At 44.7% G+C, this 72,089-nt stretch overlaps 5 protein-coding genes across 6 annotated transcripts in view; 1 reads left to right on the top strand and 4 right to left on the bottom strand.

The window, feature by feature from the left end:
- The window catches only part of tns1b (tensin 1b), a 322,987-nt gene extending 306,284 nt beyond the window's left edge, over window positions 1-16,703 (bottom strand). Inside the window, 1 exon segment of the mRNA XM_083777327.1 lies at window positions 16,450-16,703. Within this exon segment, the coding sequence (XP_083633453.1) occupies window positions 16,450-16,548 (99 nt within the window). The 5' untranslated portion in view covers window positions 16,549-16,703.
- Window positions 16,704-21,989: 5,286 nt separating this feature from the next.
- On the bottom strand, window positions 21,990-38,864 carry LOC310866671 (sterol 26-hydroxylase, mitochondrial-like). Of its 2 annotated transcripts, XM_083776372.1 has the most exons (10): window positions 38,529-38,858; window positions 36,529-36,710; window positions 31,348-31,547; window positions 30,526-30,585; window positions 29,757-29,894; window positions 29,151-29,314; window positions 28,056-28,222; window positions 25,701-25,782; window positions 24,800-25,000; window positions 21,990-23,309 (listed from the first exon to the last, which is right to left on the bottom strand). In XM_083776372.1, the coding sequence occupies exons 1-10, from the start codon at window positions 38,793-38,795 to the stop codon at window positions 23,178-23,180; spliced, it is 1,593 nt and encodes a 530-aa protein (XP_083632498.1). In that variant the 5' UTR covers window positions 38,796-38,858; the 3' UTR covers window positions 21,990-23,177. The 2 variants fall into 2 exon arrangements, 1 of the variants encoding a protein (XP_083632498.1); XR_014569941.1 differs by lacking the exon at window positions 25,701-25,782 and having other exon boundaries at window positions 23,168-23,309; window positions 38,529-38,864.
- A 632-nt stretch (window positions 38,865-39,496) lies between these two features.
- On the bottom strand, window positions 39,497-53,442 carry bcs1l (BC1 (ubiquinol-cytochrome c reductase) synthesis-like). The gene is made up of 8 exons (XM_083776671.1): window positions 53,255-53,442; window positions 52,508-52,868; window positions 51,534-51,673; window positions 50,897-51,091; window positions 49,422-49,485; window positions 48,585-48,757; window positions 43,566-43,683; window positions 39,497-39,957 (listed from the first exon to the last, which is right to left on the bottom strand). Exons 2-8 carry the CDS (start codon window positions 52,825-52,827, stop codon window positions 39,699-39,701), a joined length of 1,269 nt encoding a protein of 422 aa, XP_083632797.1. The 5' UTR covers window positions 52,828-52,868; window positions 53,255-53,442; the 3' UTR covers window positions 39,497-39,698.
- A 127-nt stretch (window positions 53,443-53,569) lies between these two features.
- On the top strand, window positions 53,570-63,994 carry znf142 (zinc finger protein 142; the record flags this gene model as incomplete). Its single annotated transcript, XM_083776079.1, has 8 exons — window positions 53,570-53,645; window positions 54,671-54,907; window positions 55,398-56,225; window positions 56,544-56,725; window positions 57,098-60,004; window positions 61,913-62,018; window positions 62,908-63,218; window positions 63,716-63,994. The coding sequence occupies exons 2-8, from the start codon at window positions 54,679-54,681 to the stop codon at window positions 63,992-63,994; spliced, it is 4,842 nt and encodes a 1,613-aa protein (XP_083632205.1). The 5' UTR covers window positions 53,570-53,645; window positions 54,671-54,678.
- Window positions 63,995-64,176: 182 nt separating this feature from the next.
- Window positions 64,177-67,345, bottom strand: LOC310866463 (kelch domain-containing protein 3-like; the record flags this gene model as incomplete). Its single annotated transcript, XM_083776078.1, has 2 exons — window positions 64,177-64,236; window positions 66,500-67,345. The coding sequence occupies 2 exons, from the start codon at window positions 67,343-67,345 to the stop codon at window positions 64,177-64,179; spliced, it is 906 nt and encodes a 301-aa protein (XP_083632204.1).
- Window positions 67,346-72,089: the final 4,744 nt, after the last annotated feature.

Raw genomic sequence — 72,089 nt, 5'->3', positions numbered from 1 at the left:
GAGGAAACCAGCACACACACACGCACGCACGCACACACAAACACACACACGCCATTTTACACTTGCACGGTCGCACACACACACACACACACGCACATACAGACGGGTTCAGGCACTACACACACACACACACAATGGAAAAGGTCTGTGTCAGGGCATCACAACATGGAGAGCGGGAACACCAGAAGCTGTTCTTTGCTTGTGGTCAGTGGTCAGTGTTTTGAGCCGACATCTGACTTCCTGTTCATGCACTGGAAGAACATCTGACTTCCTGTACAAATTAAATTTCAGATTGCCCTTAACCCTCTAACACCCGCATTAATTTATACTTGCAAAAAATAGATTTCAACCTTACTACTACTTTGTACTACTAGGACTAAGACTAAGAAATATGTTAAAAAAAAAAAAAATCATAATAATTATTAATTATTATAAAATAATTATTAGGGTAAAGGTCAAAAGTCTTAGGTTAAAAAATGTTCAAAATTGCACAGAGTCCAGACATTTTTTTATTGCGAACGCAGTGAGCCACTTACTATGAGACCCTGCTGCTCATGTCTGTGTGTCTGTCTGTGTGTCTGTCCCGCTGTGACACCACCCGCCCGCCACCAGAGGGCGCAGCTGTAGCACACACACACACACACACACACACACACAGGGCGCAGCTGTAGCACACACACACACACACACACACACACACACACACAACCACACACACACGAGCTGCGTTCGCTTCCCGCGTTTGCGTGTCTTACTTGTTTGTGTGAATTTCAGCCTCTGTGGGGGGTATTTATATGCAAATATCATGACCAATGGCATTGAAATGGCATTGCAATGAACATCACTGATGACGTTTAGGTGAAAAAAGAACAGAAAAATAATTTAGTAATTAAATAAAATAAAATTGTTGCTAAAAAGCAACGCTGGGTCTTAGAGGGTTAAGGCTTTGTAATCAGAAAGTGCACAGGGCAGATAAGACAAGTAACTCAAATATACAAAGAAATTACTGACATATTTAATCATGTTATAGTAAAAATATATATATATTTTTATTTTATTTTTATTTTTTTAAAGATATTTTTTTGCGGCTTACGCCTTTATTGATTTTTTAACGGATAGAAAGTAGGCTGACAGGAAACGGGAGAGAGATGGGGGGATGACATGCGGTAAAGGCCGTGTCGGGTCCGGGAGTCGAACCCGCGGCACACCGCGACTGGATCACCAGTCCGGTGCCCAGACCGTTACGCTACGGCCTGGGCCTATATTTTTTTAAATAGCGGAAATAGCAGATCTACATGTTTACATGTAGATCTGCGTTAAAAAAAAAGCTAAAACAGCTGCTGGTTGTGACTGTCCGAGTATTGTAAACATAAGTAAAACTACTAGACACAAAGTACATAGTGTTCATTCTTTCTGAAGCCAGCCCAAATCCCCCTCACCTGCATCAAAGTCTACCTTGTGTGTTCAGGTTTTAACATGGGGGGGGTTTTACTTTCTGGGCGATTGTTTATCACTCGTCAAATAAGCCGGGGGCCTCCATGAGTGCTGCTGAAAAGGGAGTGCTCACTAATGTTCATGATAAAATACCACTTTTTTTTCCTACTCAGTCAGTCAGTCAGGAGGGCTGTGGGCAACCGGTGGTCACCTTAAGTTACAACGTAAAACTGAAATATGAGCTTACCGGTACACATCATTAATTTAGACAGACCTTCATTCCAAGAATTTGAATCTGACTTTTTAAATGCTAGAAATGACATAGGCAAAGAATATAAAAATGCATAATATTTGTAAATATTAGTTAATGTTTCATTTCATTTGGAGGGGCGCTAGCCCCTCCTATATTCGGCTATTAGTGTAGATTTTCATCTTACACAAACATTAACCCATTCTGACCTGAGATCAGATTCATACGAGGTTTCCGCCGGACACACACTGGTCTGATGAACCCATTCTGACCTGAGATCAGATTCTAAAAATGTCAGTCGTTCTTCGATTTTTCAAAAATGGCAGACCTACAAGCTCGTATCGCGCCACTCGGTGGCGCGATATGAGCTTGTAGATCTGCTATTTTTCAATAGCTAAAGCATAACATGATGCTGACACCAAAATGGGTGCCCGGTCAGAATGGGTTAAATTCCCATTGACAATGAATGGAGAATTTACGTCATATGTATCTGAGCAAATAAGACATGTTACGTTATGATGATGTAGGATGATAGGATCGCCCCTCACTTCACACAGGTGTGATTTTATCAGTCAATATACTACTGCATTGTTTCTTCAAGCCCTGCTTGAAGCCGAGTAAAGCTCTCTCTTCGCAACACTGTTGGCTAATACGCTGTAAACAAACCAGCATGGCCCCGCTGAGCCCCGGGGGACCCCTCCTCACCAACAGGTCTCCAAGTCTCTCCTGCCCTGAGCCCTCTGGAGTCACAAACTCCCTCCAACACACACACACACACACACACACACACACACACACACACACACACACACACCCGCCAGGCCATGGTCAAAACACTCAGGGTGGGTTGCATCATGTCTTGGAGGCTTTCCAAGAAACACAACAGCAGTAGAGCTAGCTTTTGGTTGTTTTTGCGACCGTAGGTCACAGTTAACTATGGAATCGAGCATTTCCCGCCAGTTAGTGTGTCGGCAGGTTCCCCCAGGTCTCGTGACATCATGTGACATCATCAGGGATGGAGATGTGGACTGGAGACACTTATGTCATAGTAAATGCGACCTGCTGTCGCAGTTAAACCCATATATGGAGATCCCTGATGTCAGCACTATTGGCCAGCAACTCTCAAACCTCAAACCCTTAGATCTCCATATACTGTATGGATATTTCAGAGCCTGTTCTGACATTCCATATGTTGATCCTTCCCCATCCATCCTTCCTCTTCGATGTCTCCCTTTTGACTTATACAATTATTATATCATAATAATTGTAGAATAATTATATAAAAATGTCAAACTCTAGACGGGCTAGCCCCAAAGTTATTAGTGCAGCCGCGCGGGCCTGCCATCCGGCGAAAAAAGAGTTCTCAACATGCCCGAACATTACGGCCCGGCCCTACCTGTGCCCTCATCAAACCCTGTACTGTACACGCAAGAGAATGTCCCTGCTACCACCCTTAGATCTCCATATACTGTATGGAGCTGACCTGTTCTGACATCCCATGATATGTTGACCTGACCTCATCAAACCCTGTACACTCAAGACATGCTCCTAATATGGCCAGTACAGAATTAATTCCATGTTGATCTGACCCCCCATGCCAAAGTGGCAGTGCCAGCGCTCGCCTAGCAGTCTGCCGTCAACGAGGCGGATGCGTGCACGCGTACACAAGGAATTGGAGATACAGGTGAAGAAACAGAGTTGCCGCGGGCCGGGTACATGAGAAATTCAAGATGGCGCGCTCCAGTGTTATTGACAACACCAGCTAGGAACCCAATGCTAATGTGAGTAGCATTACGACCTGATCGATCAAAAGCACTATAATAGACCAATTGCCGTAGATCTACATTATTGGCAAGAAGCGTGTTAAGTGTGCTTAATTACACTGGTCACAATGAATGTTATTACATGAGTTCATCCTGTCCTTGGCCAGAACACAGCCGTCAAGATGCAAACAACAAAGCAAAGGACGCCATTTGTACATGATGGCTACACAATGTCACTTTTGTGCGGAAACGTGAGACTCAGACCGTGTTGTGTGTGTGTGTGTGTGTGTGTGTGTGTGTGTGTGTGTGTGTGTGTGTGTGTGTGTGTGTGTGTGTGTGTGTGTGTGTGTGTGTGTCAGCTTCAGACAAGACACATCCACTGACTGCAGTACCGCATTGCTTCCCCACACCAACTGTAACCCATGGCGATCACAGGCCTGTCCAATGGCTGAGCATTATGCAAATGTTAATCACGCTCGACTGGGCGTAAGACACTGCGTGTCCATCGAGCGGCCTCACATTTCACATGAACTTTATTGGTGCCAGTGGGCCTTTTGTCTGCTTTAATTGAATTAACTTCTGAGAAATGGACCTTGTTGCAGAGAGAGAGAGATGGGACATTACCCACCCATCACTTAGCCACGGGAGATTTTAATTGTGTTGACATTGGAATCACTTTTAAACCTTGGTGTAGAAGAGAAGGGCTGTCGCCGATTCTCCCTCACAAAACTTTTATAACTCGGAAGCACATTCCTCTTGTGAAATGTTTTGCATGGCAGCCTAACAAAGAACAGCCGCAATTTATAACGCAATATAAGCTACATAACTTAAGATGTAAAAACATTAAGTGCATTTAGATGCACTGCAAAGATCAAGTGTGACTCTAGCCTACTCTTTTTTTGCATTACGGGAAAACATTCCAAGACATTAATTGGAAATTGTTGAGGACTAATTAGCATCTTTGCTTTCACTCGCAGAGAGGCATATTACATTTTTCAATGGCAATATCCCCATCTACTGGTTAAAAGGCACATGGGCATGAACCCTGTGAAACCATTTAAATTGTTATGTAGATATAGCAACAAACAGACAAGCACACTACTGCAAAAACACATTTTCTTCTGTGTCCCACTACTTTGAAGTGCTTCATGTATTTCACTAAACTCTTCTGAGAGGCCACATATAGTCGTTGTTTTGACTACATGAGATATGGCAACTCTCAATTCACTGGTTTTTTTTTTCAATATCTGACTTCCATTTCTTTCATGTCTGCTGCTTGTCCTCAGTCAAAATCCCCTGACCTGCCTAGACATCGGGCAAACAAAAGTCACATACTTGTCCCAGGCAGATAAAAGTGACGTGGCAAATGTTTGGCCGGGCTCCGAGGGAGAGAACCCGTTTCCTTTGTCTCATGTTTGAGTTTAGTTGTAGATGTTCCATCGGGATAAAATATGAAAACTATTGAGACGATAACATATAGAGGTGAGTGGTAAATGTTTGCCACAACCGAGGCAGTGTAAAAACGTCTCAGTAAATGCTGTAGAAAATACAGTCATTTGACTTTCACATACCACTAATGCCATAGTTACTACTAATACTGTAGCACATTTGCTAATATGACATTATGGCAAAAACAAAACACATACAGAATTTCTTATCAGCTAAACCAGGAAATACTTTTGGCATTTAAAACCTAGTACACTTCACATTGATAAATAAACACTGTTACAATATATTACAAGTACATAAGTACATAAGTACATTTTTGGATGTCTCTCTTCTGATACTCAATATTACGTTGTGAGTTGCTTTTTTCTTTTTTTTTAAGATATTTTTTTGCGGCTTACGCCTTTATTGATTTTTTAAGGGATAGAAAGTAGGCTGACAGGAAACGGGAGAGAGATGGGGGGATGACATGCGGTAAAGGCCGTGTCGGGTCCGGGAGTCGAACCCGCGGCACACCGCGACTGGATCACCAGTCCGGTGCCCAGACCGTTACGCTACGGCCTGGGCCTTGTGAGTTGCTTTTAATGCCACTCAGCATTCACAGTGTGCTATTGAAGTATGCTTATCAACTACTCATGTCATGCTTATCAACAATGCAGAAATATATTGGACTCTAAAAAGGTTTACCCTTTTCCATTAGCTTAATTCATGATAAGGAAAATGGACAATTGAGGCGACTTCTCGTATCTTTTAAATTGTATTTTACATAATATGATGTATAGGCTGTTTAAAAGTACCACTTTAATAATCAAACATGTACATCCCAATTTGAAAGCTTATTACATTACTTACACACTACACCCATATTAAAGCTTATATGTACAAAACAAGTTACAGTGCAGCGTAGCCTCGGTACCAGGCTTTCATTTTTGTAGGTGCAAAAATGTAAAGCCTGGAGGAACGCATTGGCCGCTCTGGTCTAAAAGTGGGAGTCAACCCTTCCGGGTGGGCGTCGCTCCAAATGATGTGACGTAGCGCTGCACTAGGGGGGAGAGGAGGGGCCGGGGGTGACGGACAGATCGATGAGATCCAATCAGGGCGTGCGCAAATCTGAGCCGCGACCCGCCCCTCTAGACCAGAAACCTAACACGTTAGCTCAGGCTACAGTGCAGCGCAAACATTTGTCGGAACAAAGCTATGAAGGGAGTCCTTGCGGAAAAAGTACAATGATGTTGAGGTATTTACTTTAGGCTATAGGCAGACTCACGACCATGAAGGCTTGCCAATGCAGATAGACACACAGAATAATAATAAACAATAAAATAATAATAATAATAATAATAATAATAACAATGCAGATAGACACACATAATAATAATAATAATAAATAATAATAATAATGCAGATAGACACACAGAATAATAATAATAATAATAATAATAATAATAATAATAATAATAATAATAATAATAATAAATAATAATAATAATAATGCAGATAGACACACAGAAGCCATACAAGTGGCAGATTACGTTCTGTGAACCAATGTGTGACTCTTGTGTAACAGAATAAAGTGTGATTAAAGGGGAACGCAGCTCGAATAAACAATTGAGCCCCCCAATCGGTGTTGGGCGCCGCGAACAATGTCATAAACTTCCAAGTGTGTGTGTGGGTGGGGGGGGGGGGGGGGGGGCTGATCCAGAAACAGTTGGTAGCCACTGTTATGTGCACTGTATTCCTGTGGTCAAGCACACTTGTCAACTTTTATGAACAAGAGCTATAACCACTTGAAGGAGGATAGGGTATAGCATCCCTATTCTGGGGGGCGAACAGTCTGAGAAAATAGCCGATCTACAAGCGCACACCGTATTGCGATGTGCCATGTTGTGAGCTTGTAGATTAGCGAGAAATGGAGGGCGCCGACTTAATACAGAGCCTGGGGGACTCCAGTCAACAAGTAGTTTAAGTGGCATCAGATCAGGTATGGCTGCAGCTTCATACACAATGGATTGGTGAATATGCAAGGTGCCAGGCCAGGGAGAGAATCTATGGGGTATTCCATGAGAAAAGGTAACAAGACAAACCCTAAACAAAGAACGTTATGTTGGTATGAACTTTCCCCCTGGAGAAACATTCCACAAATTCACATGGACACATGCACAGTCACTGAGAAACTATGGGGGCACTAAATATCTCCTTAATCCACAATATTGTTAAGACTATAATGAATGATCATATCACATTTCAGGTTCAGGACAACAGACTAAGTCATACAGCTTTGAGGCCCATATGGGCTATCTCATGTGTCTATACAGTATACAGCATGTAGGCCTGTGGGAAGAATTAAAAAAATAAAATAAAATAACGTATACACAGTAGGAACTCAATTTGTGAATTCCTGCTTTTCAGCTGTGTTCCCCTTTAACACATTTTATAGGCGGGAACCCCTTTTGTTGTTAGCATTACGTTATGCTTTAGCTATTTAAAAATAGCAGATCTACAAGCTCATAGCGCGCCACCGAGTGGCGCGCTACGAGCTTGTAGGTCTGCTATTTTTGAAAAATGACTGCAACGACTGACATAGAAACATAGCTTTTTCAGAAAACTGTCATTTTCAAACAGACATTTTTAGAATCTGATCTCAGGTCAGAATGGGTTAAAAACACAGCCTGGGGATGGGGGTGGGGGTGTCACATAAATATATTGAGCCTGTATGTATGCTATACATGTCTGGCATGCCAATGATCCATGTGTAGGATTACAGGCGTGTGCAACACATGCACAGCATCACGTCTAAGAGTGTGACTTCATTAGGGATTCCGTCGTCTGGTGCGATGGGGTACACTTGTCCCCATCAACAGGGATTAGTGTGGGAACGTGACACATGTGCCGTATTTTATGAGGGCCTATCAAGTTTCGACTCCCGTCATATACTAAAAATAACGACTTGACCAGCTTTCCTTTCCTTTTGTCTTTTGAGGACGTCAGGCACACAGATGCCCACAGATCACACTTGCAAAGTGGGGGAAAAGTTTATTAAAATATTATGCAGTGGATGACTCAAGCCGTTAAGTTGCCAACATTTAACTCCCAACGTTCTGGGTTCGATTCCAACCTCAGGGCCTGTGTTGTTGATCATCCCATTAATCAGCCCTCATTTTCCTGCCTCTCGCCACAGTTCCGTTTCAATTAAGCAAAAGTACAAGGTGGTTCACTTTAAAGTCTTTTGACACTCACAGTAAGTCCATAGACCAGAGTGTCCACTTCACTGTTCACTACAAAAGTTACTCGTTTTACAAGTAAACAAACTCTTTATAATATTAAGGGGCTTTGACTGATGCAACAATTTTATTGGACTTAACACCTTTGTGACGAAAACAAAATTCCATTACACCCTTTCCATATATCCCTCAGTCCACTGAAATGCCACATTCCAGTGCAAATACCTATGAAATTCCTCTACAATGGAATGTGTAAGTGTGCAAACCTATCCTTTCAAAAAACAGAGAGGGCGAGCTCGCTACAATGATTTGCCTCGGCTTGTTACAAGCACTGGTGCATAAGAGAGAGAGAGAGAGAGAGAGAGAGAGAGAGAGAGAGAGAGAGAGCGAGAGAGAGAGAGAGAAAATCTGGGGTCTTTCTTCCTGTGTGTATTCAGAGTAAATGCAGCATGTCAAAGGGGGGGATTTATTACCTCCCCAAAGAAAAACATTCTCCCGATGATGAAAACATGATTGGTGGACCTGGGTAGCCCGGCCCTAACGTCTGCTCCCACTGTCACAGTAATTACCCCCGGAGCCCCGTGGCATCCGACCTTGGGTAGAAAAGTCCCCGGGAAAAAAGACCACCGCCACAAATATCGACAAAAGGCACATTTGGATTCGCGCGGGATGTGACCTGGGAGAGTCGAGCTCTCTGTCCATCACTCGGATGTGTTTTGAATGGCTACAAAGGCCCCCAGAGTGAGACTTCGTGGGATTTGGACGTTGCCAAGAGAGAATGCCGCGTTGCCTTGCCAAGTATTAGAAAGAAGACAAGAAAATCCCCCACACACAGTAGAGAAATATCAACAAAACTGCAGTATAAAGGCCACATTCATGGGATTCACAAAGATATTGTAGGTTGATGGTATAGGGCTAAATGGGATGTATTATGCTGCCATTATTGGTCTTGCTATGCCACAAGGTCCGAGTAGGCCTCTGTTTTATCTTCCAAGAAAAGGGGCACACAGCCATGACTTTAGGGTGAGAAATACAGTTGCCCAGGCAGGCCCTTAATCTATCATTTCTACCGTCATTCTATCCACTGTGCATTGCCAAGTGAATTAAAACCACTTTAAGAAGCTCAACGAACGCCTTTTGTATCCCATTATCTCCCAGTTCCAGAGCCTTTGTGAGCAGCTTTACGCATCACAGAATCGGCGACGTCTTGAAAGGCCATTTGTAAAAGAAATATCCGCTCATCGGATTCACAAATCCTTTGACCGTGAACCGTTAAAAGCAATGGCAGTAGCCTTCGAAATGGCTAAAGGACTCGGGCACAAGCCTATTCAACGTTTAGTTGCAGATTAACACTGAAAATATCTCCTTCACAATGTAGTACACTTTAAAACTCCTGTAGGTTGACATAACACTGGGAAAGTTGCAAGATAATGTAAAGACCTCTTAATGTATGACAGACTGGGAACATTTCACTCCACATTCACACCTACCGATTACAGTATGCACACACTGCATTTTCCCACAAATGCAAGAGTTCATCAGGTGATTGCCATAGGCTCTTAAGCCACAAGGTTACCCAGCAAAATCTTACAGGACTCCAACTCAAAACAGTTGCTGGATCATTTTTCAGAGTCAAAGTCATGCACGAATGGCTAAGAAAACAACCTATTTCCTGTAGAAATGGGGATCACCTATTGACTTTTCACAAGTGAAATCTAATTCGCAAAGTCTTTTGTGTCGCGACGTCCTGTCAAAGTGCTCAGGTGTTCCTCCATTGTTAGCTTAATCTTGCAGACATAACACTAGGCTATATTTTCTTTTCCCTAAATTCAAAAAGAGCCAATGGCTGCATCACCCTTGATCAGGGGTTGTACTGTATATCAAATGCCTGGCTCTAGTGCCGTGTTGCTTCAAGTCAAGTGCGTCACGTTGAAATCCATTCAAACATCTACAGAGGTTTAGCAAACTGTGCATGGTTCACAGGAGTCTTGGCCGTTAATCCAGTGGCTCAGCATCAACAGGAAGAAAATGTGAGTGAGCATCGGCAGGCATTGTGATGAAGGAATTGTCGGGATCTTCTTTTCAAGGAAAACATGAAGATTTGTTCTTTGGGCTTCTGTTTCCAGAAAGGCGTGATGCAAGTTTCAGTTTGATTGGTTATTTTACATTTTCCTTTTCAGGTTATCTATTCTACAGCATTTCATAACTGTGATTCATGACAGTTTGTATGGAAGATCATTTCACCCACAGGTTTACAACTGTACACTTGTGATGTGATAAACTTGAAATTTAGGTTTAAGTATATAGACTATACTGACTGTTCTGAATGAGGACAGCAATTGAAAAATAACCAACATAAGTATAATAAATTAATTGTGGGCTCGCCACAGCGAGCACACTATTGTTACTGCCAGTTTATATTTATTTATTTATTCCACCCTTTTTTTTGGCACCTAACTACTTCCACATACTTTACACTAGAAATGTAGTTCAAACTTCAAACGGTTCAGCTCTTTGCAGTTATTATTGCTTGTTTTGTTTTTTTTACAAAGTTTTATACTTTTTAACTTTTTTTTACATTCTTTATAGTGAGAGTCGATGGAAGAAAGGTCCCATTTTTCACAGTTAACTTTTTTGAGCTCGTATCAAGGCCTATTCATAGTCTGGATTTTCGGTGGTAAGGTGACCACCGCTCCGGTGGTGAGCTGACCACCGGAGCTGAAATAACGTTGAGCGGTGGTGAGTAAAAACAGAGAGAAGGGCTGGAGCGGTGGCGGTGGTTTGCTCTTCACCGCGGCTCGTGACGTCATGTTGTAGTTCGGTGGTCACCCCACCACCGTAAAACCAGACTATGTATGAGCCTTCACTCCGTCATACTTTCACTTTGAAACTTCATTCAAACTTTATAATGTTCATCTATCTTTGAACTTTCATTGGTGAAAAAGTTGTTTTGAAAAAGTTTATACTTTTTAAAATATTTAACTTTATTTATAGTTTTTTCCTCCCATCGACAATGTATGGGATTTATCTCTAAATCAACCTCACTTTTGCAGCCTCATTACTCTGGCATACTTTGTCGTAGAAACGTGATTTAAACTTTAGAAAGCTCACACGACTCTGGACTTTTTCGTGGTTCAAACCGTATTCGAATACGTTAAAAGGTTTTTCCGAAATCGCAGTTCAATCGCAGGCCGTTTCGCCTAATTAGTGCCAACTTAGAGTGCGGGGCTTCTTTCACTAGAGTGCGGGAACTGAAAATCTTTCCTTGAAAATTTACCAAACAAATTGTCGTCCCGGCCAAAATATTCATTTTACACGCATGTTCTTTGGTCATTTTGTAGCCACACATGTCCTCTTTCACACAATGTGACCACCAAAGCAGAGACATACAGAATGTGAACTACGGCCTTTTAAGTGACACAAATACAGTCAAGCTGCTCATTGACCTCCATTGTGTAATTCTTACGAGGAAATTATCGCGATGACAATTCACAATCGCACATGGTGTACCTCAATATCTCAGGCCACTCACAGCGAAAAAAATATTTGCATTCGACTTTTACTTTTTGCGATAGAGCAATTTGTTCGGGCATAGTTTCCCCCCCATTCAGGACCATTGTAAAATAGCAGACCTTCAAGTTGCGCGCCACTCCCAGTCATAGTGCTGGCAGTCTTTTACCCTTCCACAGCTGAGACATATAAGGGCTTAATTACAGGGCTGAAATTAAAGTTACAAGATCTCAATGAGTTGCTCTGCGATACCTTGTGGGCTTGTAGGTCTGCTATTTGTGCAATTGGATGGCCTTTACACAGCTCTCGCAAGAGCACGCACGCACGCACGCACGCAGACACACACCTGTCTTCCTATTGGCTGGCCTTTACACAGCTCTCGCAAGCGCATGCACGCACGCACGCACGCACACACGCACACACGTTTATAAAAAAAATACTTTCATAAAAATTTAAAATAAATTAAAAAAATTAAAAACTTTAACTTTTTTTTTTAAACTTAAAAATAAAAAACTTTTAATAAAGAACTTAATATTATTATTTTTTTACATTTAAAGAAAAACTTTTAAAAACACTTCTACAACTTCCACATACTTTATTCCACTTTATGCAGTTATTTATGCTTAAACTATAGTTTTTACAAATTTTCATACTTTTTTTTAACTTTTACTTCAGCTTTAATGCATTTTCTACTTTTGTTTACAATATGCTACAGTCCCGAAATTTTGATTATGGATTTAGACCACCAATGGTAACACCATTACTCCGGTCCCCGAGTTTCAAACTTGACACGGCAATAACTTCATACAATGCATTTTACGCGAGCCCACGCAGTTTCTACAGGAACTGCTTTCTAGTTAAAGGTGTTAGAGCTTTATTCATGAGGTCTGTCTCTCGATCCTTTTCTAAAGCACAAACTAAACCTATACCAAAAAAAAAACGCTTTAATCACAAATGCAGCAATCTCTAAACACGCAACTCAAAATAAAATGCGGAAACGTCGTCCGAGCACACAATTCCTGCATGCGCGGGTACTAAAAGGTAAAATGACTGGGGTTAACTTCGCTGAGGCATCTCAGCCCGCTCCTGGGTCAAGCACACACCGGGCACCTCTCCACAGAGGGGGGAACACACAGAGAGGGTCTTGTTCCAGGGCCCATGTGCAGGTCAGCGCTGGCAGGTAAGAGTGAAATGATAGGCCTCCCCAGAGACATAGCACAGAGGACACACTGTTTCCCCCAATAGCTAACGCATCCACTGGAATGCAATATGTAGCGGCAGGCAGGTAACTCGCAGTTCACTGCATACCTATATACGAAGATCTTCAAATCCCCCGAGACCGACAGGACCTCGCCCCCATCCCACCCTGGCCTAGTGCACGCCAGCCGTTCCGTCTGACACTTTGCTGGGAATTCGGTAACAGGAGATAGAGATGTGGTAACGACAGGTTATGCTAACAATGTGTTCTTTTTATTCTTTAAGGCTTTAATTAGGCAGGCACTGTCTCTATTTTGATCAAACTTTCAAAAGATTTCCAAATTTGCATTTTCTTGTCAGCGAAAAAAGCTGATTGGCTATTTTAGATATTTGTCATATACGATGTAACAATTTTGAATCAGCCTCAGGTCTTAATGGGTTAAAATAATAATCAAAATGACCGGGCCTGAGACAGGACAGAGCATTAAATGGGGCAACGGCTGATGCAAGTCATGCCTCCGTAGTTTTAGTGTGTGTCATTTAGTATGTGTCATCTCCGTCTATGAGATTCCATATCCATATACGAGAGGGCAAGAAGCCAGCAGGTTATCTCTCTACCTATTATATATAAACCGTACAATAGCCTTTAAAGGCAAAACATACAATAGTGTGCATTCTTCCTAAAGAATGCACACACACACACACACACACACAACCCCTCACCTGGATCAAAGTCTAGCTCATGTGTTTAGGTTTAGATTTTTTCTTTTTTCTTTTACTTTCTGGGCGATTGTTATCGCTCTTCAAAGCAATAAGCTGTGGGCCTCCTTGTGAGTGCTGTTAAGGAGTGGCTCTAACCTCTCTCCTTTATCCGGTGTAGCCAGGACGAGCATAACACCAACACATGCAAGAAGCTATTATTGCAGGAAGTAATCTCCTGACACCTGGACGTACCCTTGGCATAAACATCTGCATGAACAAAGAGTGCAGACACGCACGCACGCACGCACGACACACACACACACACACACACACACACACACACACTATACAAAGTGAATATTCAATAAAGTGTCAGAACATAGAAATATTCAAGTGAAAAATAAAGCTCTTAATCCATGGGTCTTCAACAGGGGTTCGGACACTGGGACCCCTGAGTTAGCCTACTACAGGAACGTTTATTGTCGTTTTCAAAAATGTAAATGTCCAAAAATGCACATGGATATGAATCCAAGTTTCCAACATGTTATTACAGTATAGCAAAGAAAATGTGTATACAAACAATCACTGATGATAGTGATCTATCATACAGTGAATTGTGGGTCTTTAACAAGGGGTCTGTGACCCCTAAGGGTTACTACTTTTTACATTAACTACTTGAACTCAAAAGCATCCCTCTGCTGGGGAGATATTCACAGAAAATAGCCGATCTAAGCTCACAACACGCGGCACCACACACTGTGGCACAATGTGAGCTTTTCAGTATAATGATGTGATTTTCTAGCTGAACTTGAATGTAGCTGTTCCATTTGCCTTTTTACACCTACTGTAGTTATTTAGGCATGGTAGGCCAGGTACACTCTGAAAGTGTACATAAAATGTGTAATGGTCAATTTGTACACTACACGCTTAGAATTAAATCAATACTGAGGATTTTACAGTGTACTGTCTGGGAGTAGATTTCACACTATCCAAAAGGCCACAAGTAGCCCTATAAGTATGTATAATCTCATAGTATAATAATACTCGAGTCACACATGGCTACTTCACTTAAATCACTATTTTCAACACTTCAGTGCCAGTTCATTACTTCAACCACAGCTCTGCTGGCAGACATGGACTGATGACTATCCCTGGCTGTGCCCACACACCTAGAAAACTAGCCCTGTAAACATGACTCTCGTATTCATACGAGAGTCATGACGCAACTTCACCCTGGTTTTTGCAGACGCTACATTTACAAATAATTAAAATATATAAACATTCGCATTTCAAATATAAAGTACTCACAAAGTGTCCCACGGGTGTTAGTTAGTAGCAGCGCCAGCGATTAGAATTTCTGCATCCCGTGTTGTTTAATAAAAAGCATTTTTATCCGAGGTGTTATTTTGCCATTGGCTTTCAACTACGCGCCCCTATCGGTCGGGAGGAGCGTGGCACTCGGTGTGTTCGATATAGGTACGCTGACCGCCCTGCCAATACAGACTAATAGGCGAGTGCGCTCCCGGTGTGCAACTGTGAATTTCCCAAACGAACCCCGTTTGAAAAAAGTAGCCGGAGAGCTCGGACAAAAATGCTTTTTATTAAAGAACGCGGGACGCAGCAATTCTAATCGCTCGCGCTGCTACTAACTAACACCCGTGGGACACTTTGTGAGTACTTTATATTTGAAATCTGAATGTTTATATATACGGAAATCTTGTAAATGCAGCGACTGCAAAAAACAGGGCAAAGTTACTGCATGACTGTCATGATAATTATCATGGCAGTCATGTTCCAGGGCTACTAGAAAACATGCCTTGGTGCCAGCTGTCCGTGATCCATGCATTTCTTGACTTATCTGATGTTCTCTGAGAGAAAGAAAACATGTGCATTACAGTATAATATACTGTAATGATATATATAATATATATATATATATATGTCCCATAGTGGTGGCGATAGTGAGACACACTTTATAGCCATCATAAACGTCCTGTTTGAGTTCTATGTGGTTTAAAATGGCTTAAGGTCACTGACAATCAATTCAAATAATGGATAATACAACAAAACAAATGAACAATGTGTCTGTGGCAGTTTGCCAATTAAAGCAATTTAGACAGACATATGTACATTTTGAATGATCCATTATTCCAATTTTAAAAACCAGCTGATTCATCACAATCATATAGGCTACAGTAGGTGTATAGGGACATTAAATTCAGGAGCTCCCCACACTTTCTGAATGCTGGTCACTCACTGCATTCCACAGGGTCCCATCATGGAAATCACGTCACAAATAACTCAACCCAAAATGATTAACGGTTGCAAAATTGCTAATCCTACTTTCATTCTTACTATATGGGTGATCAGTGATCAGTGATAATGATCAATGTGTTTTGTTTCCTTCATGGAAAGCAAGCATGACTGAACATGGAATTTCCACTGCTGCCTTTGGGCATTGCCATAATGGCAGGTATATAGATCCACACTCATGCATTCACTCACGCGCACACGCACAACACACACACACACACGCGCACGAGAGAGAGAGAGAGAGAGTTTGATCCTATGATGTGAGGGTTTGTATCATAATAACGTTTAGTTTAGTTTGGGGGGGGGGGATAATTAGCCTATTATCCACAGCTGGAATAACCACGTGTGGAGAGTCACCTCGCAGAGAGATAAGTTGTCCGACTTTTGTCCACTTGACTCAAAGAACATGTTTTGAGGAGTGGAGCCAACAGGCTCATTAACATGATGTATTAAGCATTGTGTGCGGCGGTCACTGCGGTGAGGTGAGCACGTTTCTCAACGCGGCCCGGGGGCGGTCAGGTTCAAACGCGCATATAATAACATGCATAATGTTCAGCTGCAGCATTCATTTCATCCCCATATATATAAATATGATATATCCGTATTTGCTTACCTTGCTCAGCTCGTCTTCCTTCTTCTCCTCATGTTGGTAAACAACAGGCATTTGCAGAAAGTCCTCTTCGCAACAGATGAAGCTCACTGTGCATCCCATCCGACCAAACTCACGCTGCACAGATCCAAACCCATCCAAAAGTCAACCTCACGCGCCTGTGGTCTGCACCCATCCAAACCTCACGCACTGCACAGATTTAAACACATCCAAAAAACAAAAGCCTAAAAACAAACTCGATATTATTCTAAACCCAACCAAAATAAACCTTTAGACTGCATCTAAAATTCTGCAAAACGTAGCTGACTCATGGCCAATCTGTATATATGTCCAGCCGGAAGATCACCCAGTGCACTGAGCCAGGTAATAATAATAATATCCCGCTGCAACAACACGCCAAACACTCGTAAAGTTTTGCCGAACTGATGCGTTTTTTAAGCCATTGTAAAAGTTGTGTCGATATACTGGCACTTATCTTCGGCCAGTACCGTCCATGTGTGTGCGCGTGGTGGTCCCGGCTGAAGAGCACAGTGTTCGTGCGTCCCGCAGCAGGATGGTGACTGCAGGCTGAGGTCCTGGAGGATATTAAACAAACAGGTAGAGAGAGGTAGAGGAGCTGCTGTAAAATAAACCGCCTACACCTCAGCTGTTTCTAACCGTTGATGTGATGTGACGGTGGAACTCTTTCTTTGCCTTAATTCGACTGCAGGCTACACGGCGAAATAAATAAAGGCACTTCTTTGGCATTTAAGTCTGTCTATACTGTCTATAGTCTAGGGTTTTGTTGTTAATCAACAAGTTAATCAATGAATTGCAGCCAGGTGTGTCACCGTGTGTGGATCAGTTTGTCTGGCTTCGAGGTCCCAGCTGGATACGGGGATTGAGGGGCAGCCGCAGCTCACTACTACCCCCCCCCCCCCCCCCCCACTATACACACACACACACACACACACACACACACACACACACACACACACACACACACAGATGGTGGAAAGTAACTAAATAGGCTACATGTAAATTATTACTGTACAATTTTAAGGTATTTGTACTTTAGTTGAGTAGCCTATTCCCTTTTACTTCTACTCCACTACATCTCAGAGGCAAATATTGTGCTTTTAACTCCACTACATTTATTTGAAAACTTTAGTTACTTTGATTATTATTACAAAACAAGACATAGGCCTACACATGTTATACATGCTACAGCCCTATACATTTCAGCCATCTGCGTGTGTTTCGGCCAAAGTGTCTTAATGTGCATTGTGAGCTTGCAGATCTGCTATTTTCAAAAGATTTTTATACATTTGAAACTTCTGGGACATTCAATGAGCAGGTCACACACACACACACACAGTAAAATGTGTTTATGAAGTGCGCAAATGGGACATTAGCTACGCTGTCAGCTTTAAATGGTTAGATTACATTTATACTGTACAGTCACTGTCTTGGGCTACTGCTGTTAGAGTAGGCCTATAGTAACCAAGGAATGACCTACTGCTGTTAGAGTAGGCCTATAGTAACCAAGGAATGACCTTGGATTCATTGTTATCTGATCTTATCCTTAACTTAGTCTTATCTCGTTAGACTATCTCGTGTTTTATCTTACAGTAAGTAATCTAATCAGTTTTAACCATTGGCACAAAGTTCTCATTCAGCTCAACAGTGTGCAGCTCATTTCATGTGTTTGTGTAAAATAAACACATTTGCCCTCATCACCTTTGGTGTGTCGGATCTGCGTGTGCACCCCAAGCCAATAAAGCTGCCGAATTAGACCGTTCCTCACCCAGGATCCTAATCCAGACAACAGTCTTGTCAAAACTCGACTATTGTAACTCCCTCCTTACTGGCCTACCAGCATGTGCACTTAAGCCTCTCCAGCTGATCCAAAATGCCGCAGCTCGCTTGGTCTTCAACCAGCCAAAATTCTCACATGTCTCCCCCCTGCTCGGCTCCCTCCACTGGCTCCCGGTCGCTGCCCGCACAGAATACAAAACTCTGATGCTGGCATTCAAAGCAACCAAAGGTATGGCTCCCCCATATCTTGCAAGTATGATCGAACCCTACAAACCCTCACGTGCACTCAGATCAGCCAACGCAGGGAAGCTGGAAGTACCCTCACTAAAAACGCCGGGACAACAACGCTCCACACGTCCCAAACTCTTCTCCCTTCTGGCTCCAAAACTGTGGAATGCACTTCCCATTGCAGTCAGAACTGCAGCATCACTCCCAATCTTCCGCCGTAGTCTGAAAACCCACCTTTTCAGACTCCATCATGGCCCATAGCACTTACCCTACCCCCTTAGATAGCATTTGATACAGACTTACAGCATGTTATGTAGACAGCACTATAATTGCATTGTATAGCACGTCATAGTATAGCATAGTAGTATAGATGTATAGTTTATATGTATAGCTTCATTATATAGATATTCCACTGTTACTTTCTTAGCTTACGCATGTTTCTTGATAAATGTTTTTATGTGATCTATTCCCATGCTTTTTTTGTTCTTGCTTAATGTAAATCGCTCTGGATTAAGAGCGTCTGCTAAATGCCTAAATTGTAAATTGCTGCTGCTCTGACAAAACTCTGTCTAATCACAAGTTCACAACTGATGATATTTCTAATGTGATTCATAATCCATTCTCAAATCTTCTATTAACTGCTAGGTCAGAAGAACTACCTGTGGTAATATAAATATTTCATTCCACTTTTGTCTTTGAGGGCGCTCAAGTAACACCACTAAGTACCAGTGGTTGGGAGCCTCTGCTCTGTAGTATACTGATCTTTTGAACACTGGTGGATTGTTTTTTGAGGTATAGGCTATATTTGTAGGATACTTCAATTGGATTTTTCCATGTTTTGCGATGCTTCTACTCCACAGTCCATATACATCTCAGAGGCATATATTATAATTTTTAGTAGCCTACATGTGTGTGTGTGTGTGTGTGTGTGTGTGTGTGTGTGTGTGTGTGTGTGTGTGTGTGTGTGTGTGTGTGTGTGTGTGTGTGTGTGCGCGCGCGCATGCGTGTGTGTGTGTGTGTGTGTGTGTGTACGTCCGTGCGTGCCTGTCTGTCTGCATTTGTGAGAACTTAGTGTTAAAGTGCCAGTTTTGACAGCATGACTTTGGCTGACGAAGGCCAAGAACATCAAGCATGGGTGGAATACATTTGTAGCTAGCCACCATGCAGAGGCCAATGAGGCCCATAAGGCCTGGGTAATAGCTGGCAGGTCCAGACAGGGACCTGTCCTTGAAAATAGAAATACAATTAACGCCAAATACAAGTATGCATTACGGTACATTAGCAAACAAGTCAGCAGGCCCTGAGTGCTCACTCTATGGCTGACAATCTGCTTAATAATGTTATCACTCATTTTTGGAAAGAGGTAAAGTCCCTTAACAGGGCTAAAGCAGTGCTTTAGTAAAGAGTTTAGTAAAGAGGTAAAGTCCCTTAACAGGGCTAAAGCAGTGCTCCCATGTAATGTAGACAAGGGGGTAACTGATCCAGTAGGCATCGCTGACCTCTGGAGGCAGCATTATGAAGCTCTGCATGCGGCTCTTGAGCACACCCCTAGTGGCTCCCTGTAGCATTAAAAGTAGCAATAAATTATTTTTCATTTATGGTTTCTGTAGGCCAAACGTGACAAGCATTCTTAATATTTATTCTACACATTTTTACAAAATTGGAAAACTTAACTAAACTAAAATTTGCGTCATAGCATGCGACACACTCAGTGCCGTGCCAACCAGGTGTCTATTATAAACAAACCGGTGGGTGTGTGAGGCTGCTGCCTGCTACGCTATGGGTTCTACAGGGAGAGAAATAAAGATAGCCGACGAAAAACAGGATTTAACAGTTCGTGGACAGAGGCTTTGGCCTTCACAGCCAATGCAGATTGACTGCCTGTATGTTTAGTGAGAAGCTATCAAACAACAAAAAAAGTAATGTTGAACGACATTTCCAGGGAAAGCATGCTAAATTCTGCTATAGTTTCGTTGCAACCCGGGAGATAATAAAGCTTGGCAAGCTGCATTATAATGAGTAATTTTCTTTGCGGCTCCAGACAGATTTTGAATTTCTTTTTGGTCGAAAATGGCTCTTTCAACATCTTGGGTTGCAGACCCCTGGCCTAGAGGATGACGAGGATATGTCTAGACAGAGGAGAATGCTCTATGTATGCCTACAAGCCAACATGTTGGTTCAGAAATGTCACCACTATACTATTGATGTAAAGGTTAACCTGTTTAGAGCTTACTGCATCCCTCTCTATACTGCCCCACTGTGGGTAAAGTATAAATGGGAGAGCTTACGCAAGCTGCAAGTAGCCTACAATTACTGTTTTAGTATTCAGAGCCATGTAATAGAATATTACATGGCTCTGAATCCTAAGACAGTCATTATATATATTCATTATTAATGTCTATATCTAAGGCTCTGGACCAACCTTTCCAAAAAAAAGGAAAATGTTGTGCAAATTTGTATGTCTACTTGCCAAAAGTCGAGGTTTCTGCCCACCAGAAACAATATAACAGAGGTCAGTATAGTTGCTGTAGTTCAAGGGGAGTCTTGAGCAGCAATGGGACGCTCAAGTGTTTTGTTCTTTAATGGAACCACACTGCCCTCTTCTGGATGATAAGGTAATCGGATTGAAATAAACATGCCAGATGTGTACAGTATATCAGTATATATATATACTGTCTGTGTATCTATGAATTTACATGTTGTAACATTCAGCAGACTATGATCAGCCAGTGCAGCCACAGCCAGTGTCCATTCTGCTCACGTGGTGTAATATCACTGCTTCAAAGCAATGTGGCTGAAACATATAAAAACATATAATATAACATATAATATAACATATAATATCACTGCTTCAAAGCAATGTGGCTGAAACATATAAAAACATATAATATAACATATAATATAACATGTAATATCACTGCTTCAAAGCAATGGAGCTGAAACATATAAAAACACATCCTCTGGACTGGAGGCTCAAAACATTTGTACATGTGATGTTATCTCTTATTTCCTTAGTTTCCTTTAACAATTACCAGATCATACACAAAGATATAGAGACAGGCTGTACCCACAATAAATACTAGACGACTGTTATGGCCCTTGATAAAAAAAAGCAGTTAATGAAGTCCTTGGCTTTCGAGTTGCCCAAACTGCAAGTGCACATTTTTTGAGTGAGGAGTCTGCTATTAACAACGCAAGATAATAGGATTGCATCGTCCTGGCCTCTGCTGCCTTTGGAAGGCTAAGGTCCAGGGTCTTTCAGAACAGGAACTTCACCATCTCCACTAAAGCAGCTGTGTGTAAGGCAGTCTGCCTCTCGACGCTGCTCTACAGCTCGGAAGCCTGGACGCCCTACGAGAGGCACATAAACAGTCCAGAGGCCTTCAATATCTTCTGCCTACAAAGGATCCTGGGTCTCACCTGGGCAGACAGGGGGCCCTATATTGAAATTCATGACCGGACCAAAACACCCAGCATCACAGCGCTTAATAATAATAAAAACAGGGGTTGTCTTCAAATGCACCACATTGCTGATTTTATTAGTGCTGCATGACTTTTCCAGCAAAGAGATAACATGAAAATGAGACATTGGAATATAATTGTTGTGGAGAATAATATTGTAAAGCACAATGATATGTTTGGACACAAAAAGCAGGGCTATTTGATCACTTTTCTTTCAATGAATGAAGGACATTTATATAAATATTGTATATACAATTCTAAAACCTGTATATATTTGATCTTAAAAAGGTAATTTTACCAAGTCAAACCACAATATTGTGAAATTTGTCTGAAGATGAATTGCCCAGGCAATCACCTGGGCAATTCACCTAATAACTTAAAAGAATGGTGTTTTTTAAAGCATAGTAGGTAACTTAGCCTACAGTAAGTTTTGAATGATAAAATCCAAAACACTTTTACGGACTGGACACTCTACTAGTAACATTACATTTAATTTGTCGGTGTAACTTGGTGTACTGTGTAAGCAATGATATCTGTCATCTTATCAACCATGACGTTATTTTACTAATAATTAGTTTGTTCTATTGACTAAGAAATAAGTGTGTTTGTGATTTGCCTACAAATGCTGACTATAATTAGCATGGCTCCAGCCCTGAATCTCTAGCCACGCGGGGGGAAAAAATGAAAAATGTTCTGGCGATTGTGAAACGAAATGAATATGTGCCAGGGTTATTCTGATAAAAGGTTAGTTTGTTCCGACGTAATAAGAGTCAGACAGGCATTAGTCTGACACCCTACCCCAAACCCTTACCTAACCTCATAGGGACTTTCATCCAGCAACGCATGTCGGGAGCCATGGGTGAGTTTTAACCAGCCACACGTGTGTTAACCTGAAATGCATGTGTCGGACTCACGCATGTGGCGGACTGTTACATGTCGGAGTCGGACCAACGTATGCGCCATAGTCTAGTTTGTTCGTAGGCCAACCAGTTGACCAATGTTGTAACTTCCATTAGTCAGTGACTCAGTGTCAGAGTTAGTAACATTCATTATTTTAGTCCAGCCAAAAATATTGGAATTTCAGGTATTGATTTTCTTTTCATTTCAAAGTATAAAAATAGATAGGCCTACATAGCATTTGTCTTGCATTTGTCTGCGATTTTAGCATAAAAACATAGAAAAATGGGATATTCCTTCATACAAAATACACCCAATCGAATCAACCATCATGAGAAAAAACAATATCATATGGAAGTTTTCACTCTTCTGTCCAGAAAGTGAAAGTTTACTTGTCTGTCGGCTACTAAAACAATACGATTGTGGCATTTCACCTCTCCCATTGTGAGGTCTGGCTTGATTTCAAATAGCTTGATTATCTGTAAGGGAAGAAACAGAGGTTAAGTACAAATAGTTTATATTGTGTTATAAGACAGATGCTTCTATCTAGCTCCAAAGTATACTGTATCTCTATCCAAAGAATTACCCCAGGGATGTTGCCTTATTTTTAAGTTCCTGCTATGATCAATACAAGACTTTCACACACATGGATTAACAGTAAGACGCCTGAGGGGGAGAAGCCATCTCGCCCTAAAGGGCCAGGTCGCGTGCACGCATCCGCCTGGGTGACAGCAGACTGCTGGCAAGCGCTGCCGCTTTGGAATGGGGCGTCAAATCAACATATGGAATGAATTCTGTACTGGCCATATATGGAGCGTGTCTTGAGTGCACAGGGTTTGATGAGGTCAGATGAACATATGGAATGTCAGAACAGGTCAGCTCTAAGGGTGGCAGCGGGGGCACTGTCTTGAGTGTACTGGGTTTGACGAGGGCCCAGGTAGGGCCGGGCCTTAATTTTCGGGCCTGTTGAGAACTCTAGTTTTCACCGGCTGCCGGGCGTGGCTGCACTAATAACTTTGGGTCAGGCCCATCTAGACTATAATGGACCGGTATCAGTCAAAAGGGAGACATCAAAGAGGAAGGATGGATGGGGAAGGATCAACATATGGAATGTCAGAACAGTTCATCTAAGGGTTTTAGTAGCTCTGGTCCATAGCCCGAATGCTAATTCTGCCCTGCATTAAGGCTATGGAACCGATGGCGTCTAGCTCTCGCATGAAATGCAGACCAGCCTCTCTTCTGTAGCGGGAATATAAAGAACGTTTTACCTACTCACCAATACAAAGACGGGTTGTGTAATTACTAATTAGAAAGCCTACTTTCCTTAGTGGACACACTCTGAGCCCCCCACCACACGTATAATATGTACTTTTAGTTACTCCACTTCGCCCTCTACTGATATTGCCCAGAGAAAAACCTCATTTTCATAGTAAATGCGACCTGTGGTCGCAAAAAGCTCCTGCCACACAAGATTATAATGTTGTTGCTAGAATAGATGACCATTTACAGAACCCATACACAGTCACCCAAACAGAGCGGACACACTCTGCAATTTAAGGAATTATGAGGCACCTTTGCTGGATTTCTGGATAATAATACATTCTTTCAATGTATATGAGAACTTCTGGATTTATTTTATATGAATAACAGATGTACGTATGTATGTACATAATGTTATGTTTGTAGGTTATTTTTGGCATGAGACACCGTATACGCCAACATTTAAATAAGGTTTAATGGTAAGGGTGTGATTACATACTGTAGTGCAGTGTACCTCAAAGTGCACTCTATGAAACACCAGGGTTCCTAGAGGGTGTTCTAAATGGACCCTTACAGATATGTAACACCGAGTGTGTACAGATGGGACCTTGGTACACTCTCAGAGTTATAGGGGTCCTTGAAATGTAAATGTTTCAGAACCACTGACATACAGTAGGGTGTATTGGTGAACGTGTCAAATGGCACTCACTCGAGACAGGGCCAAATACAACTCCAGCTCTGCGATCCGCCGGCCAACACAACCCCTGACCCCGAAGCCGAACGGGATTGAAGCGAAGCCGTTTGGCCTGGGCCGACCATCTCTCAGCCACCTCTCAGGCCTGAACCGCCACGGCTCTGGGAATACCGTTTCGTCGTGGCTGATGGCATAGTGAGCCAGTGTGAAGGTAGTCTGGAGAAGACAGAATAAATAAATATGATGGTCTAATATTTCTTTTCATCTTTGCATTTGAGATCAGTTAAATCACTTTGCCAGGACAATTGCAATTAGAGGTGTGCATTGGCAATGCCCTCACGATTCAATACCATTACGATTCACCAGGTAACTATTCAAATCGATTCTACGATGCATGACAATGCATCACACTTTTATAAGTTATAGAGGGCCAGGGATACTATAATTAGGGCCTATTAACATTAGTAATTAGTGTTAGCAGTAGTAATCAGTTAGTGCCATTACAATTAGAGATTTTCTGTAGATTAAAATAACTTGTATTTACATTTTTTTGAGTGGTGCAACCACTCCAAGGAACAGCAATGTCCCTATGTCCTAACCTATGTCCCGATGTTTAGAGTACCAATAGGGGGTGCTGTTGCACCACTCGCTTCAGACTGGTCTGATTATTTTAATCGCACCAACATGTGAACTGAGCAATGCAGAGTTTGTGTGTGTGTGTGTGTGTGTGTGTGTGTGTGTGTGTGTTTGAGATGCTGCTCAACAGTGCCACTGTAGGTCACCCAGCAGAATTGCAGCTGTTTCGTGCTCAGACAGACATAGGGACATACACACACATAGTCACTAACAGGAGCGGTTGGCACCACTCCAAAAAAAGAAAAGGTTTACAGTGGCTACCTTTACATATCACACCCACCTTCTTTGGAAAATAATATCCACCAACGACAACATCTTTCTCTGCAATGACTCTTCCATTCATAGGAACCACAGGGTATATCCTGCAATGCAAGACAATGGTGGTATATATTATGGTATGGTTTGGTTTGATCTAATTCAGTTCAGTTGATTTTTTTCTACCTGACATTCAGCTCAATTTCTTTCTTTTTTTTTTAAGATATTTTTTTGCGGCTTACGCCTTTATTGATTTTTTAAGGGATAGAAAGTAGGCTGACAGGAAACGGGAGAGAGATGGGGGGATGACATGCGGTAAAGGCCGTGTCGGGTCCGGGAGTCGAACCCGCGGCACACCGCGACTGGATCACCAGTCCGGTGCCCAGACCGTTACGCTACGGCCTGGGCCTATTCAGCTCAATTTCAATGTGTAAACACTTGCCTCTACTGTATGTATTGTGTAAAGTATATTACTGAAATGCAGGTTTTAGCCCTATTTCTGTATTCCAGTTGTGCACTGTTTTGCTTGCAGTTTCTTTTAACCCATTCTGAACGGGAACCCATTTTGGTGTTAGCATCATGTTATGCTTTAGCTATTGAAAAATAGCAGATCTACAAGCTCATAGCGCGCCACCGAGTGGCGCGCTATGAGCTTGTAGGTCTGCTATTTTTGAAAAATCGAAGAACGACTGACATAGAAACATAGGCTTTTTCAGAAAACTGTCAGGATGTAGAAGACCTTTTTATAATCTGATCTCAGGTCAGAATGAAAACTGTCAGGATGTAGAAGACATTTTTAGAATCTGATCTCAGGTCAGAATGGAAAACTGTCAGGATGTAGAAGACATTTTTAGAATCTGATCTCAGGTCAGAATGGGTTAACTCTAGTTTGTTTCTATATATAGATATAGATATATTTGGGCCTTTATTGGATACACAGTATGGTGAGAGATGGGGGGAGACACGTGGCAATGGTCGTCAGGATCGGGAGTCGAACCCGCGACATGCCATCAGGCTGGCTTAGAAGCCTAGGTGCCCGGACCGCTACACTAGCCGCCGGGCCACTCTTCTTGCTTTACTCTATATTTCCGGTTTGTTTGTAATTGACCATGTACTGTACAGCACTTTGAACGATCTCGGTTGTTGTAAATGTGCTTTATAAATAAAGTTTGAGTTAAGTTTACCTTATAGTAGGGATGCCACCGAATAATCGATTTTCCGATTAATAGTTGCAGTCTCCGAAATCGATTTTAATATTTCATAATCGAAAATCAAAATATTGGCTAATAAGTAAGGCTGCATGATGTATCGAACATGTACCTTCATCAGAGTGGAGAATATAAGTATAAATCAAGTTGAGCAAAGCCACTCTTCTCTGCCCCTCTCTCTAACTGTTAGAGAGAGGAGTTAACTGTGTCTGTTAGAGTCTAACAGACACAGTTAACGATCGCTTGTTAAGTGCCTGCCAGACAGACAATCAGATGAAATGAAGGCAGGTGTAGAGTAGAGTGTAGACTAGTGAACTGAACATGTTCTCTTTATATCAAGTACTTCATACCAGCCCCTTATGAAACTACTTCTCCCCAAATCCAAATGGATTTCATTTTGGACCTACATTTCCATCCTGAATGGCACTGAGAAGATCTCCACAAAGGTTTACTCATCAAAACTGATTATAAAACTCTAACCATCAAAGCATGCACTCAACATAATATAATGGTTATGTGACCATGGCATCTGCATAATATTACAAAATTGGGGGGGGGGGGGGGGGGGGGGCTGTAGATTATTCGATTGGGCAAATGGTCCCTTTGTGGCATCCCTAGATAGCTGAGTTACTATAACTTAACTTAAATTGGCTTTGTTTATCAGCACAGATACAGTACAGTACATATACAGAATATAATGACAAAAAATGCCCAGAAGGGTTAATACACTGTGAAGAACTTACAGGTAATGCAAAGACCTCCTATGGAAAGACAATACATGTGCATTCATTTTAACGATTAGTTCTGCTTTACTAAACTAGGCCTGTGAGAAGAAAGTAAGGATAGACAACCATCACCGGTCCTTGAGTCAGAACAAAATCCAGACTGTTGCGATTATGTGTTTGATTAATGATCTTGTTGAGCCACCACTGGGAAGCCCAAATACTGCAAATGCAAACATGTTTAGTAGCCATATTGGGGGTCAAACCACAGCAAATAGACATTTTCTACTCACTCAATCAAACCTGATTTATACTTTGTCATACGACGGTGTTGTGTTGCGTGCTGAAAATAGAAGGTCTACAATCCCACTTGTTAGTAACGCACTGTGAGCATGTCTGTCACTCAGCTATTTTCGCCATGCGACACCGTCACAGCAAGTTGGCTCTCACCTCAGTACTTCCTTGATAACAGCCTTTAGATAGGGCATTTGGGTAACGTCCTGAGCAGAGGGGATCTGGTCACCTGGGACATGTTTGGACACTTCCTCATAAAGGGTGGCCTGTACTTCAGGGTATGTGGACAACAGGTACAATGTCCACATCATGGTGTTGGATGTCTGCAGCGAATGACAATAAAGGCAAGGCCATGGAATAAACAGATGCATGCAGTGGATGTAGATTTTGAATATTATTACAAAGGTTGTGGCAAATCTGGGGAAAAAAGCTTACCACTAGCTTTTTTTCCCACAGATGTGTTCATAAAGGTGTCTACTATCACATAACAATTTGTTTCAAGCCAACTCCCTTGGGAAACTTTGTGACAGGTGCTTAAAGTTGGGGTACCATTAATATATAAGGCAAAATTTCCTAAATGTCATTATGCTTTAAGTAGCATGTGACAAACTAGGGGGTTTTCATGATTCTGAATCCATTGCAAGCATTATGCACGAAAAACACTCCTTTGGCTAAATTCGGTCATAGCCACAAATGTGCAGACCTCATCACATTTGTAAAGTTGGCTATGGCCATTTTTAGCCGAAGGAGTGTTTTTTTTCATGCTAAATGAATGCTTGCGATGGATTCAGATTAATGAAAACTCTCTAGTTCAGGGGTGGGCAACTTTGACGATGGAGAGGGCCACTATATTTCCACACTCACTCCCTAGGGCCATATATTACTGTCGTAGCAAAAATAGCCGATCTACAAGCTCAAAACGCGTCGCGCTGCGACACGCTTTGAGCTTGTAGATCGGCTATTTTTGCTTTATTCGAAATGGAATCCTGAAAAATTTCATTTTTATGTAATTTCAAATGCCTTTAATTATACGTGTGTTGAGCATTGAGCTACAAATTTAGACTGAATTAAATAAAGCGGGTCATGTTTGCATGTCGTGGAATTGTAAACAGCTGGAACCAATATTACATCAGTATTCTGACATTAACCTGAGGGCCACATTAAGTGAAGGTTGGGGCCGCATGTGGCCCCCGGGCCGCCAGTTGCCCACCCCTGCTCTAGTTTGACCTAACTAAAGAATAATTCACTCACCGTGTCCACGCCAGCTAACAGCAGCTCAGTGACACTGCTGTGCACCTCTTTGTGGCTCAGATGTGTGTTTGACAGCAGGTACGTGAGGTATTCCCCCTCCACTTCCTGCTTCATCATCACTCGCTGCTCAATGGCCTCTATCTTCTTATCAACCAAATGCCCCGCTATACAAGAGGTCCAGAAAGGGAGTGTCACGTTATTTCATCTATCCACAGTTTGTTACCGTGAAGCACCGTGCTTTGAGAGGTGCTACAGTACATACTTAACCCATTCTGAACGGGAACCCATTTTGGTGTTAGCATCACGTTATGCTTTAGCTATTTAAAAATAGCAGATCTACAAGCTCATATCGCGCCACCGAGTGGCGCGATACGAGCTTGTAGGTCTGCTATTTTTGAAAAATCGAAGAACGACTGACATAGAAACATAGCTTTTTCAGAAAACTGTCAGGATGTAGAAGACGTTTATAGAATCTGATCTCAGGTCAGAATGGGGTAAAGTAGTGCCAAATCCAAAATGAGTTTAAAACACACACACAAACTTTAAAAAAAAAAGAGAAAGAAAAAAGAAAGAAAAGTATGTAATTTATTCTAATTGGAAACGTACCAAATTTGAAGATGCCCTCCCAGGCGGCGAGGTAGCGCCCCCAGAAAGGAAGGAGGCTGCGCGTCCACTTGGGCGACACCATGACAGCCGTGGAGTTGATGAACATCTGAGCTATGGAGTCAATGAAGTCCTGTGTACCTGAAGGGTTAATTTTGACAGCAAATTATCATTTAGTTTTAGTCACAGCCTTTTGAATAGAATTTCATATAGTTTTAGTCGTATTTTAGTAATCTGACATTTTTGAGGGGCGCTGGCTCCTCCTATGTGCGGCTTTGAGGGTTTGTGTAAACACAAACATTGAATACAAAGTTAATTCCCATAGACAGTTTGAGGGTTTGTGTAAACACAAACATGTGTAAACACAAACATTGAATACAAAGTGAAGACGCAAATTGTGATTGGCCAGAATGAGATGATGTATGATGACGTGTGATGATAAGAGCGCCCCTCACTTCACACAGGTGTGATTTTTGAGGGGCGCACACTGCAAAACATTGCAGTGTGATGCATTATGGGCTTGTAGATCTGCTATATTCAGAGTGCAATACCCAAGCACAACCAAACATAAAATGACTTGTCTTTTAGTTCTACTGGATCACTTCTCCACTATACTAGTCCCTACCTGACATTTTAATCTAGTTTTTGTTTTTGTTGATGAAATCGACAATATAATAGTCTTAGTTTTAGTCATTACGGCTTAGTTTTTATTTAGTGTTCATCAGTGAATTCTTTTTTGTCAGTTTTAGTCGACGAAATCAACACTGTGTACCTGCAGGGATCTCCTGCTCCAGACAGCCGAGTCGTGACTCAAACAGGATGGAAGAGATACCTGAGGGAAAGAGGCAAACATCTTTACATAGGGCTGCGACTGTCACTTATTTTCACAATGCGTTGCATCGCGATTCGCGACACATTGTGAGCTTGTAGATTGGCTATTTTCAGATGGTCAAAATGTATAGAGGGCTGAAGTGGGTAATGTATGCTTTCTAATAATATTCCAAATCTAAAAAAGCAACTAGTGACTAAAGTTTTCAAATACATGTAGTGGAGTAAAAGTACAATATTTGCCTCTGAAATGTAGTGGAATAGAAGTTAACACTAGAAATTGGAAATGCTCAAGTACAGCACAAATACCTCACAATTGTACTTAATCAGACCAGTGTGTGTCCAGTGGAAACCTCCGTATGAATCTGATCTCAGGTCAGAATGGGTTAATCAGACCAGTGTGTGTGTCCAGTGGAAACCTCCGTATGAATCTGATCTCAGGTCAGAATGGCTTAACCCATTCTGACCGGGCACCCATTTTGGTGTTAGCATCATGTCGTGCTTTAGCTATTTAAAAATAGCAGATCTACAAGCTCATATCGCGCCACCGAGTGGCGCGATACGAGCTTGTAGGTCTGCTATTTCTTTTAAAATCGAAGAACGACTTGACATTTTTTAGAATCTGATCTCAGGTCAGAACGGGTTCATCAGACCAGTGTGTGTCCGGCGGATGAATCTGATCTCAGGTCAGACTTAAATGGCTTAAATGAGTAAATGTTCTTAGTTACTTTCCACCACTGCTGAGTTGGGAGGTTTTCCCACCTACCCTCCAGGGAGAATCGGTAGAGCTCATTGGACAGGTTGGTCACCAGGTCTCCGGTGGGGCTCTCCCGGCGCAGATGGCAGATCCTCTTGATCAGATCGGTGACCACCTCGTTAATCACCTCTCCGTACTGCAGCGAGTCTTTGGGATGCAGCATGCGCTTGTTGAGCATCGTTCTCAGGTTGTACCACTTCTCACCCTCCCTGGAACCGCACAGGAAGGTTAGAAAAATAAATCACAATTACTTAAGGTTAACTTAAGGTTTTCAATTTTCATTCATAATGCATACAAGTGTGTATAAAACATTGACTTAACGGAAGCATATGAAATGTTTGAGGAGTCTCATATGCTTCCGTTTCAGTACGCGTATCCGATGCAGCCTTTTCAAGGTTGGACGTGAGAGCAACGGTAAGTGCCAGGTGATAATTTGTTTCCCAAAGGTCAAATTCGTGATTTTGGGGGATAAACAATTACCCCAAGAACATAATTTGCCTGATATCTCATTTGGCTGACCAGTTGAAACACTTTTTTCCTCTTTGGCCTCACTGCAGCATAGCCTATTTAATTACAAATACAATGGAAATGCCATTTCAAAATACTGCCAAGAAGGACCTCCCACACGGAAGAAAAATGTATATTACGTACGGCTGGTGTTCTCATTTGTCAGACAGTGTGGGGTGGGGTGGGTCTTGGCTCAGAACACAGAAGTATATCCACGTCAGGGGGGCAGTCAGCCAGATATTTCGTGAAGCCTCATTTGAAATCGGTAGTTCATATAATGGCCTGTTGTGGCGCTGGACTGGACCCAAAAAGCCCCATAGCTCCATAGAGGCCCATGTATTTTGGCCCAACTTCACCTAGACTGTATTACCTTAATAAACATGGTCATGAATACTTTCTTCTTCCAGTCACTAGTTTAAAGTCTAATTTCTAATGTCATAATATTCTTTTTGGAAAATTATGGTCCCATTAATTAAAAAAATGACCATAAAGTCGCGTATGTTCTGAGGGGCGTGGCTACCGTTACAGTCTATGATCGGGATTCCCCTCCCACTCAAGAGTCTTCTCCTCCCACTCGAGTCAAAATAAAAACCAACGGAGAAGAAGGGGGGAAGTCCCGCCTCGTTGTCTGGGCAGCCAATGACCAGCTGGTCCAAAACGGAGCCAGCCAATGGCCAGCTGGTACCAAACGGATCTAGAAAGATGGCGACTTACATCAGGAATTAGCATATTATTACAGGCTTCATTTTACGTTCATGTTAGACCCGGGGAACGCTTTGTCCATATTTTTTACAGTCTATGATCCACGTCTAAGTGTAACATCAGAGACACCTCGCCACCACCCCAGGGACAACTAAACGTGTTCACGGCACGCTGCTATCAGGTAGACAGACGACACCGCAGTATCATATGCCAAACAAAGAGACAGTTTCCACAGTCAAGGTGTCCATCGTCATGCATGCTCCCAACAGTGGCACTATCACTTTGTATACCGGTATGTGTAGAATAGATACACTGGCATTCCCTATATGCATATTTGCAATTTGCTGATACATTATGTATTTTATTTTGCGGAACTCTGTCTTTATTACCCATCCATACATCTTCAACTGCTCATCCGGGTCGGGTCGCGGGGGCAACAGTTCAAGCAGAGAGCTCCAGACTTTTATTTCCCTTTCCCGGGCAACATTAGACACGTCAACCTGGGGGATGCCGAGGCGTTCCAAGGCCAGTGGGGAGATATAATCCCCCCTGTCTGGTTCTTGGTCTGCCTCCCAGTGAGACCTGCACTGACTGAGGACCTCTCTAGGGAGACGCTCAAAAGTCAGGACTCAGGAGGTAACTGTACCAGATGCCCGAACCACCATAGCTGGCTCCATTTCAAGTAAAGGAGCAGTGGCTCTACTTAAAGGGACACTTCACCCTTTTTGCAAAAAAATATATGTTAATGACGTTTAGAAGCTTTAGAACACTTTCCTGGAGATCTTTATGTGTGTAATATGTGGTTTTAGATATTTTAGATTGTAGCAGTGAGCCTGTTGTCTCTGATGTCATGGACACTGGGCTCACTTCCTTCCTGGACTACATGTTGTCTCAGTAAGACAGCTCTCCCCTATCCACAAGGAGGAGCAGTGCACCAAAGAATTATGGGAATTGTAGTACAGGAAGGTAGTGAGACCAGTGTCCATGACATCAGAGACAACAGGCTCACTGCTACAATCTAAAATAACTAAAACCACATATTACACACATAAATACCCCCAGGAAAGGGATCTAAAGCTTCTAAACGTCATTAACATATATTTTTTTTGCAAAAAGGGTGAAGTGTCCCTTTAAGAAGAGTCTCTCACAGTCATGGATGACTGAACTTCTCACCCTATCTTAGAGGGAGGCCAGCCAGCGTTGTGAGAAATGTCGTCTCGGCTGAGTATATCCGCAATCTTATTCTTCATTGACCCATACTTCATGACCATTATAGGTGAGAGTAGGAACGAAGGTTTGCTGCTCGGCATATCCAAAAGTTTGCCTTCTGGCTCAACTCTCTTTTCATCATAACAGTCCGGTACAGCGACTGCAATAGCGCTCCCGCTGCTCCGATTCTCCGGCTGATCTCACACTCCGTCCTTATTTAATATTTGTAATTTTGTACTCATTTGTTATTCTTTTTTTTTTTTTTTAAACTAAAGTTTTATCCCACGATTTTGTAACCCATTTTTTCACCCAGTGTCAATTATCTTTCTACTTTTTCTCACCATTTGTTTGTGAGGGTACCTGATAGGTATTTCGGGACTCATTTGTAGATCTGTTATTGTCTCCACCAGGCCGAAGGCATGTGGGGAGATTATGTTTTGCACTCCGTCCGTCCGTGTGTCCGTCCGTGTGTCCGTGAACAGCTAATCTCGGCCACCGTTAACCCGGTCGATGCCATATTTTGCACACACACTCCCTGGATGCCAACCATGAACCTCTGCCCCAAACTTTCCAGAACGGCCTGTTATAGCGCCACCAGGAGGCCGCTTTGTGCAAAACAAGTTTTTCGATGCCATATTTTGCACACACACTCCCTGGATGCCAACCATGAACCTCTGCCCCAAACTTTCCAGAACGGCCTGTTATAGCGCCACCAGGAGGCCGCTTTGTGCAAAACAAGTTTTTGCACAGTACACCTACAGATTTTGTCCAAACATCACGCAAATTGGTACACAGTCTCTCTAGAGCCATTCAACGAAACGGGTCTTTCAGATTTATCAGACTCCATCCTGATTGGTTAAGATTGGCTTCCAAAGTTCACAGGAGTGCTCAGTTTCAAACAAAATGCTGCAAATCATGAACACATCGCGTGATTTCCCTGAAATTGTGCACCCACATTCCCACTAGGCCGAGGACGAAATGCCACATGAACAATTTCAACTCAGCCTCAAGGTGGCGCTATAACTGGCCGAAAAGTGTTTTTACCTCTAACTGCACGGATCTGTGGATAACCTGGTGGAGACCTGTGCCCAGAAGGGCACTTTTTTTTGTGAATGAATTTACATGTGCCCTGTCACCCTATGCCCATGTATTTTTCATGTGCCTGGCCTGATGTTCATATCATAGCTGTATCTGCCCCGTGATATATCTCCTGTATCTATCATTCAGTGACGTCTTACATTATCTGCCCCTCTGTGAACAAACATGTTTTTTGACCTTGTTGTTTGACACGTTTGTCTGTGTATTGATTACAATATGCTATTCTGGACAGGGTGAGAGATGATTTTGAATGCCTACCTTGAATTGACCTACCATCTTCTCCCGGTATAATGGGTAATATATCTAATGGAAAATCCTTCTAGCTCTGCTTGTCTCACAAAAGTATTTCTACAGTTCCGGAGTTTCTTGCTCTGTTATCGAAGTTATTATACAGTCCTTTCTTATTAGTATTATTAAATATGGATCCTTACTTTTTATTTCCATTTAGTACCTACCCTAGGATACACGGGGAGAACATGAAAACTCCACACAGAAAGGACCTTTCGCCAACCCCGATTCGGGTATGGGCACAGATGACGCGGAGGAGAGAACACGCCCCCAGCCCCCCAGCCCCCCAGCGCAACCCAGTGCTGTGTTAAAAGGGACACTGACTGAGCCTACCCCCCCCCCCCCGTAAAAAGGGAGGGGGGGGGGGGGGGGTAGACTGTCACGCTGTGAGACTGCACCTGTCCAGTCTCACAAAGTTCCCAGCAAACACCTTTAACTCTACATTAACCATTGGCTCACATGACTGGACTTTGCCCTCGAAAGCTACTGAGGATACAGTAGCACAGAATTAGAGGTGCAGCAGTTAATTGAACTAACTGATTATACACAATTATTGAGAATTGATTGTTTTAGACGATTTTGGGCGTGAAAGTTAATTTTAAAATAGCCAAAAAAAATAAAACAAACAAAACAAATTATCAAAGAAAACACGCTTCTCGGTTATTTGGAAAAGTAATCGACAGAAATCGAATTGTCACTGGGAAAATAATCGCTAGTAGTTGTAGCCCTGCACAAGTATTGGAAACGTACAGTAGCAGGACCTCGGAGCCAATCGCAGTCATCCTCAACTGCTCATATTCTGCCCAGGTTTTTAGTAGTTTGCAAAGAAACAGAATACTAGCTCCTCAGATGTGTGAAGTTCTTACTCTGTGAAGGGTCCATAGCCGAGTCCATTCATATCAAAGAAACAGAATACTAGCTCCTCAGATGTGTGAAGTTCTTACTCTGTGAAGGGTCCATAGCCGAGTCCATTCATATCAAAGAAACAGAATACTAGCTCCTCAGATGTGTGAAGTTCTTACTCTGTGAAGGGTCCATAGCCGAGTCCATTCATATCAAAGAAACAGAATGCTAGCTCCTCACCCCACCCCCCCCACCCCATTTTCCCTCACTGTATATTGTATCTTTTCCCTTTTTTGCTTCCCATATGATGAATTTAGCTACATAGAAATGTCTATTTGTATGTCTCTAAATGTTTGTATGTCTTTAAATGTTTTGATGAATTGAACAATGTGGACCCTGTTGTAAACAAGTGTAATGCTTAATTGGGTCGTCCACTCACAGTTGACAGTCTTTGTATTGAGTTTGTGCTTAAAATGTACTGTAAATTCTACAAACTGTTAATAAATATTTCAATCAATCAAAAAAGATGTGTGAAGTTCTTACTCTGTGAAGGGTCCATAGCCGAGTCCATTCATATCACGGTACTCCGTCCACAGAGACATGTCTCCTCGGCTGGGGAACTTGCCCTCCTTCCTCAGGACTTCCTCCACTAGCTCTGCGCTGCACAGCTGAATTGATTTAAGTCCACCTCTGTATATCGGCCCATAGATCTGCTTCTCGTATACCTGTGGGTGTTGAGGACAGTGTGAGACAGATGGGCCCACGGAGAAACTTGGCAATTATGGATATTAGCAGCCAGTCCAGTGGCCCTACAAGCCTGCATTTTACTCGGATCTACAAGATCACATATAGCAATGTATGTGACATGGTGTGAGCTCGTAGATCTGCTATTTGTGACACGTGACACCGGCGTGCAACTAAGGATAAAACAAGCATTACAATCCCAGGCTAGCATTTGCCCTGATAAAGTGCTTGTCATTAGCAATGTGTTATTGTGAGTGCTAATGTGAGTGTTAAGTATTTATTTCCTGCGCCAGAGCCGTTTAGATTTGAACAACAACACTCCTTTCCTGTGGGTCAGCTGGGCCTGGTTGTCATCAGGGGTGTTGCTGTAGCAACAATGGTAATCCAAGCCCGGCCAAACCGGTCCTTTCCATTTATTCATGGTTGCCGTTCCTCTAAATGGGACACCCCCCTTCTCTAAAAAGGGACACCCTTCATCTTACAATAGCACAGCAATGAAATATTGTTGAATATCTCTTGATTAAACGGATAAAACCAGGGATTTCTAAAGCACAGTACAAAAAAACATACCCGATTTTGAATAACGCAAGAGGAAATCTTGATTTAGTGTGGAACCCAATATCATCCAGGGATCATACAGCACACTGTGGCTATTAGATTAATCAATAAAACAAAACAAAAAAGGTAATTACTTTGTTTCCATTTCCATTTAACCCATTCTGTACGGGAACCCCTTTTGGTGTTTTAACTATTGAAAAATAGCAGATCTACAAGCTCATAGCGCGCCACCGAGTGGCGCGCTACGAGCTCAGGCCTAAATGGGTTAAAGACATGACCTGAGCTGGGTGAGCTGTCTATGGGTGGAATTTATCATCCACTCAGGAAAAACAAAACAACTACAAAAGGTAGAGGCCGTGGGACCTTCTGGGGACACTGGCTGGTCGGAGAGCTGCTCTAGATGGCCCCTCCTGCTCCACCATACCGTGTAGGGAGGAGGCAGCTACAGAATCCGGCCTTTGCTTGCTACTCATGGGGCCCCAGCAGGCAGCAGCACAACCCCAATTCCATTATGTAATACACAATCCACCTGCACTCAGGACTCATACAAAGCACACAGATTGAATTACATGCACACACACACACACACAGTACTACAAGTTACACATAACCCTCTTACTTACAGACACATAATTGTAACTTGTCTATATTGCAGAAACAGCCATGTAGTGCTTTTAATTAAAGTGCAGAAGAGAGACGCGTCAGAGATGGAAAACATGCAAGACATGACCGGAGTCGGGTTCAAACTTGGGTCCTTGCCACTCACAAGGACCATGTACAGTACACTGTACGGTAAGTACTGTAGTCCATGCACTGGCTGAGCCACCAGGCACCCATTATTATTATCAATGTCTTAGTTGCCTTTTGGTACAGTTTGTTACATCTTGTCTTCTGTATCATTTCTTCTCCATTAATAATAATAATAATAAAGTAGCCTAATAACAATAATAATAATTTATTTGAGGTACACAAATAAATGCAACCCCAAGTTAACCCATTCTGAACGGGAACCCATTTTGGTGTCAGCATCATGTTATGCTTTAGCTATTGAAAAATAGCAGATCTACAAGCTCATAGCGCGCCACCGAGTGGCGCGCTACGAGCTTGTAGATCTGCTATTTTTTGAAAAATCGAAGAACGACTGACATAGAAACATAGCTTTTTTTCAGAAAACTGTCATTTTCAAAAAGACATTTTTTAGAATCTGATCTCAGGTCAGAATAGGTTAACATACGGTATACCTGTAGCTCATGCATTCGGTTGAGGTAGCCCCGAAACACCAAGTTATACAACATCCTCCAGGGGGTGACGCGTGGGAGGTCCTCCAGGGTCCGGAGCTTGGGCCGGGAGCCGGAGAGTGAAGCCGGAGTGGAGCCGGTAGAGGCGGTGGTGGTGCCTCCGGCCCCCCGGGAGGAGCAGACCCACGCAGAGGCAGCAGCGGGGCATATGGGCAGTAACCAGTGACTGCTCCTCCGGTGCACTGCGCACTGGGCCATCTGTGCAGCCATGACGGAGGCAGCAGGAGGAATGGAGCAAACACACAACAGCAGCACCGCCAACAGACTCCCAGAGCTATGCACGGTGGGGAGGAGCCTTGTCTGTAAAGGGAAAGTTTAACCCCAACCCCTCCAGCCTAGCAGTGGGACAAAAACAAAGCCCCAAAGACTCCATAAAGCAGCAGTGCTTTTTCCACATTTTGGATCCCTATTTAATCCATCGCTGTCAGAACAGAGAGGTTTAAAATAAAGCCAAAGCCAATTATTAAACTGCGACTGTTAAGATGACTTACTTTCATGTTATCAGCATATCTCTCGCTACATGTGTTTGCTATTTGGAACATTTGCATTGTGTGACCTTAAGGAGTCTTTGTGTACTTCATGAAACAACCATGAACAAACATTTAGTTTTTCTTATTCTTCTATTTTATAAGGAATTATGGGGGGGGGGGGGGGAGAAACCACACAAATTGCACGCATAATATATCACAGAAATATGAATGAAAATAAAATAAGATTCTACACCCATTTCCAGATCAATCGGTTAGGAATTGTGACATTGCAATGTGTACAATCTTAAGTTGTAATTATTCAAAGACCTTACACTGTGAAACATTAAGCATTAACAAGTAAGCAATTAATGAATGTTAAAGCTTTAAGTGTTAAGGGCCTTCATATGTCACTGGTCCATTCCAAATTCCTTTGTATAGTAACTTACCATGTTTAGCTTTTAATAATACCGAACTCTGGGTTCACCACTTTGTGAACTTCTGTTAAGAAAAAAAGCACTTGGTAAACTTGCCTCAAGTAAAAGGTGCATACCTTTATTCACATCAGTGCATTTTTGCTTCATGAATAGCACAACTGTGACTGGAAAATTGCAAAACGGAGTTCTTTTTAACTGTCACCAAGTGCTCATTCCTTGATGATGATTGTGTGCGCATTGTCTATAGATCCCGCAGGGTCCATTTTGTACAACATAAAGTATCCCTGGACTTGGGCCGCGCTGAGCTCACAGTTGGCAGCCATGGATGACTTAGCGAAACGTTCCGCCTCTGATGGAGGCTGGTCGGGGTAGAACCTCCGGAACATCTGGGTGAGCTGCCAGTGGCTGCAGGTGCCCACATACTGCTTCAGATCCACACGGCCGGGTCGGATCAGAGCCGCATCCAGCCTACGTAGACAAGCAGTGAAAGTATTGTTAAGGCAAAGAAAATGCCATTTTCTCTCGACTACACAAAAAGGACATTTTGCGTAGAAGCAGGCAGGCAGACTGCTATGAGGAAGACCTAACAACAGAGTTGGGTAAAGAGAGAGGGACTCGTGGGGGGGTTTCAAACATGAGAAGGGCACACACCAGTGTTCATGAGGTGCTGCTGGCCTTGGTAAATAAATAGAAGGTAAAGAAAAAGCACACTCGTAGCCACGCCCACGAGTGTGTAAAATGTATTTAAAACGAAACCAACGTTTTGACCTAGCAAGGTCTTCTCCAGGGAATGAACTCATGGAGGTTTTTCCCTGCACGTGTTGGACCTAAAGTTACAAACCCCGGAGCTGAAGAACGAGCTCTGGGTTGAGCCAGAACGAGATACTGGCGTGAGAACACCAGATATACCCTGTCACGGGCCTTCCGCTCGGTCGCCCCCGAACTGTGGAACGCTCTCCGCGCCCACCTGAGAGCCCCACAGTCGGTCCTCTCCGCGCCCACCTGAGAGCCCCACAGTCGGTCCTCTCCGCGCCCACCTGAGAGCCCCACAGTCGGTCCTCTCCGCACCCACCTGAGAGCCCCACAGTCAGTCCTCTCCGCGCCCACCTGAGAGCCCCACAGTTGGTCCTCTCCGCGCCCACCTGAGCCCCACAGTCGGTCCTCTCCGCGCCCACCTGAGAGCCCCACAGTCGGTCCTCTCCGCACCCACCTGAGAGCCCCACAGTCGGTCCTCTCCGCGCCCACCTGAGAGCCCCACAGTCGGTCCTCTCCGCACCCACCTGAGAGCCCCACAGTCGGTCCTCTCCGCGCCCACCTGAGCCCCACAGTCGGTCCTCTCCGCGCCCACCTGAGAGCCCCACAGTCGGTCCTCTCCGCGCCCACCTGAGAGCCCCACAGTCGGTCCTCTCCGCGCCCACCTGAGAGCCCCACAGTCGGTCCTCTCCGCGCCCACCTGAGAGCCCCACAGTCGGTCCTCTCCGCGCCCACCTGAGAGCCCCACAGTCGGTCCTCTCCGCGCCCACCTGAGCCCCACAGTCGGTCCTCTCCGCACCCACCTGAGAGCCCCACAGTCGGTCCTCTCCCCGCCCACCTGAGAGCCCCACAGTCGGTCCTCTCCCCGCCCACCTGAGAGCCCCACAGTCGGTCCTCTCCGCACCCACCTGAGAGCCCCACAGTCGGTCCTCTCCGCGCCCACCTGAGCCCCACAGTCGGTCCTCTCCGCGCCCACCTGAGAGCCCCACAGTCGGTCCTCTCCGCGCCCACCTGAGAGCCCCACAGTCGGTCCTCTCCGCGCCCACCTGAGAGCCCCACAGTCGGTCCTCTCCGCGCCCACCTGAGAGCCCCACAGTCGGTCCTCTCCGCGCCCACCTGAGAGCCCCACAGTCGGTCCTCTCCGCGCCCACCTGAGAGCCCCACAGTTGGTCCTCTCCGCGCCCACCTGAGCCCCACAGTCGGTCCTCTCCGCGCCCACCTGAGAGCCCCACAGTCGGTCCTCTCCGCACCCACCTGAGAGCCCCACAGTCGGTCCTCTCCGCACCCACCTGAGAGCCCCACAGTCGGTCCTCTCCGCGCCCACCTGAGCCCCACAGTCGGTCCTCTCCGCGCCCACCTGAGAGCCCCACAGTCGGTCCTCTCCGCGCCCACCTGAGAGCCCCACAGTCGGTCCTCTCCGCGCCCACCTGAGAGCCCCACAGTCGGTCCTCTCCGCGCCCACCTGAGAGCCCCACAGTCGGTCCTCTCCGCGCCCACCTGAGAGCCCCACAGTCGGTCCTCTCCGCGCCCACCTGAGAGCCCCACAGTCGGTCGACACTTTTAAGAGAGGACTAAAAACTTTCCTTTTTACCAAAGCATTTTTATAGCCTTGCCCTTATGTTATAAATGTTCCTGTTCCATTAGATGTGTTTAATGCTGTGTTGTTTCTTCTGCTTTTATTCATTTGCTGTAGCACTTTGAGATTCTGACGAATATAAAGTGCGTTATAAATAAAATCCATTATTATATACTGAACAGAATTACGTTTCTCCATCATTTGGAAAATGTACAGATGTACTACAAACTACATTGATGCCGTCAGGCTGAAACCTTTTATATTCAAAACCGTTATATTTTATAATCAATAGTACACAAGATTCTGATTGTGTATAATTTTGTATAGTACTGTTAAATCAATGTCACGGTAGCCTCAAGATATTTATGAAACGTCATAGCACGTAATACATTGCAACACCTGATGACAGACTGGGATATAAATCACCCAGAATTCCTCTGTATGACGAGAGAAAAACGATCTGCCTGCCTCGGTGTCTCCTGTAAGCTCACCATTTCTCTCTTTGAGTTGAATGAATCATTATTATTATTAATTCCAACCACTGTGTCTTGGTCTTATTTCTTGGCGTAGAATACTTTTGGACTTCGAGTGAAACAACTTTTATCAGCTTCCATTCTCTATAACATCTTCTTTCCTGTCTCTGGGTTTACTCCATTTCCAAGGAAGAGATTCAACTTTAATCTCTTCCTTGGAAATGGAGTAAACCCAGAAAACCCATCAGTTACCCTTCAGGAAATGAAAAAAATAATAACCTGTGTTCCAATAGATCCAAAGTATTAATTATTGCAACCGTACATCGCAGATTACTATGAAAACCTGTCAGTGACTTCGTCACGGCAACGTATATGGCCGTCAGTCCGTCACCCCTCGTGACACATCACGCATGCCACCATATATGGACGTCAGTCCGTCATGCCTCGTGAAACGCTCCATATATGGCCGTCTCCATATATAAAGATCACGCCACTGACCTCATCAAACCCTGGATAGCCATAGCCAGTCCACTTCAATTCGGCATAGAGTAGCGCAAACGTCGATCACTCTGCTGATTTCTGATCGTCTGCACCTTTGTTAAATTGACGCACACACGTGCACACACACACGTGCACACACACACTCCTTTCTCTCACTCTCTCTCTCTGTTGCTCTAATTAATTAGTCTCATGTCACGCACCTGCGTCTAGATTCTCCCGGCGGATCCTGCCGGGAGCTGCCTATGCCATAGAAAACATAGGTGGACCCCAGGCTACTGCCAGACAAAGTCTGTGTGTTTGACTAGGCTAGGGTTTGACTGGATTGTTGAATTCCTACAATGACCATAATGCTTTGATGAACTTATGGTTGGGAGACACCCCATGTGGGCTGCCTCACTGATACAACATGTAGTCCAGGAAGGAAGTGAGACCACATTCTCATGACCATGGTAATGCTCATGGTGTCATGACTAAAATATCTACACATGGGTATGTTTGTGAGCTCTTCTCAACCCATTCTGACCGGGAACCCATTTTGGTGTCGGCATCATGTTATGCTTTAGCTATTTAAAAATAGCAGATCTACAAGCTCATATCGCGCCACCGAGTGGCGCGATACGAGCTTGTAGGTCTGCTATTTTTGAAAAAAATCGAAGAACGACTGACATTTTTAGAATCTGATCTCAGGTCAGAATGGGTTCATCAGACCCAGTGTTTGTCCGGCGGAAACCTCGTATGAATCTGATCTCAGGTCAGAATGGGTTAATGGTTACCTGTCAAGGAAGTTGGTGGTCATGAAGACTATTCTGGCCTCAGATGAAGCCACTCCATCCAGCGCGTTGAGGAGACCACTAAAGGTGAGGCGTCCCATTCCCTGGTAGGCCACAGGGTCTGAGGGAAACACAAACATAAAGGTGAGGCGTCCCATTCCCTGGTAGGCCACAGGGTCTGAGGGAAACACAAACATAAAGGTAAGGCGTCCCATTCCCTGGTAGGCCACAGGGTCTGAGGGAAACACAAACATAAAGGTGAGGCGTCCCATTCCCTGGTAGGCCACAGGGTCTGAGGGAAACACAAACATTAAGGTAAGGCGTCCCATTCCCTGGTAGGCCACAGGGTCTGAGGGAAACACAAACATTAAGGTGAGGCGTCCCATTCCCTGGTAGGCCACAGGGTCTGAGGGAAACACAAACATTAAGGTGAGGCGTCCCATTCCCTGGTAGGCCACAGGGTCTGAGGGAAACACAAACATAAAGGTGAGGCGTCCCATTCCCTGGTAGGCCACAGGGTCTGAGGGAAACACAAACATAAAGGTGAGCCGTCCCATTCCCTGGTAGGCCACAGGGTCTGAGGGAAACACAAACATAAAGGTGAGCCGTCCCATTCCCTGGTAGGCCACAGGGTCTGAGGGAAACACAAACATAAAGGTGAGCCGTCCCATTCCCTGGTAGGCCACAGGGTCTGAGGGAAACACAAACATAAAGGTAAGGCGTCCCATTCCCTGGTAGGCCACAGGGTCTGAGGGAAACACAAACATAAAGGTAAGGCGTCCCATTCCCTGGTAGGCCACAGGGTCTGAGGGAAACACAAACATAAAGGTAAGGCGTCCCATTCCCTGGTAGGCCACAGGGTCTGAGGGAAACACAAACATAAAGGTCAGGCGTCCCATTCCCTGGTAGGCCACGGGGTCTGAGGGAAACACAAACATAAAGGTCAGGCGTCCCATTCCCTGGTAGGCCACAGGGTCTGAGGGAAACACAAACATAAAGGTAAGGCGTCCCATTCCCTGGTAGGCCACGGGGTCTGAGGGAAACACAAACATAAAGGTGAGGCGTCCCATTCCCTGGTAGGCCACGGGGTCTGAGGGAAACACAAACATAAAGGTCAGGCGTCCCATTCCCTGGTAGGCCACGGGGTCTGAGGGAAACACAAACATAAAGGTAAGGCGTCCCATTCCCTGGTAGGCCACAGGGTCTGAGGGAAACACACACATAAAGGTGAGGCGCCCCATTCCCTGGTAGGCCACAGGGTCTGAGGGAAACACAAACATAAAGGTGAGGCGTCCCATTCCCTGGTAGGCCACAGGGTCTGAGGGAAACACAAACATAAAGGTAAGGCGTCCCATTCCCTGGTAGGCCACAGGGTCTGAGGGAAACACAAACATAAAGGTAAGGCGTCCCATTCCCTGGTAGGCCACAGGGTCTGAGGGAAACACAAACATAAAGGTGAGCCGTCCCATTCCCTGGTAGGCCACAGGGTCTGAGGGAAACACAAACATTAAGGTAAGGCGTCCCATTCCCTGGTAGGCCACAGGGTCTGAGGGAAACACAAACATAAAGGTAAGGCGTCCCATTCCCTGGTAGGCCACAGGGTCTGAGGGAAACACAAACATAAAGGTAAGGCGTCCCATTCCCTGGTAGGCCACAGGGTCTGAGGGAAACACAAACATAAAGGTCAGGCGTCCCATTCCCTGGTAGGCCACAGGGTCTGAGGGAAACACAAACATAAAGGTGAGGCGTCCCATTCCCTGGTAGGCCACAGGGTCTGAGGGAAACACAAACATAAAGGTCAGGCGTCCCATTCCCTGGTAGGCCACAGGGTCTGAGGGAAACACAAACATAAAGGTGAGGCGTCCCATTCCCTGGTAGGCCACAGGGTCTGAGGGAAACACAAACATAAAGGTCAGGCGTCCCATTCCCTGGTAGGCCACAGGGTCTGAGGGAAACACAAACATTAAGGTAAGGCGTCCCATTCCCTGGTAGGCCACAGGGTCTGAGGGAAACACAAACATAAAGGTGAGCCGTCCCATTCCCTGGTAGGCCACAGGGTCTGAGGGAAACACAAACATAAAGGTAAGGCGTCCCATTCCCTGGTAGGCCACAGGGTCTGAGGGAAACACAAACATAAAGGTAAGGCGTCCCATTCCCTGGTAGGCCACAGGGTCTGAGGGAAACACAAACATAAAGGTGAGGCGTCCCATTCCCTGGTAGGCCACAGGGTCTGAGGGAAACACAAACATAAAGGTGAGGCGTCCCATTCCCTGGTAGGCCACAGGGTCTGAGGGAAACACAAACATAAAGGTCAGGCGTCCCATTCCCTGGTAGGCCACAGGGTCTGAGGGAAACACAAACATAAAGGTAAGGCGTCCCATTCCCTGGTAGGCCACAGGGTCTGAGGGAAACACAAACATAAAGGTGAGCCGTCCCATTCCCTGGTAGGCCACAGGGTCTGAGGGAAACACAAACATAAAAGTGAGGCGTCCCATTCCCTGGTAGGCCACAGGGTCTGAGGGAAACACAAACATAAAGGTCAGGCGTCCCATTCCCTGGTAGGCCACAGGGTCTGAGGGAAACACAAACATAAAGGTGAGGCGTCCCATTCCCTGGTAGGCCACAGGGTCTGAGGGAAACACAAACATAAAGGTAAGGCGTCCCATTCCCTGGTAGGCCACAGGGTCTGAGGGAAACACAAACATAAAGGTGAGGCGCCCCATTCCCTGGTAGGCCACAGGGTCTGAGGGAAACACACACATAAAGGTAAGGCGTCCCATTCCCTGGTAGGCCACAGGGTCTGAGGGAAACACAAACATTAAGGTAAGGCGTCCCATTCCCTGGTAGGCCACAGGGTCTGAGGGAAACACAGACATAAAGGTAAGGCGTCCCATTCCCTGGTAGGCCACAGGGTCTGAGGGAAACACAAACATAAAGGTAAGGCGTCCCATTCCCTGGTAGGCCACAGGGTCTGAGGGAAACACAAACATTAAGGTAAGGCGTCCCATTCCCTGGTAGGCCACAGGGTCTGAGGGAAACACAAACATAAAGGTAAGGCGTCCCATTCCCTGGTAGGCCACAGGGTCTGAGGGAAACACAAACATTAAGGTAAGGCGTCCCATTCCCTGGTAGGCCACAGGGTCTGAGGGAAACACAAACATAAAGGTGAGGCGTCCCATTCCCTGGTAGGCCACAGGGTCTGAGGGAAACACAAACATAAAGGTAAGGCGTCCCATTCCCTGGTAGGCCACAGGGTCTGAGGGAAACACAAACATAAAGGTGAGGCGTCCCATTCCCTGGTAGGCCACAGGGTCTGAGGGAAACACAAACATAAAGGTGAGGCGCCCCATTCCCTGGAAGGCCACAGGGTCTGAGGGAAACACAAACATAAAGGTGAGGCGTCCCATTCCCTGGTAGGCCACAGGGTCTGAGGGAAACACAAACATAAAGGTAAGGCGTCCCATTCCCTGGTAGGCCACAGGGTCTGAGGGAAACACAAACATAAAGGTGAGGCGCCCCATTCCCTGGTAGGCCACAGGGTCTGAGGGAAACACAAACATAAAGGTAAGGCGTCCCATTCCCTGGTAGGCCACAGGGTCTGAGGGAAACACAAACATAAAGGTAAGGCGTCCCATTCCCTGGTAGGCCACAGGGTCTGAGGGAAACACAAACATAAAGGTAAGGCGTCCCATTCCCTGGTAGGCCACAGGGTCTGAGGGAAACACAAACATTACATTCTACTTATATGAACAATAATGCCATCACACGGCTAGCACTCTCAATATCACGTGACACTGATCATCCCCTGTATCGCTTCTTCAACCTCATGCCATCAGGACAAAGATACAGAACCTTACCCTGGAAAAAGGTTCGTTTCAGTAGGAGTTTTGTCCCATCAGCCATCGCGGCATTAAACAAACTGCCCCGCCGATAGGAGGGTTTCTGTACACAGTGGGGAACTCATGTTTTTGTATTTTTGTCTTAGTGTAATGTTTTTCTGTACTATGTGCTGCTTTTGTTGTTGGTGTTGAACAGACCTGTGAAGATGAATATCCTTCGGGACAATAAAGATTATTATTATTATTATTATTATTATTCTGGTATAAACGTATTGCAATTTGCAGACAAATGGAAGACAAGTGGATTGGACTGTGAATCATATGATGGGTAAATATTTTAAATGTTATACACATTCTACTATAACGGCAAAATGTGTCATTTTGGGGACTAAAGGCAGACTTCACATGGGGTGGTTCTGCTTTATTTTGATAGTGGCAGTACAAGTATAAACTGACCAATACCATTAGTGTCGCACAATTAATCCATTCAGATACCTACAGTATGCAATCTCATTTCTAAATTTGAGCAAGAATCGAGCAGCACAACTTTGGCTGTCCAATTCATTTGAGTTACTCTTATGTTTGTGCTACAAGAGAGAGACTTTGAGAGGTTTAAGTCAAGCACTTTGATGTTGTCTGTTTAAACTAAAGCCACAGTAGCTGGCTCCAGGTGCCACATTTTGAACGTAGTAATTACTACAGACTAAAGACAAATAAATATTGTAATGAAAAACAATTGAAACTTGAGAATCGTGATCTCAATTCTTCTTCTTCAAGGAAAATCGAGATTCACATTTGAGCAAGAATCGTGCAGCACAAATTAGTAATTACCAATATCTTGATTTAGTAACCAATTTAGTAACTCTACCCAATTGTACACTCTCTGAGTTACAGACCATTTGGTTCCCAACTATAAATCATTTAGCTTGGGACCTCGTACAACATCCTGAAGTCCAGGCCCCACGCTGAGAACCAGTGAGCTAGACATGGCAGACAGACAGTAATGTTTGAGAAATGAACATGGGTCTATATTTTCTTTATACGTGATGTATTGGTAGAATACTATGAATTTATGAAAGATTCAGTCTGCTGCAGCAGCTGCACTCTGTTACATTTTTTATGCTGGTAAACTTTCAATGCCTATAAAACATGTAAATAACCATCTCCGTGCTTTGTGACCTACTCTCCGTGGGCGTAAGGTCTCGGCTTACGAAGGCCGCGTCCACGTCTTCCAGCAGTATGATGCTCTGCTGAGGCGCCACGCTCAACAGGTGGTTGAGGCGGTCGTCTGACAGCGTCCGGTCACTCAGACTCATTAGGCATATGCTGTAGCCTAACTCTCCCGCCAGTGCCGTTCTGAAGTACGCAGACATGGGGACAGAGAAATAGGCAAATTATTACATATATTTTTATATATATATATATTTATTTCTATCTCAGGTTTGTGTAAATATGTAGTTTTTTCACCCCTTACCCCTTATCCCTAAACGTATTTGCCATTTTTTACTATTTTCAAATAGCTGATCTACAAGCCCACAACGTGAATGATGTAGATTGGCTAGTTGAACTATTTAAATTTTAACTGTGCACAAAAACGAATTTCACACACTTTTTTACGTTGTAAATCTGTGATGTGACAATAAAGTTGATTCCAATTCTATTTAGTTTTGACTTCAATTTCAGTTCGAGTTCAAGATCGACATCCTAGCCTGATTGGCTGCAACACACGCTGCCTAAGCCAATGGGTGTGTAGTATAATTGCCTGCCTCCTAAGCTATGCCACACGCACCGCGAAAGGGCTGATTTCCGCACTCAGACCTGCTGCTGTACGCCCGCAGCGGCAGCCTCGAAGCGACAACAGCTACTAATGTTATGAGCTGGACAGCATGAAAGCAACAACAAAAGACACATTTCACTTGACCCTGACACATCTAGTTGTCTACAGTGTTCTTGTTCCCTAAGCCTTCACAAATTGCATGTAAAGGAAGAGCTGAGAACTCCAAAAATAAATATAACTCACATAAAGCTGCTCTTTCCACAACCTGGAGGTCCATAAAGCAGATATCCTCTTCTGTAGGGGATCCCTGTGTACACAATCACAGCTGTAGTCAATCATAGCCTTGCGTTGCGATACTAATATACCAATGTGCTGAACTGAGGGGCATACCGGTATGCATATGCATTTAGGGGCGGATGAAGTCTGGCCACGCCAGGCTACGGGCCGATTCATACTCTTATTTTAGAGCCGAATAAAAGTCGGTTCGGCGCTGTGAAGCCTACAATTTGACGTCATTTGAGGTTCGGGGGGGGCGGGTACCGTCCTAAAGTCGGCTCTTCGGTGCTACTGAAAATTTCTGACGAGCCGAAATCATTTCCACACTACAGCGCCGAAACAGCGGTAAAATAGGAGTATGAATCGGCCCCAAGTCAATCACACACTAACCTAAATAATAGTAATAATAATAATAATAATAATAATAATAATAATAATGATGATAATAATAACAATAATAATAATAATAATAATAATAATAATACATTTAAATTGCATTTGTGAGATAGAATATACATTTCACAAAGAGTTGTAATGTTTTACAGACAATAAATCTACAATGAAATGAAAGCACATTGGGAGTGGACTTCATTTCTTAAATGTCACAATGTGACAGTAACATTTGCAAGCACATGAGGGCTCTATATTGCAGACTTCATGCACTTTCTGTATGTCCGCATTGCTATAGAGTGTAGACTTTCCTTGAGGCCTTAAGGGTTGTGGCGTTAAAACCAGGTTATGATGACAGGGGGAAGTCTGGCAGCATCCAAAATAAATAGCATCACAGGATACTGAGCTTTCAAGAATAGTATAAAAGTATAAAACCATAAAGTATAAACATCTAGATCACTGGTGATTCATAGCCAGCACTGTATACATAATACATTCAGCTGTTAGTCCTATGATGGTATGATGACGATTTTCGAATTAACCCATTTTGTACGGGAACCCCTTTTGGTGTTAACATTACGTTATGCTTTAGCTATTTAAAAATAGCAGATCTACAAGCTCATAGCGCGCCACCGAGTGGCGCGCTAAGAGCTTGTAGGTCTGCTATTTTTGAAAAATCGAAGAACGGTTGACATAGAAACATAGCCTTTTTCAGAAAACTGTCAATTTCAAATAGACATTTTTAGAATCTGATCTCAGGTCAGAATGGGTTAAATGACATGTGAAATATGTACCTCACTTTTATTGCTATGGCCGATAGACATGACTGGTAACGTGATGCGAGTGCTGTCCCGGTTTGGTAGTCCGTCTTACTAAGTATAGAAGGTCTAAGACTCTAAGTGGTTAAACCCTAAAGTGATAAATTCCAAATATTATCCAAGTATTCTGTGATTCTGAAAGTGGGTGTCGATGTAAACACCCACTTTGAGAACCACTGGCATAGCATAGGGGTAGTAGACGACGGACACCGACACGGGCCCATGTGACAGTACCTCGATCTGTGTACCACTTGGGGTTCTCGATGAACTCCTTCACGTCATCCACGAGCTTCTCGGTCACGCCCACCTCCAGCACCACGGAGCTGAGTGGCCGGCGGCGCCGGGGAAAGCCGAAGGGCCTCCAATCGCCACCCATGGCCGTGTACATAACCGTACGGCCCTCCTCCTGCTTCAGGGCCAGCTCCCGCGCTGCAAAAATACGACAAGATCATCAACAGTGTTGGCAGTAGTAGTGCTGCACGATTCTTGCTCAAATGTGAATCTCGATTTTCCTCACAGAGAAAGAGAAATATGAACGAGGGCGAGGACACAACTTGGCTAGGCTTGTCACAATCTGCCCTGTGCAATTTTGTAAAGACAAAAAACGAAAAATGAAATTTGTATTTAATTAATATGTTCTAATGTTCAATGCCAAAACCACAATTAAAACGTTAATCACAACTATTAATCTGCAACTGGGATTGCTGGCAGATGACTGAGATCTTAAAGACAGCTGGCATGTAAAAACGGCCATGTGATATAAATATCTCAGTTCTCAGCTCAAATGTAAATGTATGCAAAGCTCAGATCAAAGAAAGCTGCTAGTATTACTGCCTCCGGCTGTACTAGTGTTCGGTGACTAGAAACGTACCTTCTTGCAGGATGTTAAGGAATGTCTGTCGGTCCCTTCCCAGAGCAGTGAACTGGATTGACTCAAATGGCATTCCCGTGTTTAGATTCACCATCTGCTTCTCTCTGGTCCTCTCCACTCGGATCCACTTGCTCCCATACCTGTGGATAACATGAAGTGAGTGACTGTCACTGTTCCATAGCTGTTTCACATTAGTGATCATGGGGAAGAGCCAAACCTGTGTGTGATATTATGACACTAAAGCCAATGACGAAGTAATTTCCTATTTAGGGTAGTGTAATGTTGATTCTTAAGACATATTAGCCGATAGGTGCAAATGTAGGCTACACTTAGGCAGTGCATGACAATCACTTAGGAATATGGAAGGTTGTAGGCCTATACTTTATGGGTTTAAGTTTAAATCATGCAACTGTACTAATCCTCAGCACTATTGAAAAGGAACCCATTATAATATGGACCCTTAACTTGTAGTAACTCTGAGTGTACTACAAATGCAACCACGGGTCAATTTGGTTCAACTTGTACACTCTCAGAGTTGAGTGTACAACGTACATGTACACATTTACATGGAGGAGTCCGCGGCCCAATTTACAATTTACAATTTAGGCATTTAGCAGACGCTCTTAATCCAGAGCGATTTACAATAAGCAAGAACAAAAGCATGGGAATACATCACAAAAAGCATTTATCATAAAACATGCGTAAGCTAAGAAAGTAACAGTGGAATATCTATATAATGAGACTATACATATAAACTATATATGTATACTACTATGCTATACATATGTACTATGGCGTGCTATGACTATATACAATGCAATTATAGTGCCGTCTACATAACATGCTATAAGTCTGTATCAGATGCTATCTAAGTCTACAGAAATGCTATCTAAGGGGGTGGGGTAAGTGCTATGGGCCATGATGGAGTCTAAAAAGGTGGGTTTTCAGACTACGGCGGAAAGACTGGCCCCTACCAGATGATGTGGTTTCCGGGACTGGGGTGGAAGTTGAACTGGGTGTGAACCCGGCCACTCTCGTGCTGCAGGTAGGACGTCTCCACGCTGAGGTGCTGCGTGTGACGAGCGTGCTTAGTGATCCAGCTCAGCAGCCAGTGGTAGCTCTTGTCCCTGCTGGTCACCTCCAGGGTGATCATATAATTCCTTCTGAAGAAAATCATCCCCACCTGGGCTGACTTCCTTGCCACAGCCAGCGCTGTGCCGACACCGACCAGTCCAAACCCGGCGCCGAAGTATGGGTTGTCCTTCAGTCCATCCACAATATCCCACAGGCCCATCGTCTGTGTGGAATGGGATCCGATTCAGAAGGCTATCCTATGTACAGAAGATGCCCTATTAATATAACAAGAAGCTAGTATGTACATATAGTTACCCTACAGATATAGTTTTTTTTTTTTAAGTGTCCTACATCATATCCATATCCTAACCCTAGCCCACACGGTCTTACAAAACAGTAGACACCTACAAATGCAACAAGAGGCTATGTAGAATGATGCCCTACATGCAACCAGAAGCTATAGTATGTAGATGTCCTACAAATGGACCCAGAGGCTATGTGGATGTCACACACAGCAAGAGCTCGAAAACAGGAGGCACTCTCATACGAAGGCGTGTGAAGGGTGATGAAGATTTAAATAATGAATGCTTGCCTGCTAAATCTGCAATCTAAACACAGCCCATGAAAACATGATGTTCTTTATCTATAGTCAGTCTTCTTCACGCCATGTTTCCCCAAACACAATGGAAACATTTCCCGTTTTATGCCTCCCAAATATCTCACGCTATTAAAGCCATTTTGCCACACAGATTGACTGTTGTTTTTCTAGTAAACAAAATGAAATTCATCCAGCGACCTCTGCTCAAAAAATGTATCATGCCTTGCCTCTATTATACTTCCGGTGTTCGGGTAAAATACTCCCGGCCGTTCATTATGCTACTACTGTGTTTTGTTCCTAGTTCCTTCCTCCTGGGATAATTCTAAACATTATTTATTATCTCGCTGGGTGGCTCGCTGGTTTTACGAATATTATAAGGAGCCGATATGGGCGTTATAACAGCATAAACAGTGTGGCTTTAGCTGCTCATCGCAGAGACGGTAAGAGACCCCTAAAGCTAAATTAACTTAAAAGAGAAACGTTTTTGCATTTCCACTGAAACAACGAGAAGCTATCAAGCTAATGGCGACGCAGTAGAAGTGAATCGTTAATAAACATAAACATAAACGTTGCCGATATAAATCTGATTCTGAATATAGTTCACAATGTAAAGTGGTAGTTTAAATAACCAGCTATTAAGTAACGCAATAAGAGGTGGGTGTGCCAGCTGTGCAATAAGTGACTTCTCTTGATATCTTGATGTGCTGTTTACCTGGTAGAAAGAACCTAGGGAAGCTCGTGTAGTAGGTCGAGATTTTGTTTGTAATGCCCTAATTTACAACACAGTGTTACTTAACGATATCTGTGTATTACTATAACACAGTAATAAACACATGGCCCTACTGTATTTGGGTTGATTACTGTTTATTACCTACATCCAACTATCTAGAATATATATTCTAGAACAGGCTGTGGCCCCTCCTAAATAATCCTATTTGAACTGGAGACACCCCCACCGGCACCCTGACAAGCGTCCTGACATTTAGTTTATCACAGAGATAAATATTGTGAAAATAGATCTACTGTACAACCTCACAACACCTCGTGCTAAGAGACTTGTGAGCTTGTAGATAGATCCAGATCTTTCTTATATTATTTGAATTTGGCCAATGTTTGAGCAGTTCTTATAGTTTAGTTTGCCCAGTTAAGCCAGTTAAGTATAGCACTATAGCCTTAAGCAGTTTCTCCTGCTAATTTACAAATGGCTAGAAGGTTTCTGAGATTGAAGAACCCGGATTTTGTTACCATGTTGTGAAATTTAAAAGCACACCTGAAATCAGAAATGTAACACACACACACACACACACACACACACACACACACACACACACACACACACACACACACACACACACACACAAAACCATAATCATACATCTACAACTATAATGCTTACTATGCCTTTAATCAAGATATTTTACGTCTTTTAATGCAACCATTTTCATGATTGTCATTTTATTCTCAGGTAAAGAGATGCCTTCCACACCAGCAGGCCTTGATGGAAGCAGCCATCCTGTAAACTCTGGGAGACCAAAAAGAAAACGCAAACCTAACCCACTTTACGCGACATCATTATTACAAGACGAGTACTCGGGGGAGGCCCAGAGCCATGGTCACAGTACGAAAAGGAGGCGAAAGAAGGAGGTGGAAAAAGATGAACTCTCTGCAGTTACCAATGAAGCCGACGTGCCACCCTCCAAGGGTAGGTACAGTGATGTGGCTGGTAGCAGTCAACAGTGAGACAGAAGAGTGTTATAAACGGTTGCCTCAGGCGTTGTGAGCTTGTAGATCCGTTATCTTCATTATGTTTGAAAATGCCTGAAGCTTTTCGCTTAAATTGACATGAGGCGCGCCGCGCACGTACACCTCTGAACAGTGTGACCAGTTAATCAGTTCATTCATGTCTTTATGATAAATCGTGGTTATGTTAGGTGTGTTTTTGTGACCCACAAGTCCCACAAACTGTCCTTGCCCTCTTGACCAGTCAGTGTGAAAGGTTATAATATATGTTCATATTCATAATATGTCCTTCTAAACGACAGACAATCAAACAAAACTGTAGCTCCTAATAAAAGTGACTGACAACACAGTCCACAGATTTCATCCAATTTAATGTAGACATTGTAATAACAGTTTGCACTGACCTATATTCATAATCATAAATTCATAATCAGTTGGGTGTGTTCTTATAGATTTCCTTGCAGAGGGGTCCGAGCACGTCTATCGCACCCACACCTGCCCCAAGTGTCGCCGCTGCTTCAAGATGCGGTCCCACTTGCAGGAGCACATCCACCTGCATTACCCGGACCCCAGCCTCCAGTGCTCCACCTGCCAGCGATACTTCACCAGCAAGAGCAAGCTACGCATACACATGCTCCGTGAGGCGGGCGAAAAGATCCACCGCTGTCATTTATGCGAGTATTCGGCCGTGGAACTGAACTCGGTCCGCCGCCATCTCGCCAGCGTACACGCCGACGAGGCGGGGGGCGAGGTGGTGGGTTCTCCCGTCTACCCGTGTCCGACGTGTGGTCAGAGCTTTCGCCAAAGCGGATCCCTCAAGGCCCACATGAAGTCACACAATCTCTCACAGGATCAGAAGCCTATGGCCTGTTTCCAGGAAGGCTGCGCCTTCCAGAGTTCTTCGCGAAAGGTGCTATTGACACACGCCACCAAAATCCACAGGATCAAAGCGGTAGGATGCCGCCATCACGCCTGCAGCGCCGTCTTCCGAGACGAGAAGGACATGGAGGATCATCGTCGGACGCACCTGGCCTACCACTGCCCGAGCTGTGATTTCTCCTGCTCCAACAAGACGGCCTTCCTCCAGCACCAACGGCGAGGCCACCCGGGGAGCGAGGAGCTTCGCTGTGACTTTTGCCCCTTCGCCACGTTTAATCCTGTGGCGTTTGAGCAGCACGTTGGACATCTGCACGCCAACGAGAAAACCCACCACTGTCCACAGTGCAACTATGTGACTGCACACAAGCGTGGTTTGAGACGGCACATGATAATGCACAGTGGTAAGCATGGTGCAGCAAAGTTATTTGGGGAGTTCAAGGCAGGCATTTTTACTTTATTTAGATAGGATAGTGTGGAGCAGGGGGCTGCATTTGGCCCGCCAGTTCAATACCCTTGACCCTTGGTGTAGAGAAACAGGATATCAAGAGCAGAGAGAGGGTTATGATTATGATTATCCAAAATAAATTAATAAAACAGAGAATGTTGTGATCACATGGCACTAGGACTAGTTAGTCAGCTATCGCTCCATATGTTTTTTTAAACTGTATTCTTGAGACCAACGAATCTATAACATATTTTTCTTTTTTGTCCTTAAAAAGGTGAGAAACCCCACAAGTGTAGCCAGTGTGACTTCAGGTGCAGAGATGAGTCGTACCTCTCCAAGCACATGCTCACCCACTCGGACGACAAGAACTTCATGTGCTCTGAGTGTGGCTACGTCACCAAATGGAAACACTACTTGAACGTGCACATGCGAAAACATGCTGGGGATCTCAGGCAGGTGAAATTAAGTATTACACAACCCTTCATATACAGTTGTGTGTTTGTAGGACTGCAGTTAACAATTATTTGCATAATTGAGGAATCTGCTGATGTAAATGAAAAAAGCAGTAATGCTCAAATTATTGATCATAGCCTGCTATGTCTGTCTGGGGAAACCACAGACAGACAAAAAATGTTTATGCCTGACAGCAGCGATATTTTAGTTGATGCAATGGACAGGTTAATTATTAGTTTTCAGTAATGTCCTTGTGAGGACTACGGAACTTAGCTTATACACATTTTAATCCAAACAATTCATATTTATGTCAAATGTGTATGCTCTAGCATTGTTTCTGATATTACACCTCCCGCCCCGTCCCCAAGGTATCAGTGTGAGCAGTGCTCCTATCGTTGTCACCGGATGGACCAGCTGAACAGCCACAAACTGCGACATCAGAAAAAAACGCTCATGTGTGAAATCTGCGCCTATGCCTGCAAGCGCAAATATGAGCTTCGCAATCACATGTTGGCCAAGCATTCCGGGCAGCGACAGCAGCCAGTGACCCACCAGTGCAAGTACTGTTCCTATTCCACATGCTACCGCCAAGCGCTGCAGAACCACGAGAACTGCAAACACACCAAGCTACGGGAGTTCCGCTGTGCCCTCTGCAACTATTCCTCGTTCAGCAGCGTCAGCCTCTTTCTGCACAAAAGGAAGGCTCACGGGTACGTGCCCGGGGACACGGCGTGGCAGGAGACCTACGCTGCAAAGGAGAAGGAAAGAAATTCCATTGAATTCACACAGGATTTCTACCGGAAGCCCCCGGGATCTGAGCAGTGTGAACAAAGCGTCGAAGCGGCTCCAGTTACCGAAAACCAAGTGAAGCATCTTGTTTGCTCGGCAGACCAACACACCGACCAAGAGACTGGTGTCTCTGGTTCAGAAGGCTTGGCCATGGTAGATGTCTACGGTGCATTTATTCCTCAGGAGGCAGCGGATGGCGTTTCGGTTGCTGCACCGTCTGTGGACAGTCCCGAAGAGTACTGTACTTTGGTTTTGACCACTTTATCGAACACTGAATATGAAAGCGCCGATGTGCACTGTGAGGTAGAAAACAGCGCAGACCATGTTCACAGCACAAACACTCTCAATGATGTGCGGCCGGACACACCACAACAGAGGAAAGGCCTTACTATGGCCATAACTACTGTACAGGAAGATGGTGTTGCTTTTGATGGTGCCGATGGTAACCAAAGTGATTCCTATGAAAATGATATTTGTCTGAATGGTATAAATGGACCAGAGAACGACACTCGGACATCTGCAGTGGACGAGACTCAAAACAGATGTTTAGAGTCTGAGTGTCAGTTGAAAGCTATGAGGAAGAAAGACAGAGATCAAGTAGATGCCATGGTCTTGGACGGACGGGTGCAAATGCTTGTGGTGCAGAACGAAGATGTGTATCACTGTGATAAGTGCTCGTATGTCACTCGTAAGGAGACTGCTCTGAAGAATCACTGCCAATCAACGTGCCGTAGGAGGTTAGTGCCGCACAAATGCGGAGCCTGCGGGGCTCAGTTCAAACAGAGGAGAGGCCTTGATACCCACATCGTAAAGAAGTGCCCAGCTCGTCCAAGAAAGGCCAGGGCATTTTTAGGAGAATCATCTGTGTGCCAGGCTGTAGAAAAGGAATGTCTTTTGAGTCTGGAAGGATCCAAACAATCTGATGAAAGAACGCCCGGATCGCCAGGATCAACTGAGCCACCACGTGTAGACAACCCAGTTGGGGGAGTTTCAGAAGATCAGCAATCAACTCAACAGGGAGAGGAAGCTTGTACATCTCAGTTAACAAACTGCGGCAGTGCTGTTGAGAAAGCAACCGTCTCTGGTCAACCGACAAGTTCACAACAGACAACTGCCCCGATGAAGCGCTTGAAAGTCACGTTTAGGAAACAACAAAAGGTTTCTGAAAAACATAAAAGTTATATGTTGAAGAATAGGACCGTTTATTCAAAAAACTATGGGAAATTCATATGCAAGCGCTGCAGTTTTTCATCAGTAAATCTTGCAACTGTTAAACGCCATTGTTCATCCTGCAGAAAACTGTCTGGGAGAAAACGTAATCAGCAGAATAATGAGCCTCTCCTTGTAGGTAAGGACAAGGGAAGTGCAATGAAAGTTCCCACGAGGAGTAAAGTCTTTTCTTGCTCCCACTGCCCATTCAGGTGTAATCAGAAAAGGGCTTTGGACAGCCATGAGAAGCGAGGGTGCCTGAAACCAGATGAGATCCAGTGCCAGTTGTGTGCATTTGTGGCTAAGTCTAAACAAGCACTGACCAATCATGTTTCGTTAGTTCACAGGAAGAACAATTTGGGTGTTATCAAACCTAACCGCTTGCACTGCGAGCACTGCAACTTTACATGTAAACAAGAACGGTGCATGACACAGCATGTTGCTCTGAGTCACAATGGTGTGAAGCCCCACAGCTGCCGCTACTGCCCTTTCAGCACTACGCGGCGATATCGCTTGGAAGAGCACGAGTCTCTCCACACTGGCATCGGCCGCCACAGCTGCGATAAGTGCAACAAGAGCTTCGGAACAGTGACCAAGCTACATCAACACAAGACACGGGTCCACGACAGGCAGCCTTCCCACTTCTGCTCCATCTGTGACTTCAGCGGCTACACGCTGGACGACGTGCGGCGCCACAATCTCAGGTGCCACACGGGGGAGTTGCCGCACGCCTGTACCGACTGCGAGGCTCGCTTCAGCTCAGACGCCGCGTTGAGGAACCACTGCAAGCGTGCACACCAGCAGCAGCTCCGGGGGCGCTTCTCCTGCCTGCAGTGTGGCTACACGTGTAGCAACGAGGCCACGCTGAAGGCCCACGGGCAAAGCCAGCACCAGCCTCTTATGTGCACCACCTGCGAGACGACCTTTGACACGAAGGAAAGCCTCGAGGTGCACCGGAGAACCCACCTGGCACACCGGTGCCAGTCGTGTCCGTTCGCCACTAAAACGAAGCAGATGCTGGTGCAGCACCTTCTGGACCAACACGAGGAGGAGGGAGACAAGCCACTGAAGTGCAGCAACTGTGAGTTTGCCTGTCGCCACCAGCTGGTCCTGGAGCAGCACCTCCGCTCGCACGGGGGAAAGCGCCTGTACAAGTGCACGGACTGTGAGTATTCCACGCGGAACAAGCAGAAGATCACGTGGCACGTTCGCACGCACACTGGAGAGAAGCCGTACAGCTGCCAGCAGTGCAGTTACATCTGCAGCGATCCGTCCAGGTTGAAGGTGAGCTATACCAGTGGTTCCCAAACTTTTCCGGTTCGAGACCCAAAAAAAGAGATTAGACCCGCGGGACCCCGAACCAGTGAAAATGGCAGATCTATGCAATGCGGCGCGAGAGCTATTTTCACTACTTCTTAAACATTACGTTTTCTAATTCATGGGATTTCGTAGACTTTTATTGTACAGTATTTGTTTTGAATTCATGAAAATGTATGCTTTTTTTGAGGAATGTTTTCTGAAAATGTTTTGAAATAATATTAATTCAAAACTAAATGTGGGGACCAAAAAAATAAAGGGACCCATACAAATGTGTCCGCGACCCACAAATGGGTCCCGACCCACTGTTTGGGAAACGGTGAGCTACAGTATAGACCGATTCCGTACCGGTTTCATGGTCGCAGCCTACGTATTTCCTGTAGGCGGACTCGACGTAGCTGCGGGGGTAAAACCCTCACTAGGCGCACCTCTTCCACTACAGTGAACGGCAGAGTGACTGATGTTAGTTTGCCTCAAACTTTACTCCTTTACCTGCTTTTTTACTAACACTAACATTACAAAGATGCCCAGAACATCGAGATGAACCTGTGTAGTTTATGGCTGCTCCAACAGTAGTGGCAACATAACAAATAAAATAAAACGGAATGTCTAATATCCACCGCGATGGCTGAGACCAGAGCCATTGAGTAATGGTTGAGACAAAGCAGTGAAGAATCCTGCAAGATACATAATTTCAGTCTTACCCAATACCCAATCTTTCTGTTTTATGAACACAAGGCTGCTGTATTTTATACCTCATACTAAGCATTTAAAGTATGAGGTATAAAGTACAGCAGCCTTGTGTTAATAAAACAGAAATATTTGGTATTGGGTAAGACTGGCGTTATGTATCTTTCACTGCTTTGTCTCAACCATTGCTCAATGGCTCTGGTCTCCGCCACCGCGGTGGATATTAGACATTCCGTTTTTATTTTATTTTTATGTTGCCACTACTGTTGGAGCAGCCATAAACTACACAGGTTCATCTCGATGTTCTGGGCATCTTTGTAATGTTAGTGTTAGTAAAAAAGCAGGTAAAGGAGTAAAGTTTGAGGCAAACTAACATCAGTCACTCTGCCGTTCACTGTAGTGGAAGAGGTGCGCCTGGTGAGGGTTTTACCCCCGCAGCTACGTCGAGTCCGTCTACAGGAAATACGTAGGCTGCGACCATGAGACCGCTACGGAATCGGTCTATACCTACCTACAGTAAACCTTTATGCGGGCCGTCTTACATAAAAGCCTGTGACCATTTAACCCATTCTGACCTGAGATCAGATTCATACGAGGTTTCCGCCGGACACACACTGGTCTGATGAACCCATTCTGACCTGAGATCAGATTCTAAAAATGTCAGTCGCTCTTCGATTTTTCTAAAAATAGCAGACCTACAAGCTCATATCGCGCCACTCGGTGGCGCGATATGAGCTTGTAGATCTGCTATTTTTAAATAGCTAAAGCATAACATGATGCCGACACCAAAATGGGTGCCCGTTCAGAATGGGTTAACTTCTAAAACAGAGATGTCATGCTCTTTCGTAACAGCGATGTCTGTAAAACAATGGATGACTTTTATGTAGCCGAAGGCTTGCTCGGCAGCCACATCTAGCTATAATAGTACTAGACACTGATAGAGAAAGATCCCTATTGATAGCACATAGGACGGGCCTCTCCAGGCAAATACAGTCAGTAATCTGCATTCAAAATAACAGCGGTCTCACTCTCATCCATTATCAAGTTGATTATGACCGTCTAGTATATATAAATGTTGTTCTATTCTTCACGGAATGAACATACAGTTTTATTAATGTTTTTGTTATGAATGTTTCAACATTTTCTTCCATAACGGCATATCATATGTGGCCCCTGCCCTTACAGTTTCACATGAGAGTTCACCAAGAGGAGAAGAGGTACCTTTGTCCAGAGTGTGGCTACAAGTGCAAGTGGACTAACCAGCTAAAGTACCACATGACCAAGCATACAGGTATCAACATACTATTATTATTAATATTTGAAGTCTACCACAAAGCCGCCCTTGAGCACTTAAAGATGGAGTGCAGTGATTTTTGTACTTTTTTCTGTTTTTCACGTGTCAATGGAGTTAACAGTACTCTAATAGGTCCCCAGGTATGGTTAGAATATTGAAATATGTCTTCCCTGTGTATTTTTGGTTTCTTCCTGAAAGCTGAAAGCCTTTTGAGTCAAAAGGCCTCATTGAAATACACAAATACAGCTATGGGTGGACCACCACCCACCTGAAAACCAGGCATACTTAATGAACTGCTGTATGTGGCCACATAAAAACATAATTTTAACACTTTCTGTAGACTTCTTTGAAAGAAAATATTTCTCCAAGTCCTAGTATAATCATAGTACCTGATTATCATGTTTTAGGGTGGAAAAAAATGCAGCATAATACAAGATATGATTTCTGAAGCCATAATCTATAGTATATATAATACTGTACAGACGTACAGTGTATATGATTAATTGTTTGCTATGTCCTGCTAATGTACATAAAAAAATGTTTTACCTCATGCCCCAGTCATGATATAATAGCACCTGTTTAACCACATTAACTCCTGTTAAAAATGTGTCCCTGGTCTGTTTTGGACACATTTTCAAAATCTGTGTTATTTTATTTTCTGATTTGTGTGCGTCGTTTGCGATCAGCTATTTCCGCAGTTTGTATGTAGGGCATAAGTGGTTGACCATTGCCAGAAGGGAAAACAGGTGCCATTGCTTCATAACTAGGGTGTGTCCACTGTCCACAGTGCAACATTTAGTTTAGCGCACTGTGACTTCCGGTGAAATGACTCTTCAGCATCCACCTGAAATAGAAAAACAAAACAAAAGAACAAATCATTCTACAGGGGAGAAGCCGTACGCCTGTGAGGAGTGCGACTACCGCACCAACAGAGCGGACGCCCTCCGCGTGCACCGGACCACGCAGCACTGCGACGTGCGCTCCTACGTGTGCGAGAAATGTGGCAAGGCCTTCAAGACCAGCTTCATCCTGAAGACCCACCAGCGGCAGCACAGCGAGGAGCGGCGCTACGCGTGCGGCCTTTGCAGCAAGGCCTTCCGCTGGCCCGCGGGCCTGAGGCACCACTACCTCTCGCACACCAAACAGAAGCCCTTCCGCTGTCGCCATTGCTCCTACACGGCCAAGCAGAAGTTCCAGGTACGCACCGTGTGCAATGTTGCACCTTGAATAACGTAGCACCTTGAATAACGTCCTGCACATTGAAAAAATGCCCTGCACCTTATATATATACCGGTGTGTATATATATCTCTCATGTACTATATGTTTTGTTTTGTTTTCATATGGAAAAGAGACCCCCTTGGTTGTACGGCTGTACAGCCTGTAAATAGGATAAGAGAAACCGTACGGTTGTCCCGTTTGTAAAACAAGCTTGTAAATATCTGGAAAGCCCTTATTTGTATTGTAAATTGCCATTTGTAAATTAGCTAAGAGAGACCCTTACGAGTGTCCTGTGTGTGTGGAACGAGCTTCAAATCTTTCATTCTTGCCTTGATCACCTACCCCCCCCCCTCTTCTTCCCTCTCTTTGTTTTCTTGGAAAAAATAACAATGGAAACTATGCACAAAAACGAATTACACCTTTACCTTTTTGCTTCTAAAACTGTGAGGTGACAGTAAAGATGATTCTGATTCAGGTGGTCAAGCATCTGCAGAGGCGTCACCCGGAAGAGTCGCGGGAGCTGGGGGTGCTCAGGGACTCCCAAGCGGCCAAGTTGACCTTGAAGGAGGCATTGCGAGGAGCACAGGATGATGAGAGGGGAGCGGAGGAGGAGGAGGAGGAGCACCGAGGAGCACAGGATGATGAGAGGGGAGCGGAGGAGGAGGAGGAGGAGCACAGAAAGGCACTGGGGGAGGAGGAGGAAACCCAAAGAGGGGGAGAACAGGACAGTGAGGCCCAAACAGAGGGGAAATGAACAGTGCTGACAGCTTGTACTTCTTCTTTTGGTTATTACCGTCATTTCCGGACTATAAGCCGAATATAAGCCGCACCAGCTAAATTTAGGGAAAAAACCAAATGTGTGCATATACAAGCCGCACTGGACTATAAGCCGCATAGAGGCCATAGCCGGCCACAGAGATAGATTTATTAGGTCCCCTAGTGGCCGTTAGCTGTAAAGATCCATAGATTAGCCGCACCGTTGTATAGGCCGCAGGGCTGAAAGCATGGGAAAAAAGTAGCGGCTTATAGTCCGTAAATTACGGTACTTTACTCACATCATGCTTTACTTAGGTAAAAGTATCAATACTGCAATGTAGAACTACTCTGTTACAAGGAATTAAGAATGTACTTGAGTAAAAGTACAAAAGTATTGGCATCAAAATGTACTTAAAGTACCAAAAGTAGAAAGTACTCACTATGCAGAATGTCCCATTTTAAGTTTTCAAATAAAGATATTTTGAAAATCTACTGTACAAACTCATAATGTGGCTATTTTCAAATGGCCGAAATGTGTAGTGTTTTAATGTATGTTTTGTAATAAAATAGTTTTCAAATAAATGTAGTGGAGTAAAAGTATTGGAAATTGTAAATACTCAAGTAAAGTACAAATACCTCAAAATTGTAGTTACAAGACAATGCATGTTTTATTGTTGCTTATGTTTTCAGAAAAACAACAAAGATAGGCTACAAGTAATGCTTAAGGCATAGTTAGTATTTCAACACAAGGTGGCATGAGTTAGTCAGTTTTTCTGATGTTCAATTCAATTGCATAACATTTGTTTCAACATGTTGAACCTTAGTTCTCACCTACCATAATGGTTTTAAAGGAATATATGTACATGTATTTACAGTAGGCAAACTTCATGAAATACAAATATTATCGTAGATTCATCAACATGCAGTTACAGTGCAGGCATTTCATTTATAATAAGCAAGTTATTGCAGACGTTTAACTACTTCAATGGTATTAAATACTGATATTTGGCAAGTGACGCTTCAGTTTTCAGCTACATCCTGTGGTAAATAACTTTCTCTTAAATACTGATATTTGGCAAGTGACACTTCAGTTTTCAGCTACATCCTGTGGTAAAACTCAGTTTACAGTTTGCATGAAAATAAGCAAAACAAAATCCAGCATTTTGAGTGTAAACACTATGTGCTAGACATACAGCTAGGCCACATGTGCTCTCGTATACAGTATAATTTAACCCATTCTGACCTGAGATCAGATTCATACGAGGTTTCCGCCGGACACACGCTGGTCTGATGAACCCATTCTGACCTGAGATCAGATTCTCAAGTGTGACCGAGGCATCCCTGATCATCCATTCATTGTCAATGGGAATTTAATGTGTAAGACAAAAATTGCCGATTTTCTCGTCGACATGACGTAAATTCTCCATTCATTGTAATTGCTGAATATAAGAGAAATAACTGTACAGCGTTCCACTGTGTTCTGCATAAAGATAAGCACATATCAGATATCGTTAACCTCAGTGTGTACATGTACATGTCTGTATAACAAAAGAACATATCTGTCAGGGTGCGATCAGAGGACCCAAAAGCAGTACGACCAAAAGGCAAGATTCACAGTTCAGGATGTTTATTAAACTATAAACTTAAACTTCCCATAAAATGGGGGCAGGCAAAATAAGTACACAGAAGACACTGACACTCTGACATGAAATGACGAACTGACAAGGGACTGAACAAACTGGGGTTTATAAATAGACAAGGAATAACTAGACACAGGTGAACTCAAAATACAATCAAACACAGGATAGGCTAACAGGACAAAGAGGACACAGGTGAAAACACTGACACATCACAAGGTATAGGTGAGACAAGGTAGGGAACAGCAACTAGGCAGACAGGAAACACTAGGGACCATACTACAAAATAAGATACACAAAACCAACCGGGTAACAGAAAACCAAACATAAAACAACCACATAACCATTAAGGTCAAGGTCACATAATATTAGTCCAGTAGTTTGAACCTAAGTCAATGCTCAAATACAAAGGCACGAGGCGTGACAATATCAGATATCGCTAACCTCAGTGTGTATGTGTGTACAGTACATGTACATGTCTGTATAACATATATCAGATATCGCTAACCTCCGTCTCCCCCTTGGACCATCGGCTTTCAGACCGACAGGTGCAGGAGGTGATTCTTTTCCTCTCTTCAATCTCCTGATCCTTCCCATCCCTCCGTTTCCAGGAACTCCCTTCAGCTGCTGTTGGTAGTCATGGCTGCCAGTTCCCACCTGACATCGTGTGGGAGTCCAGACTGCTCCAGGCTGTACTGAATAACCGCTAGCTTGCATAACGTCTTCAGACTAGGGTTAAAATCCAAGATGTACAGGATGGCGGTTCTGTCGTAATGGGTAACGGGTACACTAGGTACATCAGGTCGCCCTAAGAGGACGATACGATCGCCCACCGTGCAAAGGGACATCCCCTCCATCCAACACACCGTCTTCCCCTTAGGTGTCGTCCTCTTCCAGGAGGAGGTCTCTGGAGTGTATTTCCACACGTCGTTGCTTTGAAACACGCACAGCTCTCCGTTGTGGACGAAGTCTCCGCCACGACACCTGCCTACTGAACGGAAGGGATATAAAGGTGTCCTCAGCCACACGTTTGTCTCCATGTCAAAGACACTGAGGCTGTCGCTGCAGGCATCGTTAAGCGACAAACCGCCAAACACAAACATCTTCGTCCCGACGACGGCGGCACAGTTATGCGCCGGCTCGGGCGGCGGGGGGCCTCTGACGCTGACGAAAGACCAGACCATGGTGGCGGTGTTCAACTTGAAGAGGTCCCTGGTGGCGACGGACCGGTCCCGGTGGTCTTTGGTGTACCCTCCAAAGATGTACATGACCTTCTCTGAGGCGCAGGCCGAGTGACTATCCCTCCCCCGGGGAACGGACCCCGACACCTCTGGCCTGGACCAGCTGTGGGCGACCACGTCGAAGGTGTGAAGCACGTTGTGGTAAGGAGGGTCCGCCCTTCTGTCAGAGCCTCCGAAGACGTAGACGACGCGATCTATTAGCACGGCCGTGTGGAAGAGGCCCGGAGGGGGAGGAGCTTCAGGGGGGCGCTCCCCTCCTACTCCTCGTTGGGTTAAAGTCACAGGAGGCAAGGTCCTCCAGAGCAACGACACTGTGTTGAAAATGTACACCTGCATCTGGTCGCCAGAGAGATCCTTCTCCAAGTAACGCCAATCTCCAAACACGTACACCTCGCTGCCCCCCACCAGGGCCACGGCAGGGGCATACATGCAGCTGGGGCCGGCCGCGAGGCGCACTGTGACACGCAACATTTCAAAACAATTCACCAAAAGTACTCGTCCTATAGAAGTAGTCCTATAGAAGTGAACTTACACAACCACTTATATGAGACGGGACAAAACATCACAAAAAGCTCGGCCAATCCACAAAGCCTGATGCGATTTGTTAGCCAATCAGTGAAGCCGGTGCTTTGAATGTAGTTAAACCTCTAAACAAGAAACTGAGTAAAAGTATGTCACACTGACTGTCAGTCAGGTGATCGTTAACTCCACCCCCTCAGCAGCCCTAACCTATGGGTGGTGATCTGCACTGGTAAAGGGGTGTGAACAATGAACAATGAATATCTACAGAGGCTGCCTGTCAATGGTACAGAGTTTGTTCCATGCCATCGGCCCCTAGAAGCAGAAAGCTGCTTCACTGTGTTTTTCAGTTGCCATTTTTTTAGGCACAGTGAGCAGGCCAGCAGTGGAAGACCTGAGAGGGTCGGTTTGGGACATATCTAGGCAGGCAGTCATGTAGGTAGGAAGGTGTGAGACCATTGAGAGCTTTATTAACAAGTCAAAAAATCAATCCTAAAAAAAACAGAAGCCAATGCGGTGAAGCTAAAACAGAAATAATATGTCTACAGAAAGATATAGTTGGATATCATCAGCATAGAAATGGAAATTAACTCTGTGATTAACTGATTGGTAATAAGTTCTCCCAATGGCAGTATGTACAGGGAGAACATAGAGGACCAAGAATTGAGCCCTGTGGAATACCAGAACCGATGTTGTGTTTGTCTGAGTCATAATCAGCTAGATTGACAAAAGTTGTATTCAAATTGAATGATGGGGGCACGGTGGCACAGTAGTGGTAGTAGTGCAGTCGCCTCACAGCTAGAGGATCCTGGGTTCGATTCCCGCTGGGGATGCTGTGGGCATGCTCCCTCCTCCGCGTCATCAGTCCCCATACCCGAGGCGGGGTTGGCGAAAGGGCCTTTCTGTGTGGAGTTTGCATGATCTCTCAGTGTCCCCTAGGGTAGGTACCCTCACAAAAACATGCAGTAATGCTGGTCTCTAGACTACCTCCCCCTGGCCAGCCGGGGCGCCTGATTGAGGGGAAAAGAACTGGTCGGAATAACGTGTTCGTACCACTTGTTCAATAGCTGAACCATGGATTTCCACCGTTATATAATGGAGGATGCTAAAACTACAAAGGTGGGAGGTACCCTGGGGCAGTAGGAGGTACCCTGGGAGGTACCCTGGGACAGTGGAAGGTACCCTGGGGCAGTGGGAGGTACCCTGGGAGGTACCCTGGGACAGTGGAAGGTACCCTGGGGCAGTGGAAGGTACCCTGGGGCAGTGTGAGGTACCCTGGGAGGTACCCTGGGACAGTGGAAGGTACCCTGGGGCAGTGGGAGGTACCCTGGGACAGTGGAAGGTACCCTGGGGCAGTGGGCGGTACCCTGGGAGGTACCCTGGGGCAGTAGGAGGTACCCTGGGACAGTGGAAGGTACCCTGGGACAGTGGAAGGTACCCTGGGGCAGTGGGAGGTACCCTGGGACAGTGGAAGGTACCCTGGGGCAGTGGGAGGTACCCTGGGGCAGTGGGAGGTACCCTGGGGCAGTGGGAGGTACCCTGGGACAGTGGAAGGTACCCTGGGAGGTACCCTGGGACAGTGGAAGGTACCCTGGGGCAGTGGGAGGTACCCTGGGGCAGTGGGAGGTACCCTGGGAGGTACCCTGGGGCAGTGGGAGGTACCCTGGGAGGTACCCTGGGGCAGTGGGAGGTACCCTGGGACAGTGGAAGGTACCCTGGGGCAGTGGGAGGTACCTTGGGGCAGTGGGAGGTACCCTGGGAGGTACCCTGGGGCAGTGGGAGGTACCCTGGGGCAATGGAAGGTACCCTGGGGCAGTGGAAGGTACCCTGGGGCAGTGGGAGGTACCCTGGGGCAGTGGGAGGTACCCTGGGGCAGTGGGAGGTACCCTGGGGCAGTGGGAGGTACCCTGGGAGGTACCCTGGGACAGTGGAAGGTACCCTGGGGCAGTGGGAGGTACCCTGGGAGGTACCCTGGGACAGTGGAAGGTACCCTGGGGCAGTGGGAGGTACCCTGGGGCAGTCGGAGGTACCCTGGGGCAGTGGGAGGTACCCTGGGAGGTACCCTGGGGCAGTGGGAGGTACCCTGGGAGGTACCCTGGTGGGTACCCTGGGGCAGTGGGAGGTACCCTGGGGCAGTGGGAGGTACCCTGGGGGGTACCCCGGGCAGTGGGAGGTACCCTGGGGCAGTGGGCGGTACCCTGGGGCAGTTTTAGGTTGATCACGTGATACGGGGTGTTGCAGCCACAGGAAGTGATACAGAGTGTTGCAGCCAGAGGAATGCACTTCCCATTGCAGTCAGAACTGCAGCATCACTCCCAATCTTCCGCCGTAGTCTGAATGCATAGCATAGTATAGTCTATATGTATAGTTTATATGTATAGTTTCATTATATAGATATTCCACTGTTATTTTCTTAGCTTACGCATGTTTCATGATAAATGCTTTTATGTGATGTATTCCCATGCTTTTTTGTTCTTGCTTAATGTAAATCGCTCTGGATTAAGAGCGTCTGATAAATGCCTAAATTGTAAATTGAGGAAGTGATACAGGGTGTTGCAGCCACAGGAAGTGATACAGGGTGTTGCAGCCACAGGAAGTGATACAGGGTGTTGCAGCCACAGGAAGTGATACAGGGTGTTGCAGCCACAGGAAGTGATACAGGGTGTTGCAGTCACAGGAAGTGATACAGGGTGTTGCAGTCACAGGAAGTGATACAGGGTGTTGCAGTCACAGGAAGTGATACAGGGTGTTGCAGTCACAGGAAGTGATACAGGGTGTTGCAGTCACAGGAAGTGATACAGGGTGTTGCAGCCACAGGAAGTGATACAGGGTGTTGCAGCCACAGGAAGTGATACAGGGTGTTGCAGCCACAGGAAGTGATACAGGGTGTTGCAGCCACAGGAAGTGATACAGGGTGTTGCAGTCACAGGAAGTGATACAGGGTGTTGCAGCCACAGGAAGTGATACAGGGTGTTGCAGCCACAGGAAGTGATACAGGGTGTTGCAGTCACAGGAAGTGATACAGGGTGTTGCAGTCACAGGAAGTGATACAGGGTGTTGCAGCCAGATGAAGTGATACAGGGTGTTGCAGCCACAGGTTGAGTGATCACAGATCACAGATGCGTTGTCCAGGTGGGGACAAAAGTGGTTGAAAGCAATCAATAAAAAAAACATTAAAAACCTAGAATTACGTGGTCAGCACCCAGGCGTTGGGGATTAAATAACGCAAATCTCCCTACTCGAGATACGTGGATTATAGACAGATTGAGACGATGCAAGTTGGAAATGCATGACCCACCCAGATATTATGTCTGTGTCCCTTTTATGCCCATATATGGAGTTCTTTGTCACGCATGCCCAAATATGGAGTCTATGCACTATGCAGACATCAGAATGATGCCAGAACAGGCCAGCTCCATATATGGACCCTGGGCGGGGGCCATGTCCTGAGCCCGGGCAGAGGCCTTTTTGGGGCGGTTCTGGACAACCGTGGGTCCGACCGACTTGACACCGGAGGAACGCGTGTGTCAAATTTGCATTTACTGAGACAATATATACAGTACTTTTGCATAGACAAGAGATGAATACAGGGTGGAGTTATAACTTATAAACTTTACATACAGAGTGAAAAGAAACATTTGGTGGCTTAGAAACATCCCAGATGTTTTAAAGCTGCTATAAGCAATAATATGTCAAATTTTGAATGACCTTTTAATTGTTTTAAAAGGTCTCATAGCCACCGAGTGGCGCGAGTGGCGCGCCGAGTGGCGCGCTATGAGCTTGTAGGTCTGCTATTTTTGAAAAATCGAAGAATGACTGACATTGTGCACTTAGAATCTGATCTCAGGTCAGAATGGGTTAATCAGACCAGTGTGTCTCCAGTGGAAACCTCGTATGAATCTGATCTCAGGTCAGAATGGGTTAAAGCCGAGGATGTTAAAGCACTGCAGGAATTTGTCCCTGTCCGCTCCTCCATCCCCGCTGATGTGTTCCAGATCTTCCATGGCCTCTCCTCCAAGTGTGATGGGGTCATGTACCCTCGGATTTATCTTCATAGTGTTTTCCTAGTGTTCCTATAGATTATTGTCAATTATTATTGACTATTATATGGATTGCTGAAGACCACGATAGATAGATAGATAGATATATATATAGATAGATAGATAGATAGATAGATAGATAGATAGATAGATAGATAGATAGATAGATAGATAGATAGATAGATAGATAGATAGATAGATAGATAGATAGATAGATAGATAGATAGATAGATAGATAGATAGATAGATAGATAGATAGATAGATAGATAGATAGATTTGAAACACAATTTGAAAAACATTCTATATGTAACCTGGGCACTAAGGCCCGGAAACAGAGCCAGACTACGCCACAATGGGAATTTCACCCAGAGAATATAATACACAATACAGGTTGCAAGCCCACTGGGCAAAGATAAGAAGGGGAGCAGAGACGTGCAGTTCCAGTTGAAAGTAATATATATTGTTTTATTGTCTCCACCAGGCCGAAGGCATGGGGGGAGAGTATGTTTTGCACTCCGTCCGTCCGTCCGTGTGTCCGTGTGTCCGTGTGTGTGTCCGTGAGCAGCTAATCTCGGCCACCGTTAACCCGGTCGATGCCAAATTTTGCACACACACACTCCCTGGATGCCAACGATGAACCTCTGCCCCAAACTTT

Source organism: Protomyctophum parallelum (genome assembly GCF_964188405.1).
Source record: "Protomyctophum parallelum genome assembly, chromosome: 11".
Taxonomy (NCBI): domain Eukaryota; kingdom Metazoa; phylum Chordata; class Actinopteri; order Myctophiformes; family Myctophidae; genus Protomyctophum; species Protomyctophum parallelum.
Note: the sequence above shows the minus strand (reverse complement) of the source record. Positions and strands in the feature narration are given on the sequence as shown.

Excerpts from the sequence above, each read along its gene's own strand:
- LOC310866671 (XM_083776372.1), bottom strand. The coding sequence starts at position 38,795 with ATGGCTGCACAGATGGCCCAGTGCGCAGTGCACCGGAGGAGCAGTCAC. Across the intron at positions 31,548-36,528 it reads GGCTATGGACCCTTCACAGA|GGAGGGTGAGAAGTGGTACA; the intron begins GTAAGAACTTCA and ends GTGCGGTTCCAG. Across the intron at positions 28,223-29,150 it reads TGTTAGCTGGCGTGGACACG|ACATCCAACACCATGATGTG; the intron begins GTGAGTGAATTA and ends CATTCGCTGCAG.
- bcs1l (XM_083776671.1), bottom strand. The coding sequence starts at position 52,827 with ATGGGCCTGTGGGATATTGTGGATGGACTGAAGGACAACCCATACTTC. Across the intron at positions 48,758-49,421 it reads TGTGGAAAGAGCAGCTTTAT|AACGGCACTGGCGGGAGAGT; the intron begins GTGAGTTATATT and ends TGCGTACTTCAG. Across the intron at positions 43,684-48,584 it reads AGACCTTACGCCCACGGAGA|ACCCTGTGGCCTACCAGGGA; the intron begins GTAGGTCACAAA and ends TGTTTCCCTCAG.